The 59,870-nt window shown below is 45.6% G+C and overlaps 2 protein-coding genes and 1 long non-coding RNA gene across 3 annotated transcripts; 1 reads left to right on the top strand and 2 right to left on the bottom strand.

The window, feature by feature from the left end:
* The first annotated feature begins 1,950 nt into the window (after nucleotides 1–1,950).
* Nucleotides 1,951–42,735, top strand: LOC117658908 (transient receptor potential cation channel subfamily V member 2-like). Its single transcript, XM_060692437.2, has 16 exons — nucleotides 1,951–2,112; nucleotides 5,098–5,283; nucleotides 7,228–7,361; nucleotides 9,924–10,076; nucleotides 11,386–11,526; nucleotides 13,203–13,501; nucleotides 19,733–19,900; nucleotides 20,766–20,924; nucleotides 24,382–24,477; nucleotides 25,841–25,911; nucleotides 27,763–27,928; nucleotides 29,958–30,024; nucleotides 34,508–34,815; nucleotides 36,183–36,304; nucleotides 37,148–37,236; nucleotides 41,722–42,735. The coding sequence occupies exons 1-16, from the start codon at nucleotides 2,045–2,047 to the stop codon at nucleotides 41,880–41,882; spliced, it is 2,388 nt and encodes a 795-aa protein (XP_060548420.2). The 5' UTR covers nucleotides 1,951–2,044; the 3' UTR covers nucleotides 41,883–42,735.
* A 3,986-nt stretch (nucleotides 42,736–46,721) lies between these two features.
* Nucleotides 46,722–50,171, bottom strand: HASPIN (histone H3 associated protein kinase). Its single transcript, XM_034407019.3, has one exon. The coding sequence runs from the start codon at nucleotides 49,913–49,915 to the stop codon at nucleotides 47,111–47,113; it is 2,805 nt and encodes a 934-aa protein (XP_034262910.3). The 5' UTR covers nucleotides 49,916–50,171; the 3' UTR covers nucleotides 46,722–47,110.
* A 3,009-nt stretch (nucleotides 50,172–53,180) lies between these two features.
* Nucleotides 53,181–59,540, bottom strand: LOC148117001 (uncharacterized). The gene is made up of 2 exons (XR_015733248.1): nucleotides 59,145–59,540; nucleotides 53,181–55,387 (listed from the first exon to the last, which is right to left on the bottom strand). It is a non-coding gene; the product is annotated as an uncharacterized LOC148117001 (long non-coding RNA).
* Between the last annotated feature and the right edge of the window lie 330 nt (nucleotides 59,541–59,870).

Raw genomic sequence — 59,870 nt, 5'->3', positions numbered from 1 at the left:
CTTCCGGGTGCGCTTCAAGGTGTTGGTTACCACCTTTAAAGCCCTCCATGGCATAGGACCTGGGTATTTGCGGGACCACCTTCTGCCGCCGATAGCCTCCCACCGACCAGTACTCTCCCACAGAGAGGGACTCCTCAGGGTGCCGTCAGCCAGGCAATGTCGGCTGGCGACCCCCAGGGGGAGAGCCTTCTCTGTGGCAGCTCCTGCCCTCTGGAACGATTTGCCCCCGGAGATACGAAGGATATTGGATCTCCGGGTCTTTCGCCGTGCCCTGAAAACTTTTCTTTTCCATCAAGCAGGGCTGGTGTGACCCCTTCCCCCCTTTTTAGTTTTTTAGTTTTTTAGCTTTTAATTTGTCAATGGGTTTTAATTTGAATTGTTTTAAATTTGGGCCAAAGTATGTAATTCTTTTAATAATTTTAAATTTTGTATTGGTATGTGTTTTAGTTCTGGCTGTGCACCGCCCTGAGTCCACTAGGAGAAGGGCGGTATACAAATTGAATAAAATAAAATAAAATAAATAAATGATAGTCTTCCAGTATCTGAGGGGTTGCCACAGAGAAGAAGGGATCAAGCTATTCTCTAAAGCACCTGAACAAGAAGTAACGGATGGAAACTAATCAAGGAGAGAAGCAACCTGGAACTAAGGAGGACAATTAATCAGTGGAACTGCTTGCCACCAGAAGTCGTGGGTGCTCCATCACTGGAGGTTTTGAAGAAGAGACTGGACAGCCAACTGTCTGCAATGGCATAGGGTCTCCTGCCTGAGAATGGGGTTGGACTAGAGGACTTCTGAGGTCGTCCCTTCCAGCTCTAATACTCTACGTTCTACAATCTCCAATGCAGGCGTGGGTTCTAATTTTTTTTACTACCGGTTCTGTGGGCGTGGCTTATTTTGTGGGTGTGGCTTGGAGGTCATGTGACTAGGTGGGCGTGGCTAGCTGGTCAGAGTCATTTCTGGAGGGTCCTCGCACTTACAACCAGTCCTCGCACTTACGACCCGACTCATTTGTTTGCTTTTAACACTGATCAGCTGTAGGGCGGCCCTTTGAAGCCCCCCGGCAAGAGTTTAAACAGGTTTTTTTCCCTCTAGTCATCAGCTGGGACTCAGGAGGCAACAATAGATTGGGGGTGGGACCAAATAAAAGGTAAGAATAATGTGGGGGGTGGGTGGGAGGGTGGGGGGGGGAGAACCGGTTCGGTGACGTCATATCGTCACCGCTACCGGCTCGGCCGAACCGGGAGGAACCCACCACTGCTCCAATGCCTTCCACACCTCTAACATGGTTGTTTCAAAAGTATGCAGCCAAGCTGGTGACTGGAGAGGTTGAGAGCATAAGATCGTCTTGTGGGTGACATGAGAGCAGTGTTCCAATATTTGAGGCGCTGCCCCAAAGAGGAGGGGGAGGTCACTCCAAAGAGGAGGGGGAGGTCACTTGTACTCCAAAGCCCCTGAAGGCAGGACAAGATGCAACAGATGGAAATGAATCAAGGAGAGAAGCAACTTGGAACTAAGGAGAGAAGTAACTTGGAACTAAGGAGAAATTTCCTGACGGTGAGAACAATTAATCAGTGGAACGACTTGCCACCAGAAGTTGTGAATGCTCCAACACTGGAAGTTTTCAAGAAGAGATTGGACAGCCACCTGTCTGAAATGGTATAGGGTCTCCTGCTTGAGCAGGGGGTTGGACTAGATGACCTCTAGCTCGTGAAGAAATTTCGTCATACAAGCATTGGGACACCGTTTTTCTGCTTTAGACACAGGGGTTAAACGCACAAAGGTCAGAAATCGTTCTCGGTTCCTCCGAATTGAAACCTGAACTGAAGAAATGCCCACATCTCACAGTTGTGGTGCCTGATCTAATTTGTCTTCTCGAGCCTGAGAACTCCGACCACTTCCTCCTTTTCAGGCTTATAATGGTAGCAAACATCCTGGCCGGCAGAGATACTTGAGGCTTCGCTACCCTGCGTAGAAACGCTGCTCTTCCGACGTGCCGCAGAGTGGTTGTGTTGGGGTTGGGGGCCAAAGTTCAGGTGGAAAACAATGGCTGAAGATCCCCGCAAAGGATGCTGGAGATTTGGGAAGATTAAGCATCGTGAAAACCAACCTCAGTGAGTATCTCCTTCCCATCCTAAAATAAAACAATTGGGCTGGGGAATGAGATGAGAAAAGGCGGACTTGCAGTTTTGTTTTAGATCAGAGGCAGTAATTGCTTATTTTTTACTTTGCTACTAATGGGATGCATTTCATTTAACAGATTTAACAGATTGTTGGAAGGGACCTTGGAGGTCATCTAGTCTGACCCCCTGCCCAAGGAGGAGACCCTACCCTAATTTCTGACAGAGGGCAGTCCAGTCTCTTCTTGAAAGCTTCCAGTGATGAAGCTCCCACAACTTCTGTTCCATAGGTTGATTGTTTCTCACTGTCAGAAAATTCCTCCTTATTTCCAGGTTGAATCTCTCCTTGGTCAGTTCCCATTCATTGTTCCTTGTCTGGCCTTTGGGTGCCTTGGAAAACAGCTTGACCCCCTTCCTCCTCTCTGGGGCAGCCCCTCAAATATTGGAAGATGCTCTCCTGTCTCCCCTGGTCCTTCTCTTCACTAGACTAGCCATGTCTTCTGTCCATCTATGGTTCATTCAGATGTCTTTCTTTCTTTCTTTTCTTTTCTTTTCTTTTCTTTTCTTTTCTTTCTTTTCTTTCTTTCTTTCTTTCTTTCTTTCTTTCTTTCTTTCTTTCTTTCTTTCTCTCTCTCTCTCTCTCTCTCTTTCCCTCCCTTCCACCTTCCTTCCCTCTCTCCCTCCCTCCCTCCCTCCTTCCTTCCTTCCTTTTGCTTTGGAAAATAGCTTGACCCCCTTCCTCCTCTCTGTGGCAGCCCCTCAAATATTGGAAGATGCTCCCCTGTCTCCCCTGGTCCTTCTCTTCACTAGACTAGCCATGTCTTCTGTCCATCTATGGTTCATTCAGATGTCTTTCTTTCTTTCTTTCTTTCTTTCTTTCTTTCTTTCTTTCTTTCTTTCTTTCTCTCTCTTTCTCTCTCTCTCTCTCTCTCTCTTTCCCTCCCTTCCACCTTCCTTCCCTCCCTCCCTCCTTCCTTCCTTCCTTCCTTCCTTTTGCTTTGGAAAATAGCTGGACCCCCTTCCTCCTCTCTGGGGCAGCCCCTCAAATATTGGAAGATGCTCTCCTGTCTCCCCTGGTCCTTCTCTTCCCTAGATCAGCCATGTCTTCTGTCCATCTATGGTTCATTCAGATGTCTGTCTTTCTTTCTTTCTTTCTTTCTTTCTTTCTTTCTTTCTTTCTTTCTTTCTTTCTTTCTTTCTCTCTCTCTCTCTCTCTTTCTTTCTTTCCCTCCCTTCCACCTTCCTTCCCTCCCTCCCTCCCTCCCTCCCTCCTTCCTTCCTTCCTTCCTTCCTTTTGCTTTGGAAAATAGCCTGACCCCCTTCCTCCTCTCTGGGGCAGCCCCTCAAATATTGGAAGATGCTCTCCTGTCTCCCCTGGTCCTTCTCTTCCCTAGATCAGCCATGCCCAGTTCCTGCAACCGTTCATCGTATGTTTTATTCTCCAGGCCCCTCATCATCCTGGTTTAGTGGCTCCCGGTTTGCACCGGTTCACAAGAACCAGTAGTAAAAAATTGTAGTAGTTCGGAGAACCGGTAATAACATTGGCTGGCCATGCCCCCGAACCGGTCCCCGGCCCGGTCGCCGCTCACTTACCCCGCCAACTTCATCAGAGGCTTTTTTTTGTTGTTGTTTTTTACTTTTAAAAGCATTTTTTCTACAACCTTAAGAGGTTGCAGAAAAAAATGCTTTTAGAAGCCTCTGAGGATCAGGCAACTCAGCTGGGATTACCAGAGGCTTTTAAAGGCATTTTTCCCCCCTACAACCTCTTAAATGCCTTTAAAAAGCCTCTGGCAATCCCAGCTGAGCTGCGTGATTTATTTATTTATTTATTTATTTATTTATTTATTTATTTATTTATTTATTTACTTACTTACTTACTTACTTACTTACTTACTTATTTATTTATTTATTTATTTATCTATCACATTTCTATACCGCCCTACTCCCGGAGGACTCAGGGCGGTGAACAGCCAAGATAAAATACAGACAGTACAAACATTAAAAGTCCCTTAAAATTATTAAATATTTTGGCCGAAACACAGATTAAAACACCCAATTTATAAAACAAATCAAACGAATTAAAAATTTAAAAGAGGAGAGTTAGGCCAGGCCAGCCTGCTGAAATAAAAAAGTTTTGAGAGCACGACGAAACGTGCGCAGATCCGGGATCCTCCGTATCTCTGGGGGGAGCTCGTTCCAGATGACGGGTGCCCCCACAGAGAAGGCTCTCCTCCTGGGGGCCGCCAGTCGACACTGTTTGGCCGACGGCACCCGGAGGAGCCCCTCTCTATGGGAGCGTACTGGTCGGTGAGAGGCTATTGGTAGCAGAAGGCAGTCTCGTAAATACCCCGGTCCTAAGCCATGGAGCGCTCTAAAGGTGGTAACCAAAACCTTGAAGCGCACTCAGAAGACCACCGGGAGCCAGTGCAGCTCGCGCAGGAGGGGGGTCACATGGGACCCCCCTCCTGCGATCATCAGAGGCTTTTTTTTTTTACTTTTAAAAGCATTTTTTCGGCCGAAGAGGTTGTAGAAAAAATGCTTTTAAAAGTAAAAAAAAAAAAAAGCCTCTGATGAGGTGGGCGGGGTAAGCGAGCGGCGACCGGGCGGGGGACCGGATTGGGGGCATGGCCAGCCAATGTTATTACCGGTTCTCCGAACTACTACAAATTTTTACTACCGGTTCTTGCGAAACAGTGCGAACAGGGAGCAACCCACCACTGGTGTGGCCTTACTAAGGCTTTATAGAAGGGTATTAGTACCTCCCTCTCTTGATCTTGATTGTATCCCTCTGTTAATGCAGTTTAGGATTGCGTTGGCTTTTTTGGCTGCTGCCGCACACAGCTGGCTCCTATTTAATTCTTTGTCCACTAAGACTCCAAGATCCCTGTAGGCCAATCTCTTCCCCCCAACCCTTCCTTATCCAGGTCTTCCTGCCCTTATGATTAGCCCTTGACCCACCTGCCACTGTCACCCTGTCAGGACGATGAAGAAATCCGTCATTCCCCTGGAGACACATCATGGCCCTAGAGAGGATTCAAACGCAGCCGCGAAGGGGGCAGCTGGGGAGGAGCATGGAATGCCACCCTTGGAGACCCCTTTCCAGCCGGAAGCCCCTCCCTCACCCCGGATTCGGGTGAATCTGGATTATTGGCAAGGACTTAACAGGTAAGGAGCCTGGATAGCTCTGCAGACTAAGCACTGTAATTTAACACCAGCTGTCTGCAATTACTGTAAGTTCAAATCTCACCAGGCTCAAGGTTGACTCAGCCTTCCATCCTTTCTAAGGTAGGTAAATTGAAGACCCAGTTTGTGGGGGCAATAAGCTGACTTTGTATAAAATATACAAAAGTATGAAGTGCTTAACGCACCGTAAGCCGCCCTGAGTCTCCGGAGAAGGGCGGCATATAAATCAAATTTTTTTTTTTAAAAAAAGTAATTTATCACTGATAACGGTGGGAATTATTTTGCAGATTTTCAATTTAAATATACTTTATTGAATTTTATATACATACAGAAAAAAAAAATCTCATTTCTATTAACATCGGATATGCAGTGTTTATACATACATGCATAAAATATATCAGGTGTCACTTAAGCTATTTGTTGCTATTTATTTATCGCACCTTATACTCCTACTTTGATTCTATCATTCATCCATTCATACCACCTTTCCCACACTGTATAATACTCTGAGTTCTCAGAGAGAACTTGCAGATTTTGCCTTGATTTCTGTCTTATGGCTTATGGGTTGCTTTGTCCTATGCAGGAGTCTTAAAACAATGTACAAACACAATTATTCGTTTGTTTCCTGCCTTCGTTATTTTTACAAATCCTTCAAGACGGTGAACACATCCAATGCACCTTCCCCCTTCCCAACTCTCAGTTGGGTTGGCTGAGAGAGGGATTGGCCCAAAGTCACCCAACCAGCTTTCGTGCCTAAGGCAGGACTAGAACTCACCATCTCCTGGTGATCGGCTCAAAGGCATCGAGCCTTCCAACCTATTATTAACCTTATTAACCTATTGTTAATCTTCCAACTTTATTAATCTATATTCTATGAGCCGGCTTTCATGGCTGAGGTGGGACTAGAACTCACCAGCTCCTGGTGATTGGCCACAAGTCACCCAGCCAGCTTTCGTGGTTAAGGCTAATGAAACCCCCCCCCCTTTTTTTTTAGTTTTTTAGCTTTTAATTTGTCAATGGGTTTTAATTCGAATTGTTTTAAATTTGGGCCAAAGTATGTAATTCTTTTAATAATTTTAAATTTTGTATTGGTATGTGTTTTAGTTTTGGCTGTGCACCGCCCTGAGTCCACTAGGAGAAGGGGGTATACAAATTGAATAAAATAAAATAAAATAAAATAAAATAAAATAAAATAAAATAAAATAAAATAAAATAAAATAAAATAAAATAAAATAAAATAATAAATAAATAAATAAATAATCACATCACCGTGGTTAAGAAAATCACCATCTTCTGGTGATTGACCCAAAGGCACCTAGCTGCATTTCATGGCTGAAGTAGGACTAGAACTCACTGTCTCCTAGTTGATTGGCCCAATGGCACCTAGCTGCATTTCATGGCTGAAGTGGGACTAAAACTCACTGTCTCCTAGTTGATTGGCCCAATGGCACCTAGCTGCATTTCATGGCTGAAGTGGGACTAGAACTCACTGTCTCCTAGTTGATTGGCCCAATGGCACCTAGCTGCATTTCATGGCTGAAGTGGGACTAGAACTCACTGTCTCCTAGTTGATTGGCCCAATGGCACCTAGCTGCATTTCATGGCTGAAGTGGGACAAGAACTCACTGTCTCCTAGTTGATTGGCCCAATGGCACCTAGCTGCATTTCATGGCTGAAGTGGGACTAGAACTCACTGTCTCCTAGCGATTGGCCCAATGGCACCTGGCCAACTTTCATAGCTAAGGCGGAACCAGAACTCTCCGTCTCTTGTTGATTGACTCAAAGGCATCCAGGCAACTTTCATGGATAAGGCAGGGACTAGAACTCACGCTCTCCTGGTAATTGAGCCAAAATCACCAGCTAGCTTTCGTGGACCGAAGGACTGAATCTTGCCTGGATCTTTTTCCTTTCTTTTCTCTTTTGCAGACCGCGTGATCCAAATTCCTTCGACAGGGAGCGTATTTTTCAAGCCGTGGTTGCGGGAAATCCTGAACTGCTTAATGGCCTGGGCGATTATCTGTGGAAAAAGTCCAGCCATCTCACTGACTCTATTTTTAGAGGTAAATTGCTTACTGTTCCTTGCTGACTCTCATGTCTTTACATCAGCGTAAAAACAAGGCAAGCCTCATAGAGCTGTCCCTAGAAGGGAATATTTGCAGCTCAGAGTTGAACGGGGTGTGTGTGTCAATTAAAATAGAGCTGGAAGGGACCTTGGAGGTCATCTAGTCCAACCCCCTGCTATACCGTTTCAGACAAATGGCTGTCTAATCTCTTCTTTAAAACCTCCAGTGATGGAGCACCCACAACTTCTGGTGGCAAGCAGTTCCACTGGTTAATTGTCCTCCTCACTGTTAGGAAGTTTCTCTTTAATTCCAGGTTGCTTCTCTCCTTGGTTAGTTTCTATCCACTGTTTGTTGACTTGCCTTCTGGTTTTGCTTTGGAAAATAAGTTGACTCCTTAATTTTGGAACACTGCTATCATGTATCGCCCTAGTCCTTCTTTTCTCTAGACTAGCCAAACCCACTTCCTTGTGGAGTTTGTTTGTTTGTTTGTTTATTTATTTATTTATTTATTTATTTATTTGATTTTCATACCGCCCTTCTCCAACAGGACTCAGGGCGGTGAACAGCCGAGATAAAACATAACATATAAAATTTAAAAGCAGTTTAAAAGACATTAAATAATTTCGGCCCTCAATTTAAAACAACCCAGTTAAAAATTAAAACCCCAATCAATTTAAAACCAATTTTAAAATTTGAATATATAAAATACTAAAAAATATTAAAAATTAAAAATCTTTTATAAAAGAGGGAGAAAATTAGGCCAGGCTCGCCTGGTGAAATGAAAAGGTCTTTAAGGCGCGGCGGAAGGTGCGCAGATCCGGGATCCTCCGTATCTCCGGGGGGAGCTCGTTCCAGATAGTAGGTGCCCCCACAGAGAAGGCTCTCCCCCTGGGGGCCGCCGGTCGACATTGCCTGGCCGACGGCACCCGGAGGAGCCCCTCTCTGTGGGAGCGTACCGGCCGGTGGGAGGCTATTTGTGGTAGTAGGCGGTCCCGCAAGTACCCAGGTCCCGAGCCATGGAGCGCTTTAAAGGTGGTAACCAAAACCTTGAAGCGCACCCGGAAGGCCACCGGGAGCCAGTGCAGCTCGCGCAGGAGGGGTGTTACATGGGAACGCCATGTCGCTCCCATTACCACCCGCGCGGCCGCACTCTGCGCCAGTTGGAGCCTCCGGGTGCTCCTCAAGGGGAGCCCCATGTAGAGAGCGTTGCAATAGTCCAGGCGGGAGGTGACGAGGGCATGAGTGACTGTGCGTAACGAGTCCCGAGTTGAAGTCCACAAGACTTAAAAGAGCATTCTTCATGCGCTTTAGCCTCCAAGCCTATGAATCATCTTAGTTGCAGTTTCTTTGCAGTTTCTCCAAAGCTTCAACATCTGTTTTGTAATGTTCATTTGGAGCACCTGAGAAAGCATCCCATGGGTGCAAAATTACAGAATGCCCTTGTCTGCGCCTGAGTCTTCGGAGAGGGGCGGCATGTAAATTTAATTAATTAAATTAAATTAGATTACATTTGGGCTGCAGCTGCCCCCCCCAACCCAGATTCTGCTGGACCTTGGGTGGGCTAGGATCTGGTAGCCCAAACCCCCTCTGAAGATGCTAGATGATCTGTCCCCGTACCCACACACACACAAACACAGCCAGTCAAGGGTTAAGGAAACACTTTGGAACGCACCCAGGTCTTATCTCCCACTTGGCAGCGATAGACACACCGTCTGCCAAGTGACTTTATTTTCAAAGTAAAACAGAAAGATAAATACTCAAGAGTCCAAATGTCCGACACTTTAAATCTTTCTCTCAGCAGTTCCGGACGAGGCTTTAGTGACTATCTAAGGTTTGCTTTGTTCGTCACAAGGATCCTTGACCACCACCCTCTATTATATAGTCTCTGGGGTGTGGTCCAGTGACTCAGTTCTAATCCCTAGCATGCCTCCTAAGCTGCTGCAAACGTTTATCACGCCTTCGGAGGCGTGCGTCCAGGAATGATGTTTCGTCATCACTCTGATCCGAACCAGCTGTCTCCTCTCCCTCGGCCGGCACTTGAGACAATGCCAGAGGGGAGGGGCCTGGAGAGGGAGGCCTGGCTGACTCCTCTTCCTCATGCTCGGAGTTTTCTTCCTCCGATGGGACAGGCTCAGAGGGCGGGGCCACAACACTAGAAGCAACGGGTGCCTCCATCTCTAGATGTTCTCCAAATTCCTCAACTAGTTTGCTGAGTCTCCCCAACGTGAGCCTTTACAGAGAGATGGGGCTGGACTATAGTTCCCATGCGCCTAAGCACTTGTTTGTTGCTGTCTGGGTGGTGGGAGAAGCAACTCATGTCTGGAAAGTTTCCAAGGTGGGAAAAGTGAACCTTGGAAAGACTCTGGGACACTGTTTGGCCTCTTGAAGATGAGTGGACTTCAACTTCAGGAATTTCCCAGCCAGCTTTGCTTTTCTGGAATTCTGGGAGTTGAAGTCCACCCATCTTCAGGTGGCCAACGTGAAGGAACACCGCCTTAGGAAGATGGAAGACGGGGCAGGCATCACCTAAGCTTCCTTCCCTGGGCTTCTTTCTTCCAGATGGGAAGACCGGCAAGACCTGTTTGATGAAGGCCTTGCTCTATTTGAAAGACGGGAAGAACCCCACCATCCCTGAGCTCTTGAAGATAGACAAGGAGACCCAGAACCCCAAGTCTTTGGTCAACGCCGCTTGCACTGGCAGCTACTACAAAGGTCAGGCTTCTTCATGGGACGTTGAGGGTGGAGGACTCTGTTTTCTAGGATGGGGTGGCTGGAAGGAGATCTTCAGTTGGGATAGGTTGGAACTTCCTTCCTTCCTTCCTTCTTTCCTTCCTTCCTTCCTTCCTTCCTTCCTTCCTTCCTTCCTTCCTTCCTTAATTCCTTCCTTCCTCCTCCTCCTCCTCTGCCTCCTCTTCTTCCTTTTCCTCCTCCTCCTCTTCTTCTTCCTCCTCCACTACTACTACTACTATTTCTTCTTCTTCTTCCTCCTCCTCCTCTTCTTCCTCCTCCACCACCACTACTACTATTACTACTACTACTTCTTCTTCTTCTTCCTCCTCCTCCCCATTCCTCCTCCTCCTCCTCTGCCTCCTCTTCCTCTTCCTCCTCCTCCTCCTCCTCCTCCTCCTCCTCCTCTTCTTCTTCTTCTTCCTCCTCTTCCTCCTCCTCTTCTTCCTCCTCCACTACTACTACCACTATTACTACTACTCAGTGGTGGGATTCAAATAATTTAACAACCAGTTCTCTGCCCTAATGATTTCTTCCAACAACCAGTTCACCAAACTGCTCAGAAAGTTAACAACCGGTTCTCCCGAAGTGGTGCGAACTGGCTGAATCCCACCACTACTACTACTTCTTCTTCTTCCTCCTCCTCTTCTTCCTCCACTAGTACTACTGCTATTACTTCTTCTTCCTCCTCCTCTTCTTCTTCTTCCTCTTCTTCCTCTTTGTCTTCCTCCTCCACCACTACTACTACTATTTCTTCTTCTTCTTCTTCTTCTTCTTCTTCTTCTTCTTCTTCTTCTTCTTCTTCTTCTTCTTCTTCTTCTTCTTCTTCTTCTTCTTCCTCCTCCTCCTCCTCCTCCTCCTCCTCGATCTTATGGAAATCCCATAATATTTTAGCCAACAAATTCGGGGAATGTTTATTCATTTCATCAATTTCCATGCCCTCCCCCAATGTTGACATAACAAACCCGTGTGCCTTTCTGAACAGACAGCCAGGAGTGTGGTCATAAAAGTCAAAATGGCCACCGCCATCGTAGGGGACCTTAAGGGGGCTGTTCTCTTCCCATTCTTGAAACCCCATCCCATCCTTGGAAATGCAGGGAAATTAGAGGGAATTTAGTGCTCCGTTAGTGGTACGGTTAAAAAAAATAATGGAGCTTTTTCAGACAAGAAAACAAGTGGACCTTTGAGGGCCCTGCGGTGGCTGCCATCTTGGCCTTTTTGACCGAAACGTGTGTGGACATCTCTGATAAACCCTTCCATCTTTCTTCGGTGCCGTTTCTCCCCTCCTCTGCAGGCCAAACAGCTCTCCACATCGCCATCGAGAAGAGGAGCTTAGATTTTGTGAAGCTCCTGGTGGAGAACGAGGCTGATGTCCACATGAAGGCTTCTGGTTTTTTGTTCCAGCAGGACTACAAAGACCTTCACTTTTATTTCGGTATGGCATGAGGACAAATGTTGTGGGTGCATTTTGCCTTTTTTAAAATTTTTACCGCTCCTGCAGGCATCCTTGTTTTCATCAGCAAAGGGGATTTGATATCCTCCCTCTCTGGGAGACACTGTGTCAGGTGTCGATGTCATCTCAAATAAATTGCACTCCCAAGCAATTAATCTTTGCTGAAATATTCCATTTATTGAGTACGACAGATCTGGCCCCGACTTCGTCGTAGCCGATACTAACCCTCTGACCCCCAAACCCTTCCCTTTCCGTTCCCCAATTCTCATCTTCTCATTGGCCATCTTCCAAGTCAGTCTCCCCAGCTTCTGACCTCACCCCACAGGAATGTTCCCCCCTCCCATCCCATCTCCTAGGGGATATTATCTACAGAGAAAATAAGTAGGTGAAAAGTCAAGCCTCGTCTTTTTATGGCAGCATCAGAATGCTGACACACTGCAGATCAGAGGTGGGCCAACCATGGCCACTTGAAGACCTGTGGACTTCAACTCCCAGAATTCCCCAGGCCAGCCAGCCAATTCTGGGAGTTGAACTCCACAAGATTTAAAGACCTGTGGACTTCCACCAAGGCCGATCGAAGACCTGCTGGCTGGGGAATTCTGGGAGTTGAAGTCCACAAGACTTAGTTGGTTAGTTTATTTTATTTATTTGTCAAGCATGTATAAGATAACAGGTAAAAGTATAAACATAATTTGAATACATGAAAAGAGTCAGTAAAAAGGAATATTAGGACAGGGACGGTAGGCACGCTGGTGCACTTATGCACGCCCCTTACAGACCTCTTAGGAATGGGGTGAGGTCAACAGTAGACAGTTTAAGGTTAAAGTTTTGGGGGTTTGGGGAAGAAACTACAGGTAGTGCAGTCCAGGCATTGACCACTCTGTTACTGAAGTCGTATTTTCTGCAATCGAGTTTGGAACGGTTTAACTTGAGTTTGTATCTATTATTTGCTTAAATAATAATAATAATAATAATAATAATAATAATAATAATAATAATCCCGATTGTAATTGGAGCCCTTGGAGCAATACCCAAAGGGCTACCCCACTATTTAGAAATTCTAAATTTACCGGTCTTGAACATTTTGACTCTACAAAAAACCACCTTACTCGGAACAGCTTACATCCTCCGACGATACCTTGGCAGTTCCTAGGTCCTTGGTTAGGACTCGAGCTGCTGAGCCATTAACCAGCCTCAAAGGCTGTGAATCTCACTAAAGACTAAATAATAATAATAATAATAATAATAATAATAATAATAATAATAATAATAATAATATTGACTTACTCGGAAGAGCTTACATCCTCCGACAATAGTTTAACAGTTCCTAGGTCCTTGGTTAGGACTCGAGCTGCTGAGCCATTAACCAGCCTCAAAGGCTGTGAATCTCACTAAAGACTAAATAATAATAATAATAATAATAATAATAATAATAATAATAATAATAATAATAATAATATTTGCTTAAATAATAAGACCTGCTGTCTGGGGAATTCTGGGAGTTATAGACCTGTAGACTTCAACCTTGGTCACTCAATAGACCTGCTGGCTGGGGAATTCTGAGAGTTGAAGTCCACAGGTCTTACAAGTGGCCAAGGTTGGACACCTCTGATCTAGATGCTCAATGCAACCTTGGCCCATCGTCCTCTCTCTTCCAGGTGAACTTCCTCTGTCCTTGGCTGCTTGTACCAACCAGCCAGAGATGGTCATGTACCTCCTGGATAACCCTCACCAGAAGGCCAGGCTGACCGAACAGGATTCCATGGGCAACACTGTCCTCCATGCGCTGGTGATGGTGGCCAATGACACGGAGAAGAACACCAGGCTCGTGGTCAACATGTACAACATGATCTTGATGAAAGGGGTCGAGATTGACCGTTCCTGCAAATTGGAAGCGATTAAAAACAAGAAACAGCTGACTCCTTTAACGCTGGCCGTCAAGACTGGGAAAGTCAAGGTTAGTTACCCTCCTCGCCATGATACGTAGTCCTCGACTTACAACCATTCGTTTAATGATGCTTCGATGTTACAACGGCATTAGAAAAAGTGATTCACGGCCAGCCCTTGTCGCATCCCCATGGTGATGAGATCAAAATTCGGACGCTTTATGACAGTTAATAGAATAGAATAGAATAGAATAGAATAGAATAGAATAGAATAGAATAGAATAGAATAGAATAGAATGGGGAATGGGGAATGGGGAATGGGGAATAGAGTAGAGTAGAGTAGAGTAGAGTAGAGTAGAGTAGAGTAGAGTAGAATAGAATAGAATAGAATAGAATAGAATAGAATAGAATAGAATAGAATAGAATAGAATGGGGAATGGGGAATAGAGTAGAGTAGAGTAGAGTAGAGTAGAGTAGAGTAGAGTAGAGTACAGTAGAGTAGAGTACAGTAGAGTAGAATAGAATAGAATAGAATAGAATAGAATAGAATAGAATAGAATAGAATAGAATAGAATAGAATAGAATAGAATAACAGAGGTGGAAGGGACCTTGGAGGTCTTCTAGTCCAACCTCCTGCTTCGGCAGGAAACCCTACACCACTTCAGACAAATGGTTATCCAACATCTTCTTAAAAACTTCCAGTGTTGGAGCATTCACAACATTCGCAAGTACCACTGTACTACAAGGCAAAGAGCCTTGGTAGTACAGTGGTCTAAAGCACCCTGTTATTAAGAGCAGCTGCCTGCAATTACTGCAGGTTCGAATCTCTCCAAGGCTCAAGGTTGACTCAGCCTTCCATCCTTTCTAAGGTAGGTAAATTGAGGACCCAGTTGTGGGGGCAATAAGCTGACTTTGTATAAATATACAAAAGGATGAAGGCTATTGCTTAACGCATTGTAAGCCGCCCTGAGTCTCCGGAGAAGGGCGGCATATAAATCAAATTTAAAAAAAAAAAAGTGGTTCCACTGATTAATTGTTCTCACTGTCAGGAAGTTTCTCCTTAATTCCAGGTTGCTTCTCTCCTTGATTAGTTTCCACCCGTTGCTTCTTGTCCTGCCTTCAGGTGCTTTGGAGAATAGCTTGACTCCCTCTTCTTTGGGGCAGCCCCTGAGATACTGGAATATACTGCTATCATGTCTCCCCTGGTCCTTCTTTTCATTAAACTGGACATACCCAGTTCCTGCAACCGTTCTTCATATGTTGGAGTGTCCTGGGTTCCCAGCCATCTTCCAGCAAACAAAGTCAATGGGGGGAAGTCAGATTCGCGTAAGGACCTCATGATTCACTTAATAACTGCTTAGAATGAGAACCATACACCTTCACATAATTTATATGCTGATCCTATAAAGTGGCCATTGTTCCACTGATACTCGACCGCAGCATTTTTAAGATAGGTGGACTTCAACTCCCAGAATTCCCCAGCCAGTCTTGCGTGAAGTATAGATCAGTGATGGGTTTCAAAATTTTTTACTACCGGTTCTGTGGGTGTGGCTTGGTGGGTGTAGCAGGGGAAGGATACTGTAAAATCCCCATTCCCACCCCACTCCGGGGGAGAAGGATACTGTAAAATCCCCATTTCCTCCCGATCAGCTGGGACTCGGGAGGCAGAGAATAGATGAGGGCGGGGCCAGTCAGAATTTTTACTACCGGTTCTCCGAACTACTCAAAATTTCCGCTACCGGTTCTCCAGAACTGGTCAGAACCTGCTGAAACCCACCTCTGGTACAGGTAGTCCTCGACTTACGACACCTCAAATTGATGTGGCTAAGTGACACATTTGTTAAGTAAGTTTTGCCCCCATTTTGTGACCTTTCTCGCCACAGTTGTTAAGTGAATCACTGCAGTGAAATATGAGTCATTTGCCAAGTGTCTGAATTTTGTTCTCCTGGCTGTGGGGATGGTGCCATGGTCATAAGTGTGAAAAACGGTCCTAAGTCACATTTTTCAGTGTAACTCTGAATAGTCACTAAATGAACAGCTGTAACTCAAGGACTATCTGTATTTTCATGTCTATATTGTGGTCTGTGTAACTTGACTTCATTGTGGATCTTCTTGGAGACAGACTAGAAAAAAGGAGAAATAAACATAAGTGCAAGAGGATTAGTATTATTATAGAGCCTTGGTGGCGCAGCAGACTAAAGTACTGTTAAGTAGCACCAGCTGCCTGCAATTACTGCAAGTTCAAATCTCACCAGGCTCGAGGTTGACTCAGCCTTCCATCCTTCCGAGGTAGGTAAAATGAGGACCCGGATTGTGGGGGCAATAAGCTGACTTTGTATAAAATAGAACACCGCTTGGGGGGGCCGAAATCCCTACTAAGCAGGTATATACAAAAAGTATGAAGACTATTGCTTAACGCATTGTAAGCTGCCCTGAGTCTCCGGAGAAGGGCGGCATATAAATCGAACCAATAAATAAATAAATAAATATATTGTTATGAATCATGTTTAATTGCATTTAAGTAATTTATCAATGCGTATAATTGTAATTACTTTGTAATATTATTAATGTTAATTAATTATTGTATTTATAATTATATATATTTATAATTAATTTACATTAATTATGATAATTATAACGTTAATTATTATTGATAATAATGTTAATATTAAATATTATTAATAATATTATAATTAATAGTATTATTATTATTGGTATTTGACTGCAAGGCGAACAAACCGGTCAGTCCTAGAGGAGATCAACCCTGACTGCTCTATGAAGGCCAGATCCTGAAGAGGCAACTCAAATAACTTCCATCTGTGATCTTGTTCAGGAGGGGGGTGCGGACCTGGCAGGTATTACGGAGACCTGGTTGGGCCAGGAGGGGGGGGTTCCCCTCGTTGAAATGTGCCCGCCAGGTTTCCAAGCATTCCATCAGCCGAGGTCACAGGGGAGGGGCGGGGGGGTAGCGGTTATCATTAAAGAAGGTCTGAGACCAAGGGAGGCCACTGTTCCTCAGACGGCCGGCTGTGAATCCCTTTTTGTGAAATGGGGTCATGGGGTTCAGATGGGTTTGCTGATCACGTACCTGGCTCCCTGCCACGTGGCAACAGCCCTGCCTGAGCTACTCAACGTCATCGCCGCGGTGGCGGTTGATACCCCTAAGCTTATGGTTATGGGGGATTTCAACCTGCCGTCCGTGGGTGAGACGTCAGAGATGGCTCGGGAGTTCATGGCTTCCATGACAGCTATGGACCTGACCCAGTTAATTCATGGCCCTACCCACACAGGGGGAAACACGCTGGATCTGGTTTTTGTCTCTGGACAGTGGTTGAGGGATCTTGATATAGGGGATATAGTTACTGAACCCTTGTCATGGTCAGATCACTCTCTCCTTCGTCTCGACTTTCGAACCGCTGCACCCCGCCGCAGGGAGGCGGAGCCGGTCAGATGGTTCCGCCCCAGGCGCCTGATGGAACCTGACAGATTCCAGACGGAGCTTAGGCCATTTCCTGAGGTTCTGGCACACGCCTCGACTGGAGACCTGGTGGCCGCCTGGGATAGGGCGGCTGCTGGTGCTCTGGATCGGGTCGTGCCTTTGCGGCCTCTGACCCGGTGCTGATCTCAATTGGCTCCTTGGTTTACCGAGGAGCTGAGGGAGTTGAAGCGCCGGAAAAGACGCCTAGAGAGTAGTTGGAGGGCCAGTCTTCTTGAATCTGACCGGACACTAGTAAGATCCCACATTAGGAATTACTTAGTGGCGATAAAAGCAGCGAAATGTAGTTATTTTGCTGCTCTTATTGCGTCATCAGATAATCGCCCGGCCGCCCTCTTTAGGGTGACCCGCTCCCTGCTCCACCAGGAAGCGCGGGAGGACCCCTTGGAGGGTAGAGCCGAGGATTTTGTTCAGTATCTGTATGACAAAATCACTCAGATTCGGGAAGATTTGGACTCCGACTGGGTAGTCTCAGGGGGAGAGACAGGGGCAGGTCTTGAGAATATTATCTGGGATGAGTTTGATCCTGTGACCCCTGAGGACGTGGACAGGATTCTGGGTAGACTGAACGCGACCACTTGTTTATTGGACCCGTGTCCTTCCTGGTTAGTACTGGCTTCCCGGGAAGTGACACGAGGCTGGCTCCAGGGGATTATAAACGCTTCGCTGAGTGAGGGTGATTTTCCCGCCGCCTTGAAAGAGGCGGTGGTGAGGCCTCTCCTCAAGAAGCCTTCCCTGGACCCGGCAATGTTGGTAAATTATCGTCCGGTCTCCAATCTTCGCTTTGTTGCGAAGGTTGTTGAGAGTGTGGTCGCGCAACAGCTCCCCCAGCACCTGGATGAAACGACGTATCTGGATCCGTTCCAGTCAGGCTTCAGGCCCGGGTACAGCACGGAAACGGCATTGGTCGCGTTGGTTGATGATCTCTGGAGGGCTCGGGACAGGGGGTGCTCCTCTGTCCTGGTCCTGTTAGATCTCTCAGCGGCTTTTGATACCATCGACCATGGTATCATGCTGCACCGGTTGGAAGAGTTGGGGGTGGGAGGCACTGTGTTGCGGTGGTTCTCCTCCTTTCTCTCTGACCGGTCGCAGTCTGTGTTGACAGGGGGACAGAGGTCGGCCCCGAGGCCCCTCATATGTGGGGTGCCGCAAGGGTCGGTCCTCTCGCCTCTCCTGTTCAACATTTATGTGAAGCCGCTGGGCGAGATCATCCGTGGTTTCGGGGTGGAGTACCATCAGTAAGCTGACGACACCCAGCTGTACATCTCCACCCCGGATCACCCCAACGATGCCCTTGAAGTGATGTCCCAGTGCCTGGAGGCCGTACGGATCTGGATGGGGAGGAACAGGCTCAGGCTCAACCCATCCAAGACCGAGTGGCTGTGGTTTCCGACGTCCCGATATAGTCAGTTGACGCCATCACTGACTATTGGGGGCGAATCATTGGCCCCCACGGAGAGGGCTCGCAACTTGGGCGTCCTCCTGGATTCACGGCTGTCTTTAGAAGAGCACTTGACGGCCGTGACTGGGAGGATTTTTCATCAGGTTCGCCTGATTCGCCAGTTGCGTCCCTTTCTGGATCGGGACTCTTTACGCACGGTCACTCATGCCCTTGTCACCTCCCGCCTGGACTATTGCAACGCTCTCTACATGGGGCTCCCCTTGAGGAGCACCCGGAGGCTCCAACTGGCGCAGAGTGCGGCCGCGCGGGTGGTAATGGGAGCGACATGGCGTTCCCATGTAACACCTCTCCTGCGCGAGCTGCACTGGCTCCCGGTGGTCTTCCGGGTGCGCTTCAAGGTCTTGGTTACCACCTTTAAAGCGCTCCATGGCTTAGGACCCGGGTACTTGCGGGACCGCCTACTACCACCAATAGCCTCCCACCGGCCGGTACGCTCCCATAGAGAGGGGCTCCTCCGGGTGCCGTCAGCCAAACAATGCCGACTGGCGGCCCCCAGGGGGAGAGCCTTCTCTGTGGGGGCACCTACTATCTGGAACGAGCTCCCCCCAGAGATACGGAGGATCCCGGATCTGCGCACCTTCCGCCGCGCCTTAAAGACCTTACTATTTCACCAGGCCGGCCTGGCCTAATTTTCCCCCTCTTTTATAAAAGATTTTTAAAATTTTAAATATCTTTTAGTATTTATATATTCAATTTTAAATTGGTTTTAAAAGTTTGGGGTTTTAAATTTGTCGGGGCCAAAATTATTTAATTTGATTTTATTCTATTTTTTAAATTTTGTATTGTATGTGTTTTTATTGTTTGGCTGTGCACCGCCCTGAGTCCTTCGGGAGTAGGGCGGTATAGAAATCTAATAAATAAAATAAAAAATAAATAAATAAAATACTTTGGCCAACTAATGAGAAGGAAGGACTCACCGGAGAAGAGCCAAATGCTGGGAACGATGGAGGGCAAAAGAAGAAGGGGGCGGCAGAGAAGGAGGTGGCTGGATGGAGTCACTGAAGCAGTTGGTGTGAGCTTAAATGGATTCCAGAGGATGGTAGAGGACAAGAAGTCCTGTCCATGGGGTCGCGATGGGTCAGATACGACTTCGCAACTAACAACAACAAAATTGCTATTAGTTATAATTAATAGTAATATTATTAAGGAATAATTAAAAGGTCAGGTCCAAAAAGAATCATGTTTGTGCTGAAGTTTTCTGGACTGCGTAGCTTAGTTATCAGACGTGACTTCAAGAAGGTCAAAAATGTCCAGATGATGGATGGACAATGAGACCCCCTTGGCTTTTCTGACCCACCCCTAGAGACACCCCTGTTACCAACTCAGCCGTTTTGGTCTTTCCAGATGCTCAAGTACATGCTCACACGAAAGATGAAGGATCCCAATCTTTCGCGCAAGTTCATCGAGTGGACATATGGCCCCCTCCAGACCTCCGTCTACGACATGACCTCCATTGACAGCCGTGAGGAAAACTCGGCGCTGGAGGTCCTGGCCTACAACAGTGACATTCCAGTGAGTAGATCCAGTCAAGGATGGTCCTTCTCAGGATCTTCTCTGCCCTGCGATTCCTTCATTCAGCACCATCTCCTCCTTCTCCTCCTTGTTCCCCCTCCTCTTCTTCTTCCTCTTCCTCTTCCTCTTCCTCTTTCTCCTCCTCCTCCTCCTCTTCCTCCTTCATTCTTTTTCTCCTCCTCTTCCTTCTGCTCCTCCTTTTCTCCTCTTCCTCTTCTTCCTTCTGCTCCTCCTTTTTCTCCTCCTCCTTCTGCTTCTCCTTTTTCTCCTCCTTCTCCTCTTCCTCCTCCTTTTTCTCCTCCTTCTCCTCCTTTTTCTCCTACTTCTCCTTCTCCTCCTCCTCTTCCTCCTCCTTTTTCTCCTCCTCCTCCTCCTTTTTTTCCTCCTTCTCCTTTTCCTCCTCCTCCTCCTCCTCCTCCTCCTCTTCTTCCTCCTACTTTTTCTCCTCTACCTCCTCCTCCGTTTTCTCCTCCTCCTCCTTTTCCTCCTCCTTCTCCTCCTTCTCCTCTTCCTCCTCCTTCTCCTCCTTTTTCTTCTCCTTCTTCTTTTCCTCCTTTTCCTCCTCCTCCTCCTTTTCCTCCTCCTCCTCCTCCTCTTCCTCCTCCTCCTAATTTTTCTCTTCCTTCTCCTTGATTGCTGTGGGTGTGGAGTTCCCCTTTTATTCGCCTTTTTCTTCTATGGGCCCTGTTTGCTCTGTGATTTACCTCATGATGCTCCTGTTTGCCTGAGTATCTACTTTGGTATATATATGTAGATGTAAAATGTATTTATTTATATAAAACTACAAGTTCTGGTCAGCATCTCTGACTTCATTTGGACACCGGCTGCTGCCCAACTCCCTGAAAGCGATCTCTCCCGTCCACAGAACCGGACCAAAATCGTGGGCTTGGAGCCTCTGAACAAACTACTTCAGCACAAGTGGGAATCCTTCATTAAAAAAAGGTTTTACTTCAGTTTATTCCTCCATCTGACTTTCATGGTGATCTTCACAGCCACTGCTTACCACTGGCCACCAAAGGATGAGGTAACTCTTCTTTTTTTAAAAAATGGATGGTTTTGGTATAAAGAACAGAACAGAGTTGGAAGGGACCTTAGAGGTCTTCTAGTCCAACCCTCTACTCATGGACAAATGTCGTCCAATTTTTATTTATTTATTTTATTTATTTGTCAAGCATATGTAAGATTACAGATAAAAATATAAATATGATTGTGAAGACATGAAATGTATAAGAATAAAAGGGGACGGTAGCAGAGGTGGGTTTCAGCAGGTTCTGAGCAGTTCTGGAGAGCCGATGGCGGAAATTTTGAGTAGTTCGGAGAACCGGTAGTAAAAATTCTGACTGGCCCCACCAACATCTATTCTCTGCCTCCCAAGTCCCAGCTGATCGGGAGGAAATGGGGATTTTGCAGTAACCTTCCCCTGCCACGTCCACCAAGCCACACCCACCAAGCCATGCCACGCCCACCAAGCTACGCCCACAGAACTGGTAGTAAAGAAATTTAAAACCCGCTGGTGCGCTAATGCACGCCCCTTACAGACCTCTTAGGAATGGGGTGAGGTCAACAGTAGACCGTCTAAGATTAAAGTTTTGGGGGTTTGGGGATGAGACCACAGAGTCTGGTAATGCATTCCAGGCATTGACCACTCTGTTGCTGAAGTCGTATTTTTCTGCAATCGAGTTTGGAGCGGTTTACCTTGAGTTTGTTATCTATTGTGTGCTCGTGTGTTATTGCGGTTGAAGCTGAAGTAGTCATTGACAGGTAGGACGTTGTAGCAGATAATTTACATTGTGGCCGATTTCTTTTTCTTCTTTTCTTGAATTTTTTTTCTTTTTCTTTACTTGATTTTTTTTTCTTTTTCTTTACTTGAATTTCCCCCCCCCCCTCAATCTTTTCTTGAAAACCTCCAGTGTTGAAGCACCCACAACTTCTGGTGGCCAGCTGTTCCACTGGTTAATTGTTCTGACTGTCAGGAAATTTCTCCTTAATTCCAGGTTGCTTCTGTCCTTGGTTAGTTTCCACCCATTGCTTCTTGTCCTGCCTTCAGGTGCTTTGGAGAATAGCTTGACTCCCTCTTCTTTGGGGCAGCCCCTGAGATATTTTAACACTGCTATCATGTCTCGCCTAGAAATAAGAATAGAACAGAATAGAAATATCTAGAATAGAATAGAATTATGAATAAGAATAGAAAAGAATAGAATAAATAGAATAGAATAGAATAGAATAGAATAGAATAGAATAGAAATATTAATAAGAATAGAATAGAATGTATTAACCGCAGCTAGAATTGAATTTGCACAACATTGGAAAAGTGGAGAGATTCCCATTGATGAGAAGGTGATAAGGAAAATATTAGAATGTGCAGAAATGAACAGACTAACTTTAGCAATTAAGGAGAAAAAAACAAACTGAATACTATGTGATATGGGAGGTATTTTATCAATGGCTGAAGAATAAAAAAGGAGTTTGGAAATGAAGAAGTTTAAAGAGAAAATAAAAATAGATTAAGATAAAGATGTAAATAAAAAGGAAATTTCTAGTGTATATAGAATGAGAATGTGGATGTTTAATGTTAAAATGTATTATTATTATTATAAGATATTAAGAAGAAAATGGAGAACATTATGTTTAAATGTATAATATGCTATAGTATTAAGCTTAGCGATAGAATAGAATAGAATAGAATAGAATAGAATAGAATAGAATAGAATAGAATAGAATAGAATAGAATAGAATAGAATAGAATAGAATAGGAATTCTTTATTGACCAAGTGTGATTGGATGCACAAGGAATTTGTCTCCGGTGCATAAGCTCTCACTGTACTTATATCTTAGATTTAGAAGATACTTCAGATGAAATGTAGAAGTTCTACCAGGGGTATCCAATCTTGGCACGTTTAAGACTTGTGGACTATAACTTCCCCAGCAGGCTGGCTGGGGAATCCTGGGAGTAGAAGTCCACCCCTCTTAAAGCATTCTGGCTGGGGAGTTCTGGGAGTGGAAATCCTCCCCTCTTAAAGCATGGCTGGCTGGGGAATTCTGGGAGTGGAAATCCTCCCCTCTTAAAGCATTCTGGCTGGGGAATTCTGGGAGTTGAAGTCCTCCCCTCTTAAAGCATGAGTGGTTGGGGGATTCTGGGAGTGGAAGTCCAGCCATCTTAAAGCATACTGGCTGGGGAATTCTGGGAGTGGAAGTCCACCCCTCTTAAAGCATTCTGGCTGGGGAATTCTGGGAGTGGAAATCCTCCCCTCTTAAAGCCTGCTGGCTGGGGAGTTCTGGGAGTTGAAGTCCACCCATCTTAAAGCCTGCTGGCTGGGGGATTCTGGGAGTGGAAGTCCACCCCTCTTAAAGCCTGCTGGCTGGGGGATTCTGGGAGTGGAAGTCCACCCCTCTTAAAGCAGGCTGGCTGGGGAGTTCTGGGAGTGGAAGTCCACCCATCTTAAAGCATTCTGGCTGGGGGATTCTGGGAGTTGAAGTCCACCCATCTTAAAGCCTGCTGGCTGGGGAATTCTGGGAGTGGAAGTCCACCCCTCTTAAAGCCTGCTGGCTGGGGGATTCTGGGAGTGGAAGTCCACCCCTCTTAAAGCAGGCTGGCTGGGGAGTTCTGGGAGTGGAAGTCCACCCATCTTAAAGCCTGCTGGCTGGGGGATTCTGGGAGTGGAAGTCCACCCCTCTTAAAGCAGGCTGGCTGGGGAGTTCTGGGAGTGGAAGTCCACTCATCTTTAAAGCATGCTGGCTGCGGAATTCTGGGAGTTGAAGTCCACCCATCTTAAAGCATTCTGGCTGGGAGATTCTGGGAGTGGAAATCCTCCCCTCTTAAAGCATGCTGGCTGGGGAATTCTGGGAGTTGAAGTCCACCCCTCTTAAAGCCTGCTGGCTGGGGGATTCTGGGAGTTGAAGTCCACCCATCTTAAAGCCTGCTGGCTGGGGAATTCTGGGAGTGGAAGTCCACCCCTCTTAAAGCCTGCTGGCTGGGGAATTCTGGGAGTGGAAGTCCACCCCTCTTAAAGCCTGCTGGCTGGGGAATTCTGGGAGTGGAAGTCCACTCATCTTTAAAGCATGGCTGGCTGGGGAATTCTGGGAGTTGAAGTCCACCCCTCTTAAAGCCTGCTGGCTGGGGGATTCTGGGAGTTGAAGTCCACCCATCTTAAAGCCTGCTGGCTGGGGAATTCTGGGAGTGGAAGTCCACCCCTCTTAAAGCCTGCTGGCTGGGGAATTCTGGGAGTGGAAGTCCACCCCTCTTAAAGCCTGCTGGCTGGGGGATTCTGGGAGTGGAAGTCCACCCCTCTTAAAGCCTGCTGGCTGGGGGATTCTGGGAGTGGAAGTCCACCCCTCTTAAAGCAGGCTGGCTGGGGGATTCTTGGAGTTGGAGTCCACCCCTCTTAAAGCTGCCAAGGTTGAGGAATACCGCTCTGAAGGATCTGCCATCTTCTCAGTGCCAAAGTCCCTGTCCTTAGCCTACTCTCTTCCTCTCTTTACAGCCTCTTGTTCCAACAACAGTGACATTCTGGAACTTATTAAGACTTCTTGGAGCTGTGATCGTTTTAATTGGTGGCATTTATCTCTTCATTGCTCAGGTAGGATGCCCCCCCCCTTTTTTTATGGCTCCTCTGACCACACATGCATTTTTAGTACAGGCAGTCCTCAACTTATAACAGCTCACTTAACGACTGTTCAAAGTTGCAATGGCACGGAAGAAAGTTACTTATTTTCACAGACCCCTGCAGCATCCGTGGTCCATTGGTCCAAATTCAGACGCTTGGCAAGTGACTTATATTTACGACGGTTGTAGAGTCCCGGGGTCATGTAATCGATGAGCAAAGTCAATGTGGGGAAGCCAGATTCACTTAACAACTGGGTTACTAATTTACCCACTGCAGCGGTTCAGTTAACAACCGAGGCAAGAAATGCTGTAAAATGGGGCAAAACTCACTTAAGAAATGTCTCACTTAACAACAGAAATTTGGGTCTCAATGGTGGTCATAAATCAAGGACTACCTGTCTAGGTAGTCCTTATCTTACAACCATCCGTTTAACTGCCATTCCAAGTGACCTATGATAGGTCCTCGCACTTACGACCCATTGCGACAATCCTGATAAAAATGCAGACGTTTAGCTTGCAGTGTGTACTTACAACGATTGCAGGATCCCAGGGGGTGCGTCCATGTGTGTGACGTGATCGCCATTTGCGACATCCCCAGCCAGCTTCTGACCAGCAAAGTCCCAGGGGGGAAGCTTGATTTGCTTAACAACGGCATGATTCACTTAACAACGGCAAGGAAGTTTCTTCACCATGCCAAACTTGGTCATAAAACTGGGCTCAGTGACTTAGTTAACAACTGCCTTGCTTAGCGACAGAAATTGTATTCCCAAATTATGGCCACAGACATAAGAATCCCGGAAGCAAAGAAGCAAGGCAAGAAATCCAGGAATCCAGAAAGAACGCAAGGAATCCAGGAAAGTTCAAACGTCGGCACTCAACACTCCAGGAATTTAGTGTTCGTTCCTGACAAATGCCCTTCCCCGCAGTGTATCCTTAAGTCTCAGTCCCCAGGTGTGCCTTGTGAAGAGGGGCGGGGCGCTCTCTTCCTGAGTAGTCAGGTCAGTCTGCGCTGTTCTCGCCTTCTCTCCACTCTCCATGCTTGAGGATCAGGAGGGGGAAGTCCTTGCTCATCACCTGAGCTCCCTTTCTCATGTTCACTGCTTAGCTTCTCTTGGTCATCCTGCCCCTGTTTCTCCCTGCCTACAAGCCATCCCAATCCTGAAAGGCCCTGGCCTGACTGGGCCTGCTCCTCCCCATTTTCCTCCCAAGCCAACGAAGCCCACCCCTCCTCGATCTCCGTGTGCTCCAGTTCCTCCTCGTCTTCCTCTGCATATTCAAGCTCCGAGGGAAGCATGACAGCAATGTCCTGATTTCTGTTCTTATTTATTCCCTTTTAGATTGTTCAGTTCTGGAGAAGACGGCGCTCTCTGAAAAGCCTTGCAATGGACAGTTGCTTTGACATATTCCTGTACGTTGCTGTTTTTATGGAGGCCATCAATCAAAAAAATCAGAATAGAGCTGGAAGGGACCTTGGAGGTCTTCTAGTCCAAACCCTTCTCAAGCAGGAGACCCTAGCCTAGACCATTACAGATAGGTGGCTGTCCAGTTTTTTCTTAAAAACCTCCAGTGATGGAGCACCCTACAACTTCTGGTGGCAAGCTGTTCCACTGGTTACTTGTCCTTCCTCATTGGATATTGGCCTTTTGTTGGAAGTATCAATGAAAACACCACTTGTTGGCTTTTGTGGCTTAGGTAGGACTAGAACACACCACCTCCTGGTGTTTGGCCCAAAATCACCTCCCGGTTTCATGTCTAAGGCAGGACTAAAACTCTCCGTCTTCTGGTGATTCAAAGTCATCCAGTCGATTTTGGTGCCTGATGTAGGACTAGAAGTCACTGGCTCCTTGTGGTCGATTCAAAGTCACCAGTTGGCTTTCTTGGCTGAGGTAGGACTAGAACTTACAATCTCCTTGTCAGGTTTTCAGGCCGTCTTCAAATAAATTGTGTCTCAAACAATGTCCTTTTTGAAACAAACTTCCATTTTATTTAGCATGGCAACTTTTACACTGACTCCATGCAGCCAGCACTGCCGTGCTGCCCCAAAATCCCTCCTCTTCCTTCCCCCACTCCTCTGCATTCATTGGCCATCTTCCCAATCATTCACCCCTAATCTACTGCTCCAATTCAAAGAATTTCCCCCCTCCCATCCATCTCCTAGGGGACATTATCTCCAGCTAAAATAAGTAGGTGAAAGGCAACCGTCCCGTTGCAGACACTTGCGTTCTCCTTCTCATGTCAGCACTAGGATAAATGCATCTTGACCTGCTGACACTCCTTTTGATTGGCCCAAAATCACCCACCCAATTTCATGTCTATGGCAGGACTAGAACTCCCAGTCTCCTGGTGATTAGCCCAAAGTTACCCAGCCGGCTTTCATGCCTCTGGTAAACGAGCCAGAAAAGGCAACCAGAAGAGATAATTCTATTTTGTGGTAACAGAATCTTGCAGGTCTGAAAGTACAAATCTCCCGCTGCCTCTTTGATAGCCTGAGGAAACCAAGAAGGATCCTTTCTGGATTTCTTTTTCTTCCCATTATGCAGCTGTGGGCTCTGCCTTCTCTTCTCTGAACATGCCCTGAAAACAGCATCTCTTCCTCTGTCGTGGTCTTTCCCACCTTACGTTCCCCCCCCCAAACAGTGGTGGGATTCAAATAATTTAACAACTGGTTCTCTGCCCTAATGACCCAGCTGGGTGGGCGTGGCCATGGTGGGCATGGCCATGGTGGGCGTGGCCAGGGGTGTGTGACAGGCAGCACTTGGCCTCCTGCAGTCTCCTGGGAGCAAAAATGGGCCACAGGGTGGGGGAGCCCCTCCCCTGCCGTCTGTTTTGGGCCTAGTAGGCCTCCTTGCACTTACCTGGGAACCAAAATGGGACGTGTGGGGACTCCTGGAAAGGACAGGGCGGGGAAGGGAAGGGAGTGGCCACCCATTTTGGGCCTAGTAGGCCTCCCTGCAGCCTCCTGGGAGCAAAAACGGGCCGCCAAGTGGGGCACAGCTGCACACCCCCTCCCCCGGGTCCTGTTTTGGGCCTAGTAGGCCTCCCTGCACTTACCTGGGAACCAAAATGGGACCCGTAGGGACTCCTGGAAGGGGCAGGGCAGGGAGAGGAGGGGCCAGCCAGCAATTTGCCCGAACCGGTCTGAACCGGTTCGGGCGAATTGCTGCCCAACCAGTGCATTTCGAATTGCTTCCCCGAACGAGTGCCACCGCTGCCCCGAAATCAACGCTGCTTCTCTGTTTCCCTCTCTGGCCTTTGCCAGGTTTCTGCAGGCAATCAACATCCTGGCCTCCTCCATGATGTTTTTTGCAAACAAGGCAAACTACGTGGTGCCCATGGTATTCGCCTTGCTTTTGGGCTGGGTGAATCTGCTCTACTACACCCGGGGTTTCCAGCAGATAGGAATCTCCATCGTGATGATCCAGGAGGTAAGGTTACAAAACCGGACCGTTTCTGTTTCCAAAATTTCAAATAGTCTTCGACATACTACCGGTTCGTTTAGTGACCGTTCAAAGTCACAACGGCCCTGGGGAAAAAAGGGGACTTTCAGCGGTTTTTCACACTTGCAGCATTCCCCCGTGGTCATGTGATCAAAATGCAGACTCTCGTATTTACGACGGCTGCCGTGTCCCGGGGATGTGTGTCACGTGATTCCCCTTTTGTGACGTTCTGCCAAACCAATTCAATGGGGAAGCCAGATTAATTCAATAGCCACGTCACTAATTTAACCACGGCAGCGATTCACTTAACGACGGTGGCAAGAGAGGTCGTAAAATGGGGCAAAACCGACTGAACGACTGCCTTGCTTAGCAAAGGAAATTTTGGACTCAGTTGTGGTCATAAGTCAAGGACTACCTACATTGGAATACCTCTGATTTCACAGGGCAGCCCCGAATCTAAATTCAACTGATCACGTACAGGTTGTCCTCATTCTAGCATAATAGAGCTGGAAGGGGCATTGGAGGTCTTCTAGTCCAACCCCCTGCTCAAGCAGAAGAACCTATATCATTTCAGACAAGTGGCTGTCCAGTCTCTTCTTAAAAACCTCCAGTGGTTGTGAAACTCTCACAACTTCTGGTGGCAGGCTGTTCCACTGGTTAATTGTCCTCACTGTTAGGAAGTTCCTCCTCAATTCCATGTTGCTTCTCTCCTTGATTAGTTTCCATTCATTGCTTCTTCTCCTGCCTTCAGATGCTTTGGAAAATAAGTTGACCCTCCCTCTCTTCTTTGGGGCAGCCCCTCAAATACTCTAAGACTGCTATAATGTGTCCCTTCCCCCCCTCCTTCTTTTCTCTAGACTGGCCAAACCCAAATCCTGCAACTGTTTTTCATATGTTTTAGGCCTTTAATCAGGGGTGATATCCTACTGGTTCGCTCGGGTTCGGGCAAATTGGTAGCGGCAGCAGCGGGTGGTTCGGCGAACTGTTAGCAGCGGCAGTGCAAGGCTCCGCCCACCCGCCCGGATGTTGTTAGTTCCTGGTTTTAACCAGGAAGTACCGTATTTTTCGGAGTATAAGACGCACCTACCATTTTTGGTGAGGAAAACAAGAAAAAGAAATCTCCCTCTGCCTCTGAGCAATTTTGCCTCCTTGCAGCAAACAGCCAACAGCCTGCTTTACTTTCAGTTTCGTTTTCAGCATAGCTTGATTAGCACAAGGGGAAAAAAAAATCTGCTCCAGCAATTTATCTCCTTGCAGCAAGCAGCAGAGCCCTGCGCAAAACGGCTGAGAGCAAATCAGCTGAGAGTTGGGAGGCCGATCCAATCAACTTGTGCTAACTAGGCTGTGCTGAAGTTGAAAGTTTTTCTTGCTGTTTGCTTGCAAGGAGGTAACTGCTGCGAGGCACAGGCCAAAGGGTGGGGGCCAGTGGGTGGGCGGGGCTACATTTGGTGTATAAGTAGCACCTAAATTTTCACCCCCTTTTAGGGGGGGAAAAAGGTGCGTCTTATACCCCGAAAAATACGGTAACCTGTTTTTGACCCTCTGTGCATGCGCAGAGGGTCTACAATCAGACCTGATGATGGTGCGCACGCACTTCCAAACCGGTAGAGAAGTTAAGTAGACTTCACCCCTGCATTTAATCATCCTAGTTGCTCTTCTTCGCACACTTTTCCCAAAGTCTCAACATTCTTTTTGTAATGTGGGGGCCAAAACGGGATGCAGAATATTCCAGATGTGGCCTTAACTAAGGCCTGTTTAGATAAACCAAGAACCCCATTAGCTTTTTTGGCAGCTGCAGCACACAGCTGGCTCGTGTTTAAGGGATCATCCACTAGGACTCCAAGGTCCCACTCGCAGTGACGGTTTTTGAGCCAGGTTTTCGCCTATTCTCTACCTTTGGTTCTTCCTGCCCAGGTGAAATTTCCACGTGAAATTTCGTGTTTTCGGAGAGGGCCCACTGTTAGGTGCCGAGTTCGAAAGTCAGCAATTTACACATTGCTTCTCATTCTCATTCCAGGCCGTCTTGAGGGATCTTTTCCATTTCCTGATCGCTTATTTTGTCCTCCTCTTTGGCTTTGCAACAGGTGAGTGTCATGGCGAGGGGAGCAGTGGTGGGTTCCTCCCAGTTCAGTCCGGTTTGGCCGAGCCGGTAGCGGTGACGATATGATGTCACCAAACTGGTTCTCCCCCCCACCCTTCCACCCCCCCACCCACGTTATTCTTACCTTTTATTTGGTCCCACCCCCCATCTATTGCTGCCTCCTGAGTCCCAGCTGATGACTAGAGGGAAAAAAACCTGTTTAAACTCTTGCTGCGGGGCTTCAAAGGGCCGCCCTACAGCTGATCAGTGTTAAAAGCAAACAAATGAGTCGGGTCGTAAGTGCGAGGACTGGTCGTAAGTGCGAGGACCCTCCAGAAATGACTCTGACCAGCTAGCCACGCCCACCTAGTCACATGACCTCCAAGCCACACCCACAAAATAAGCCACGCCCACAGAACCGGTAGTAAAAAAATTTAGAACCCACCCCTGGAGGGGAGGCACAGGTGAGCTTAGCCAAATGAAATTAAGCCAAGGTAAGAGGGGCTCGCAGATAGGCCACCGGGGCCAGAGGTAGCCAAACACCAAGGAGAGATCCAAAAGAGAAATTTTCTTGCTTCCAGATGTTGGATGGGTGGGTGCTTCACCACTGGAGGTTTTGAAGAAGAGACTGGGCAGTCATCTGTCTGGAATGATCTAGGCCAGTGACGGCTAACCTTTTTGCCGTCGTGTGCCAAAAGTCGGGGGGAGTGTGAAGGGTCGCTCGTCCGTGTGCCCATAATCATAATTCAATGTGCCCCACCACCCCCCTTGCATGGACGCACAAACCCCACCCCCGTGCTCTCCCCACTTATGGCACAGTGGACCCGGTAGGCCTGTTTTTCACCCTCCCCAGACTCCAGAGGCTTTCTTGGCACCTGGGGAGGGCAAAAATTGCCTTCCCCACCCCCGGAGACCAGAAATGGCCCGTTTTCTGACTTCCAGTGGGACTGGAAGGCCTGTTTTTCACCCTCCCCAGGCTCCAGAGGCTTTCTAGGAGCCTGGGGAGGGTGAAAACAGCCTTCCCCACTCCCCTGGAGGCCCTCCGGAGGCCGGAAACAGCCTGTTTTCTGACTTCTGGTGGGCCCGGAAGGCCCAAAAATCAGCTGGCTGGCGTGCGCTTGTATGCCAGAGCTGAGCTAGGGCAATGCTCGCGTGCCCAGAGATATGGCTCCGTGTGCCACCTGTGGCACTCATGCCATAGGTTCGTCATCATGGATCTAGGCCCTAAGGTCTTCTTTTTTTTTGAATTTTTTTTTAAATTTAAAACAAAAACAAAACATAAAACCACCATCATTCAAATATAATCACAGACAGTGTGTCGAGTAAAGTCTTCTTTCTTGAGCAGACTAGAAGATCTCCAAAGCCTCTTTCAGTCCTATGATTCTGTGAAAGGTCCTGCTCTTAAGTATTCTTGGTTAAAGAACGCTAAGGAGGCCTGTTTAGCATGCCGAACCCATCTATGATGCTGGACTGGAATTTATAGATATACCTTAACTGGGGGTGGGTGGGTGAGGAGAATTCAGTTTTGGGAAGACAGAAGGTCCATCAGCTGGAAAATTGAAATATGGGTGGCCATAGAAATGGAATGAATGAATGAGAGAGCGAAAGAATGAATAATGGTGGGGAGGAACAGGCTCAGGCTCAACCCATCCAAGACCGAGTGGCTGTGGTTTCCGACGTCCCGGTATAGTCAGTTGACGCCATCTCTGACTATTGGGGGCGAATCACTGGCCCCCACGGAGAGGGCTCGCAACTTGGGCGTCCTCCTGGATTCACGGCTGTCTTTAGAAGAGCACTTGACGGCCGTGACCGGGAGGATTTTTTATCAGGTTCGCCTGATTCGTCAGTTGCGTCCCTTTCTGGATCGGGACTCGTTACGCACAGTCACTCATGCCCTCGTCACCTCCCGCCTGGACTATTGTAATGCTCTCTACATGGGGCTCCCCTTGAGGAGCACCCGGAGGCTCCAACTGGCGCAGAGTGCGGCCGCGCGGGTGGTAATGGGAGCGTCATGGCGCTCCCATGTGACACCTCTCCTGCGCGAGCTGCACTGGCTCCCGGTGGTCTTCCGGGTACGCTTCAAGGTTTTGGTTACCACCTTTAAAGCGCTCCATGGCTTAGGACCTGGTTATTTACGGGACCGCCTACTACCACCAATAGCCTCCCACCGGCCAGTACGCTCTCATAGAGAGGGACTCCTCCGGGTGCCGTCAGCCAAACAATGTCGGCTGGCGACCCCTAGGGGGAGAGCCTTCTCTGTGGGGGCACCTACCGTCTGGAATGAGCTCCCCCCAGAGATACGGAGGATCCCGGATCTGCGCACCTTCCGCCGCGCTGTGAAGACTCTTTTATTCCATCAAGCAGGCTTGGCCTAATCTCCTCCCTCTTTTAATACATAAATTTTAAATCTGTTCTTAAATTATTGGGGTGTTTTAATTTGTCTGGGCCAAAAAATGATTTAATTCGATTTTAACTGGTTTTTTAAATTTTTGTATTTATGTATCTTATTGCTTGGCTGTTCACCGCCCTGAGTCCTTCGGGAGTAGGGCGGTATACAAATTAAATAAATAAATAAATAAATAAGTTTATGAATGAATGAATGAATGAATGAATGAATGAATGAATGAACAAATAAATGAATGAATGAGAGGGTGAATGAGTGTGAATAAATGAGTGAGTGGATGAATGAGTGAGTGAACAAATGTGTGAAAGAGTGAATGAGTGAGTGGATGAATGAGTGAACAAATGTGTGAAAGAGTGAATGAGTGAGTGGATGAATGAGTAAGTGAGGTGAATGAAAGAGTGACTGAATGACTAAATTAATGAATGAGTGAGTGAGTGAATAAATGAGTGAATGAACCTGGATGAATGTGAATGAATGAGTGAACAAGTGGATGAATGAATGAATGAGCAAACAAAATTAATGAATGAGTGAGTGAATAAATGAGTGAATGAACAAGTGGATGAATGTGAATGAATGAGCGAACAAAATAAATGAATAAATGAGTAAGCCAATGAATGGGAGGATGAATGAGTGAATGAATGAATGGGTGTGTGAAAGAGTGAGTTAAATGAGGATGAATGAGTGTGAATAAGTGAACAAAATGAATGAAAGAGGATGAATGAATAAGTGAATGAATGAATAATTAAATGAATTAATGAGTGAATGAGTGAACAAATGAATGGGAAGATGAATGGGTGAGTGAAAGAGTGAGTGAGTGGGTGAATGAGTGTGGATGAGTGAACAAAATGAATGAAAGAAGAATGAATAATTAAATGAATTAATGAGTGAGTGAATGAATGAGTGAATGAATGAGTGAACAAATGAATGGGAAGATGAATGGGTGAAAGAGTGAGTAGATGAATGAGTGTGGATGAGTTAACAAAATGAATGAAAGAAGATGAATGAATAATTAAATGAATTAATGAGTGAGTGAATGAATGAATGAGTGAATGAATGAGTGAACAAATGAATGGGAAGATGAATGGATGAAAGAGTGAGTGGATGAATGAGTGTGGATGAGTGAACAAAATGAATGAAAGATGAATGAATAATTAAATGAATTAATGAGTGAGTGAATGAATGAGTGAATGAATGAATGAACAAATGAATGGGAAGATGAATGGGTGAAAGAGTGAGTAGATGAATGAGTGTGGATGAGTGAACAAAATGAATGAAAGAAGATGAATGAATAATTAAATGAATTAATGAGTGAGTGAATGAATGAGTGAACAAATGAATGGGAAGATGAATGGGTGAAAGAGTGAGTGGATGAATGAGTGTGGATGAGTGAACAAAATGAATGAAAGAAGATGAATGAATAATTAAATGAATTAATGAGTGAGTGAATGAATGAATGAGTGAACAAATGAATGGGAAGATGAATGGGTGAAAGAGTGAGTGGATGAATGAGTGTGGATGAGTGAACAAAATGAATGAAAGAAGATGAATGAACAATTAAATGAATTAATGAGTCAGTGAATGAATGAGTGAATAAATAAATGGGAAGATGAATGGGTGAGTGAAAGAGTGAGTGAGTGAGTGAGTGGATGGATGAGTGTGGATGAGTGTGAATGAGTGAACAAAATGAATGGATGGATGGATGAGTGAAGGAATCCATGAATCCATGAGTGAAAGACTCCGGGTGAAGGACACACAAAGAATGAGATCAGAAAGCAGAGGCCACTTGGTCTGCCCTTCCATACATCACACCGAATTAGCACCTGGTTTTTCTTCTCCACACCCACCAGCAGCCACAAGATGTCAAAACAGCCTTTTAGATATTCTACGCACAGACTAAGCCCTAGATTACTTGGTATCTTGATGCAAACAAAACTCAAACCAATAAGATCAGTTGAACAACAGTTGATGCCTCCAGAGATCAACCAGCCACTCCTGGTCTCCTCCTGTCCTTCAAACTGAGTTTCCCCACCCCCCACCTCAAAGTTTCCAGAGGAAGAATTGAAATTTCAATGACTCCTTGCAGCTCTCGTCGTTCTCACCGGGGGCACGTCCCACTCCGCCCGCAACGCGTCTCTCCCGCTTAGCGACGACTTGAAAGACCAGGCCGTGTATTCGGGGCTATTTCAGACTACTCTGCTGCTCTTCAAGTTCACCATCGGCATGGGGGACCTGGAGTACCACGAGAACTTGAAGCACAGCTATGCTACGATGCTGATGGTCCTCCTTTTTGTCATCGTGACCTACATCCTCTTGCTCAACATGCTGATTGCCCTGATGAGTAACACCGTCACCAATGTCTCCGAACGCAGCCAGAGCATCTGGCAGTTGCAAGTAAGGCCCCTTTGGACTGGGACGGTGGCCATTTCAGGCCCAGCAGGGGCTTAAATAGAACCAGATCCAAAGAATCAGTAGAAGAGAAGATTTGTAGCTCAGGGTTCAACTGTGGGGCCCTCTGAGCTATACTGCGCATGTCTACATTCTTTCTTTTCTAACTTCCTGATTTACTTTCTCCTTTGTCCGTCTGTGTTAGAAAACTGCCGGTAACGATGTAGTTAGTAAGTTTGTTTTATTTCTATATAATAAAATGTTTCTTAGAATATATTTTGGGTTTTCTTTCTTTAAAGTATACAGCATGGAAAACAAGATCCATCCGTCTCTAATTAAATGCAATTACCCCGGGGGGGTATCGAAGCTGATTTACGCTTCGACAGTAACATCATCAGTGCTAGAAGTGAGCAGGTGAAGAAGAGGAGGAGGAGGAGGAGGAGGAGGAGGAGGAGGAGGAGGAGGAGGAGGAGGAGGAGGAGGAGGAGAAGGAAGGAGGCAGTGAAGGAGTCCTTCATGCTCTCTGAGTTTCATGGTTTTCTTGCAGACATTTCATGACCCAACTAGGTAACGTCATCAGTGCTAGTCCTTTTAGTATTAGTGGGAGTGTTTTCTTCTTCTTGGCAGTTTCTCCATTAGGTTGTTGTTTACAGTTTGGTTTGCCTTGTGATACCTAGCTGGGTCATGAAACGTCAGCAAGAAAACCACCAAGCTCAGAGAGCACCCAGGACCTGGCTGTCATCTTCCTCCTCCTCCAACCCTAACTCCCTTCTAGCACTGAGGATGTTACTTAGTTGGGTCATGAAACGTTTGCAAGAAAACCACCAAGCTCAGAGGACACCAAGGACCCCAGAGTTCAATTATGAGATACAAATACTCTTTTCTATTGGTATCATTCTCTCTCTCCATCCATCCACCATCTATCTATATCTATCCATCTATCATCTATCCATTATCTATATTTATCCATCTATCCATCCATCCATTATCTATCTTTCTATCTCCATCCATCATCTCTCTCTCCATCCATCTATATCTATCTATCTATCATCTATCCATCCATCCATCATCTATCCATTATCTACATCCATCTATCATCTATCCATTATCTATATCCATCCATCCATCCATCCATTATCTATCTTTCTATCTCCATCCATCCATCATCTCTATCCATCATCATCTGTCTGTCTGTCTGTCTGTCTGTCTGTCTGTCTGTCTGTCTGTCTGTCTATCTATCTATCTATCTATCTATCTATCTATCTATCTATCTATCTATCTACATACCTGTCCATCCATCCATCCATCCATCCATCCACATATCCTCCCTCCCTCTCTGATTTCTGTTCACCAACCAACCACTCTATTTGCAGAGAGCCATCGCTATTCTGGAGATGGAGAAAAAATGGATCTGGTGCTGGAAAAAGAACCAGAGAGACACCCGTTTCCTCCTCATCAGCTTTGAGGACAACGAAGACAAGAGGTGGTTTTTTCGGTAAGCTGAACCACCACGTGCCCAATTGACGTATGAAACACGTCATTTCAGAAATGGACCCTCCCTGGTTCTCTTAGCATAAAGGGAGGGAGGGAGGGAGGGAGGGAGGGAGGAAGGAAGGAAGGAAGGAAGGAAGGAAGGAAGGAAGGAAGGAAGGACGGACATTTGTGCTTGCAAAATTCTGTTGCTGTAATCTTATAATAAAAAAACTAGCGTTAGCATTCCTAATTTTGGACTCCTGGTCTGAACTACCTCTAAGGGCTGGTGTGAATTGTCTACAGCTGTGCTTGAAAGGAATTTTTACTGGGTTTTAATTTGGGTGGGTGGGTGGGTTGCAGCCTAAGAAATTATGGTGTGTGTTTGAGACAAGAAAGGAGTGCATACAGGTAGTCCTTGACTTATAACCATGCCTTTAGCGACCGTTCAAAATTTCAACAGCCCTTAGGACTGTTGCAGCATTCCTCTCGTCACATGATCAAAATTTGGACACTTAGCCACTGGCATGTACTTATGACGGTTGCAGTGTCCTGGCGTCATGTGATCCCCTTTTGAAAACCCTCTTGACAAGCAAAGTCAACGGGGACGCCAGATTCGCTTAACGACTGCACGATTCGCTTAACGACCGCCGTGACATAACAACCGTGGCAAAAAATAAGTTTGTGCAAGGGGGTGCCACTCGCTTAACAGCTGTCTTTGTTTAGCAGTGGAAAGTTTGGGTTCAATTAGGATAGAATAAGAGTTGGAAGGGACCTTGGAGGTCTTCTAGTCCAACCGCCAACCAATTGTGGTCGTAGGTTGAGGACTTCATGTGTCCTGCTGGTAACTCTTGGGGTCTTTTTCTAGAATAGAAGAGGTACAATGCGGAGATTTGACAAAGAAATCCATCCTCAGGGAAGAACCCATGGAAACCAAGACTCTGGAGGAGTCATTAGGTAAGAACGGTACCACAGCGGTGTCAGGAGTGGGCATCCACACGTCATTGTGACTTTCTAAGCTGTGAGTTGGGTTTTACGGAGTGGTTTTGAAGTGATGGTATAGAATAGGTGGAACCTGGCTCAATAGCGGTAAGTGAGAGAGAAACAAAACAACCACTTCACAAACGCATGGCGCAACATAGGAGAACAAACCCATTGTCAGCACTCCAAACTACATTCGTTCCGGTGCTGACATAAGGAGGAGAAGAGGGGGCAGCTGGCAAGAGGACGCTTGACTTTTCACCTACTTATTTTCCCTGAAGATAATATCCCCTAGGAGATGGGATGGGAGGGCGGACATTCCTGGGAACTGAAGTAGTAGATATGGGGAGAGTGATTTGGAAGAGGGCCAATGAGACGCTGAGAATTGGGGAACGGAAAGGGAAGGTTTGGGGTCAGGAAGTCAGTGTTGGCTACGACGCAGTCGGGGACAGATTATCGTGCTTAATAAATGAAAGATTTCATCAAAGACTATTTGTTTGGAAATGCAATTTATTTGAGATGACACCGAAACCTGACACCCATCAGGACAAGATTCAACAGCCCATCTGCATTTAAAAGACAAAGGCCACTCTTTTGAAGACTGTAACAAAGTCCACCTTTTGGACAGAGAAGATGGCTGGTTTGAAAGAGGGGTCAAAGAGGCCATCCGTGGAGATAGATGCCACGTCATTTGTCTATACCACAATCCTTTCAGCAGTTCCAAGAAGACTTCACACCCACTTGCTCCACTCAGGTGACCCTGAGGACACAGACAAACCTCCAAAGTGGCCTCAATGGCTCTCTAAAAGGATCCAAATGATCAGCTGTCTGCAAGGAGTCTCAATCCTTCCATTCCGCACCATCCAGTCAGAACTGAAGAAGCTTCTTGGATGAGAAGCGAAAGGTCTTCGAAGAAAAGCCAGAAAGTGCAGAGAAGAGCAACAAAGATGATTACGGGGCTGTGGGCTACTTAAATACATTTAGTCCTCGACTTACAACAGTTCATTTAGTGACCAAAGTTACAACATCACTGAAAAAGGGGATTTTTGACCATTTTTCACACTTATATGACCATGGCAGCATCCCCATGGCCGAGTGAGCCAAATTCCAACACTTGGCAACTGTCACATATTTATGACCGTTGCAGTGTCCCGGGATCACGGGATCCCCTTTTGTGACCTCCTGATGAGCAAAGTCAATGGGGAAGCCAGATTTGCTGAACAACTGAAATGATTCGCTTAACAACGGTGGCAAGAAAGGTTGTAAAATGGGGCAAAATTCACTGAACCTGTCTTGCTGAGCAACAAGAATTTTGGACTCCATTTTGGTCGTAAAACGAGGCCTACGGTACCTGTATATGAAGAACAATTGCAGGATTATCTAGGCCCATGATGGCGAACATATGGCACGCGTGCCACAGGTGGCACACGGAACCATATCAGTGGGGACGTGAGCTCAGTTCTGGTACGCATGCATGTGCAGGCCAGCTGATTTTCGGGCCTTCTGGGCCCACCAGAAGCAGGGAAACAGGCTGTTTTCAGCCTCCAGAGAGCTTCTGGGTGGGGGTGGGGGTGGGGAAGGCAGTTTTTGCCCTCCCCAGGCTCCTAGAGAGGCTCTGGAACCTGGGGAGGGTGGAAAACGGGCCTACCGGGCCCACCATGCCATCACATGCCAAAAGCAGAGGGAAGGCGGGGGGGGGCGGGTCGTGCATGCATGTGTGGGGGGCAGGGTACATAGAATTATGGGTGTGGCACGCACGCGCACGACCCCCCGCACTCCCCCCCCCCACTTTTGGCACATGATGACAAAAAGGTTAGACATCACTGGTCTAGGCTAACAAAGAGAAGGACTGGGGGCGACATGATAGCAGTGTTTCAATATTTGAGGGGCTGCCACAAAGAAGAGGGAGGGGGGTCGACTTATTCTCCAAAACCTTTGAAAGCAAGACAAGAAGCGAAGGATGGAAACTAATCAAGGAGAGAAGTAACCTGGAATTGAGGAGAACAACTTCCCTCCAGAAGTGGTGGATGCTCCACCACAGGAGATTTTTAAGAAGAGACTGGACAGCCATTTGTCTGAAATAGTATAGGTCTGCTTGAACAGGGGGCTGGACTAGAGGACCTCTAAGATACTTTCCAACCCTGTTATTCTGCTATTATTATTATTATTATTATTATTTATTGGTTAATCTTTAGTGAGATTCACAGCCTTTGAGGCTGGTTAATAGCTCAGCAGCTCGAGTCCTAACCAAGGACCTAGGAACCGTTAAGGTATCGTCGGAGGATGTAAGCTGTTCTGAGTAAGGTGGTTTTTTGTAGAGTCAAAATGTTCAAGTCCGGCAAATTTAGGATTTCTAAATAGCGGGGTAGCCCTTTGGGTATTGCTCCAAGGGCTCCAATTACAATCGGGACAACACACGATTTCTTTTTCCACAGTCGCTCAACTTCAATTTGCAAGTCCCGGTACTTTGTGATTTTTTTCTTGCTGCTTATCTTCAATCCGTGCATCACCAGGTATTGCAATGTCAATGAACCATACTTTTTTCTTTTCAACTATTGTTATGTCAGGTGTGTTGTGGACCAAGTGCCTGTCAGTCTGAATCCTAAAGTCCCACAAGATCTTGAGTTTCTCATTCTCTAAAACTTTCTCAACCTGATGTTCCCAGTGGTTTTTGCTGTACTCAAATCCAAACTTCTGGCACAATTTCCAAGTGAATGATCTTAGCAACGCGGTCATGGCGTTGTAGGTAGTCGGTTTGTGAAATTTTGCTGCATCCACTGATCAGGTGGTCGACTGTCTCATCTTTCTCATTGCAGAGGCGGCATTTGCTGTTGGTGGTAACATGTTGAATTTTTGCCTTCATACAGTTTGTGGCTAGGGCTTGTTCTTGAGCTGCCAAAATAAAGCTTTCAGTTTCTTTTTTCAGTACTCCTGATCTTAACCAGTTCCAAGTTGTTATTATTATTACTATTACTATTACTATTATTATTATTATTATGCCTTATTTATTTATTTATTTATTTATTTATTTATTTATTTATTTATTTATTTTGTCGCATTTCAATGCCGCCCCACTCCCAAGGGACTCTGGGCGCCTTACAACAGAGAATAAAACAATGCAACAATATCCCATACAAAAGTTAAAAGAAGACATTAAAACGTTAAAACGCATACAATCCAATCTGTGAACTTGCCTTGGTGAACATTGCCTTCTGTGTGCCCGCAGATGGCAGTGTAGCTCTGTCGAACTCGAAATAGTTTGGCAGAATTCTAGGTTAACTTAGCAGCTCCTTTTCCAACCAGGTAGTCCTCGATTTATGACCAATCTCTTAGTGGCCAAAATTACAACAGACCGACCTTGGGACTAATTACAAGCCAGTTTCTGAAGATCTGACAGTCGCGTCTCCCTAACTTTGGGTGCATGACCGTTGGCAGTTTCTAGCAGTCACATGGCTGTGATTTACGATGGTCTTGCCCAAATCTGGCACCCCTGGTTTGCTTAATGACCACGGTGTTCTCTTAACGACGGCCACAAAAATGGTCTTAAAACCAACGGATCCATTTTACAACCGTCATGAAGAGATTCCTTTATGGTCAGAAGGCGAGGATTACCTGCAGACATTTTGGGGCACTCCGATGCTGCAGTTCCCGAAAAGTTCTGTATCGGCAGTCCTCAACTTATGACCAGAATGGAGCCCCAAGTTTCTGTTGCTAAATGAGACAGCTGTAAAGTGAATTCTGCCCTATTTTCCAACCTTCCTTCCCACAGTTGTTCAGGGAATCACTGCAGTTGCTAAGTTAGTAACACGGTTGTTAAGTGAATCCGGCTTCCCCGTTGACGAAGGTCGCAAATGGGGGATCGCGTGACACCACCCCTCCCCCTGGGGACACTGCAACCATCATAAATGCGAGTCAGTTGCCAAGCGTCTGAATTATGACTCCTTGACCCATGCGGACGCTGCAATGGTTGTATGTCAGGTTTCCAAAAGATGCCCTAATTAATTCATGAGCCATGATCCAAACTTCAAAGGAAATATAGTCATTTATTAGGAGCAACATTCCGGCAATACTCGGATGCAGTTAGGACTGATCCTGCGTAGATTTATGTTCCCCTATGACCCTGTCTTTCCCCTCCTCTCTGGCCATGTCATAAATCACATTCTCCAATTCACCACTTTGGCTGCCTGGGAAACCTAACACCCTCCTTCTGATTGCGGTCAGAAAGAATGTATGGAATTCACTTCAGTTCTCCCTCCCTCCTGCTCATGGCAACTTGAAAGCTCTGCAAGTTGACATTGTAATTGTGAAAACTGGTCATAAGTTGCTTTTTTTTCCAGTGGCATTCAAACTTCGAACGGTCCCTAAATGAACGGTCGTAAGTCGAGGACTACTCGCGAAGCCCTGCTTAGCGTGGTAACTTGTGCTAATCGCTCGTTTCTTGACTTCCCTCTGTTACTTCAGCCGTGTCCCGCATCTCTTCCTCGGGGGAAGAGGAGGAAAAAAAGGATGAGAGGGTGCCGCTGAAGGACTCGGGAGCGCAGGAGGAGAGCAGTCACCCTGCGGGAAGGCTGAGCGAACAGACTCCCTTAATGACGGAAGAATGTCAGGTGCAAGTCAGTTAAAGGAGCACAGAAGTTCCCTGGGAATGCGTGCCACAAGAAGTTGTGGGTACTCCTGTCACTGGAGGTTTTTAAGATATTGGATAACCATTTGTCTGAAGTGCCAAAGTATAAATAATTGATGAAGTAATCGAATGGTAAATAATAAACAACATTTAAGTAAATATGAAGAAATGAACTGTTATCTTGAAAGAATGAACGAAGGGCATTGTAACAAATGGAATATTTTTAATTATATATTTGGAACTTAACTAAACGAGAAAAGAAAGTTGAAACGATATTGGATGATGAATTACTTAAGATATATTTAATTGGTCTTGATAAAAATGTCGAAATGTACTATTTGGAATAATTAGTAAAGAAAAAAAACTACCTGAGATTGGAATTAAGAGAATTCAAGAAAATAATTGGGAATTGCATTATGTTATATGAATTTAAATATAGGGGTATTAAGTAAGATTGATAGTAAGGAAGTAAGGAAGATAGGAAGTAAGATTGATATTTGATTTTTTTTCCCCTTTATTGAATATGTTTAACTGTTGAAATGCATTTGGAATAGTCGATAAAAAGAATTATTGGTGAGTAGAATAAGAGAATTTAAGGAAATGATTGGGGATTGTATTATGTTCTGTGAATTTAAATTTAGGGGTTCAAATTTTAAGGAGGGAAAAGAAAAAAGGAATTATACTAGCATGAGACGTTAAGATGAAGGGTAATATTGGTTTTTTTAAAATTTAAGAGAAAATAAGGTACGAGAAAAACTGAATATATAAAATTGTGTTAAAGAGGAACAAAAATCTGTATACAAATTTAAAACCGGGCCAATATTCTGTTCAGAAAAGTTGCATTGTGTGTTTGTGTGTTTTAAAAAATAAAAAAAAATTACAAAAAAAAAAAACCATTTGTCTGAAGTGGTGTAGGGTTTCCTGCCTAAGCAGGGGGTTGGATTAGATGACCTCTAAGGTCCCTTCCAACTCTTCCATTCCATGTTTCAAATTCTATTCCATTCCATTCTATTCTTAGATTTGTAATGAACTTATTTACTGCTCTGGGCAGTTGATTGTACATCCGCTGGACCCTTCAATCTACAGCAAAGCATCCTCTCGCAAAATTATGGTCAGCTACCGCCATCTGCTTCACTACTACGTGGTGACATATTGCCATGAACTGTGGGAAGGGGGAATGACATAGGGCCGTGATGGTGAACCTATAGCATGAGTGCCACAGGTGGTACACGGAGCCATATCTGTGGGCACGCGAGCATTGCCCTAGCTCAGTGCACGCCGGCCAGCTGATTTTCAGGCCTTCCGGGCCCACCGGAAGTCAGAAAACGGGCTGTTTCCGGCCTCCGGGGGTGGTGGGGATGGCTGTTTTAGCCCTCCCCAGGCTCCTAGAAAGCCTCTGGAGCTTGGGAAGGGTGAAAAACGGGCCTTCCAGTCCCACTAGAAGTCGGAAAATGGGCCATTTCTGGTTTCCGGTGTGGGAAGTGGGGAAGGCTGTTTTCACCCTTCCCAGGCTCCTAGAAAGCCTCTGGAGCCTGGGGAGGGTGAAAAACAGGCCTACCGGGTCCACCGTGCCATAAGTGGGGGGAGCACAGGGTAGGGGGGGGGGTCGCACATGCATGCAAGGGGGGGCGGGGCACATTGAATTATGAGTATGGGCACGTGGACAAGCAACCCCTCACACTCCCCCCACTTTTGGTACGCGACCGCAAAAAGGTCAGCCATCACTGACATAGGGAATGCTTGGCGAAACGAAAGTAAGTGCTGTATCTTCTCGAGATGCTGCCTCAAGGTCACCCAGTTGGGAGAAGAAAGGGGCCGCATACCAAACGGTGCTTGGACTGAACCTTACGGAAACATCTTGCCTGATCCTGATTGTTTACAATGGGGTGGACAATGAGAGACCGTTAAGGAAGGGAAAAGTAGAATTTAAGGATTTTGGTGCGTGATTCTCAGTTCTGGCTTTGCAATACTGCAATACACTTTGACCTCTAATAAAATGATACCTTTCTCAACACATGGGAGCCAAGGATAGTTTTTATTTAGAGGTTTAAACTGTGGCAGGTCCGACAGTTTTTGAATTGATTCTTACTTTTAAGATTATTTTTTTTTACTTTTCTTCTGAAACATCCTTTCCATTATTTTGTCTCCTGCAGCATAATAAAAAAAAAACCCTGTATCTTGGCTGACCAATCTTTTTTAATTGGCCCTTTGAATCCGGTGTTTCTCAACCTTGGCAGTTTAAAGGTCCATGACTTCAAGTCCCAGAATTCCCCAGCAAGCAAGACTGGCTGAGGAATTCTGGGACTTGAAGTCCGTATGTCTTAAAGCTTGCTGGCTGGGGAATTCTGGGAGTTGGAGTCCAGCCATCTTCCAGCATGCTGGCTGGGGAATTCTGGGAGTTGGAATCCACCCATCTTAAAGCATGCTGGCTGGGGAATTCTGGGAGTTGAAGTCCACCCGTCTTAAAGCATGCTGGCTGGGGAATTCTGGGAGTTGAAATCCACCCGTCTTAAAGCATGCTGGCTGGGGAATTCTGGGAGTTGAAGTCCACCCGTCTTAAAGCATGCTGGCTGGGGAATTCTGGGAGTTGAAGTCCACCCGTCTTAAAGCATGCTGGCTGGGGAATTCTGGGAGTTGGAGTCCAGCCATCTTAAAAGCATGATGGCTGGGGAATTCTGGGAGTTGAAGTCCACCCATCTTAAAGCATGATGGCTGGGGAATTCTGGGAGTGGAAGTCCACCCATCTTAAAGCTGCCAAGGTTGAAAACCACTGCATTACACAATTCCACTGTTTTGGCAAAACATGCCGAGCAAAAATTCAAAAAGGGGGAACCCTTCAAAATGGATTTAGCTTTTGCTCCTCCTTTAAAACACATCACTGAAGAGAACCAAACCAAAGACCTATCAAAATATTGTCAGTAAAAAGAAGCAATAAAATCAGCATTAAAACCAACTGTCAAAGCATTCCCTTGCCCACTTGCAGAACACAGGAGTCCAAAATTTCCACGGTTAGCAAGAAAAGTGATTAAATGAGTTTTGCCCCATTTTACGACCTTTCTTGCCACAGTTGTCCAGTGAATCACTGTACAGGTCGTCCTCGACTTACGACAAGGGAACCCAAGATTTCTGTGGTTAAGCAAAACAGCGGTTTTTGCCCCATTTTACGACTTTTCCTGCTACAGTTCCTAAAGTGAATCACTGCAGTAGAGTTACTAACCCCGGTTGTTAAGTGAATCGGGCTTCCCATTGACTTTGCTTGTGAGAAGCTTGCAAAAAGTAATCACATGACCCCAAGACACTGCAACTGTTATGAGTCGGTCGCCAAGAATTTTGATCTTGGGACCGAGGGGACGCTCCAATGGTTAAGTGTGAAAAATGATCATAAGTCACTTTTTTTCAGTGCCGTTTTAACTCTCAACGGTCACTAAATAAACTGTTGTAAATCGAGGACTCCCGGTAGCCGATTTCCAGCACGGCAGCATGCTCGTTGCAATGTTGCTTTCCCAATTATATTTGTTTCCTTTCTTCTCGCTAAGTAAATTGGCCCCAGTGAGAATTCAAGAGGCATTTAGCAAGGCTAAAAGCTTTGTTTACCCCCATGCTTTGCACTTAAGGGTTAATTACCACGCACTTTGTTACACAGGGGAAAACAAGAGTAATGTTCCTTAGGGAAGAAGCAAAAATCCGGGATGGGCCAAGTATCAAGGAGAGAAGCAACCTAGAACTAAGAAATTTCATGACGGTTAGAACAATTAATCAGTGGAACAAGTTGCCGCTAGAAGTTGTGGGGGCTCCATCCCTCGAGGCTTTTAAGAAGAGACTGGACAGCCATTTGTCTGAAACGGTATAGGCTTTCCTGCTTGAGCAGGGGGTTGGACTAGAAGACCTCCAAGGTCCCTTCCAACTGTTACTTTAATTCTAATCTTCAGGATTGCCAAAATAGGCTTTCTTGCCCTGCTGGTAAACTTCATTTAATGGGAAATCTTGGCTTTGTCTGAATTAATTTAGCTGAATGAGCTTTACCTGGGGAAGATTAGGAAAAAAGAGCAGGGGGAAACTGCAGCGGAAATGCTGGATTCAATTGTGGTCATATGTCAAGGGCTATTTGTAGCACATGTAGATAATATAGTCATGGAAAGTGGGGCAGCATACATGTTTACCATATTATTATTAAAATTTTAGTTTCAACCATAATCCCATGACAATATAAAAATTACTTTTTGTAGCTCTTGGTGACTTTTATCAATGCATCCAAGTAGTTTTCATACAGAACTAGCTTGCCAATGTTTTTTCAAAAATAATTCCCCCCCCCAACTTCCCGGTCTAGTTTACAAAATAATCCTCGATTTACGACCACAATAGAGCCCCAAATTTCTGTTGCTGAGACCGTTGATCTTGCCCCGTTTTACCGCCGTTGCTAAGGGAATCGCTGCCTCTGTCAAGTTAATAACACAGTTGTTAAGTGAATCTGGCTTCCCCGTTGATTTTGCTTGTCAGAAGGTCGCAAAACGGGACATAGCAACAGTCATAAATATGAGGCAGTTGCCAAGCCTCTGAATTTTGATCATATGGCCATGCTGCAATGGTTATGCAAAAAAATGGTTCTGTCACTTTTTTTAGTGCCACTGTAACTTCAAACAATGACTAAACAAATGGTTATAAGTCAAGGACTAGCTCCATAACCCTGGGAGTACAGCCCCTTACTTAAGACAGGCTGGTCTCCCACTTAACTACTAACCAGGTCCAACCAAGCTTGGCAGTTGTTTTCTGAGATCAAATTGGGTGCTGCACCCAGTTAAATCAACATATTTTGCAGTCAATTAAAAAAGGATGCAGGTTGGGCAACATAGAAATGTTTATTAATATAAAAAGCGCTCATCAGATTTAATACTGCAAAAGTAAAGCTGGCATAATTTTCTGAGGTTTCGTTACAAAAGGATTGTGCTTTATTTTAAAACAAGCCACAATAATTAGGAAAATATTAAGGGGGGTTTGCCATAGGGGCAAATTTAAACTTAAAGTTTTGGAGTAAAAAAATGATGGTTTTGGGAGCGGGGGGGGAGGGTTGGGGTTCCCTCTAATCAAACGTAATGCAAAGCAACACAGCCGAGCAACTCTGACAATAATGTGGTTTTAAAAATCCGGGTACTGTGTGTGAATTTTTTTTCCCTAAAGCATCTGAGAAGGCCTAAAAACTCTCCCTCGGTCCTCCGAGCTCAGGTTTATTCACTGGAAGAAAGTCCCTAGGTTAAGCAGCTCAGTGGCGGATTTGAAATTGAGAACCTTCGCGGAGAACATCCTAAGTTGTTTCTGTACTTGCTTTAAGGAGGAAGAGGTGGCCTTGTTTTTGTATGACACCTCTTTTAAAAGTTTGTCTGCTAAATAGTGAAGCCACAGAATGTTGCTGTGGGGGAAATAATCGGCCCAGCTGTTTGCATTCTCTTCTCTCATCTGTCTATAAATATCAAACTGGTAATCCCCTCCCCCTTGGAAGACTTCTTCGTCGGTGGAAAGGTCACAAAATACTGTTAAACCATCCCTCTCCAGCCTGGAAAAAGTGTAATCAATAATGTTCACCAGAATGCCTTGAGTGGGAAGGACGTGCACTTCGCCGTTCAGGGTAACGGCTACTTCTTTTAAGCTGGTTTTCCTCACCAGCACATTGCCCCAATGTAAGTCCCTGTGTTCAAAGCGGAGGGCTTCCTCGGCGACGGCCAGCGAAGCCGTGACTTGGTGCAGGATGCTCTTTGCCGAAGCTACCGAGCTCAGCTGCCGGTTTCTCATGTTCTCCAGATCCGTGCCTCCAAATTCAAACTCCAGGACCATGAAGAGTTGCTGGTTGCTGAAGAAATCCGGCCGGTTGTTTTCGGACTGCCTCAGCCGGTGGTATTCGTCCCACGCGTTCAAGAGATGCTCTGGATAAGCGCCTTGGACACAATGAACGGAATACAACCGGATAAAACCCGAGGTTCGGTTAGCCACCTCATCGGCGAGGAGACTCAATTCTTTGGAAATGATTATTTCCGGCAAGATTTCAGTAAACGTCTTCTGCGGTTCGCCGTTGACTCGCTCGGTCCCTTCGATCGGGATTATTTTTAAAGCCACGGTTCCCCTTTCAGTCTCGGTTTTGAAAACCTCCCCAAACACCCCTTCCCCGATTTTTTCACACTTCGGCATCTTCTCTTGAGAAATCCACTCCTCAAAGGAGACCGGCCCCTCTTGCTGGCATTCCCTGTAGACTTTTTCAGCGTCCGTCAAGGTCGTCTCCAAGGTGGAGAGAGAGGTCATGGATGACAGCAGCACCATGGAGGAAGATGGGCAGATGGAATAGCCCAGCTTTTGGGTGAAAGGGGTATTGCAAATTTTGTGAAGAGGAGACTCGGCCGAATAATAGCTGATGGCGCTACCGTTCAGGCTTTCAGCCTCGGAGAGGATTTTTTTCTTCTTATGGAGGGAAAAAGAAGCACGGATTCTACGCCACAAGCTGGAATTCTTGAGGGAGGAGTCCAAAGGTAGGAAAGAGACAGAAAGTTGGTCTTCGATCTCATTCCACTTCAGCCGCTCCTGCAGGACGAGAGAATCAGTCTGTTTCCAGGCTGTGTTTTGTCTGTGTGCCGCTCGATCGACTTTCTGGCGACCCCAACGTTTAGAACTGAAGCCGCTAATGCAAGCTTTCCGGCCAGTCCCTCCAGGATTACAACTGGGGGCCACTCGGTGGTTGTTCCTGGAATCAGAGGCTTTAGGCAAGACATGGGGAGACTTGGCCAGGAAGAGGTTTTTCCTCTTCAAGGAATGGGAAGCCTTTTGCTTTCCGGCAGACTGATCCGCCAACCAGTTCAAAACCACCTGATCATTCAGAACCACAACCGGCTGGAACTGGGGGCTGTCGGGAACGATACCGTGGTCACTCGCTCCTTCTGAAAGCCTACCGACCTCAACAGCCATCTCCTCGGGAGCATTAACGTCCTGAGTGAAGCTCAGCTCTCGCTCCTGAGCGAGAAAAACGGACTCTTTTCGGGGACAGAGCGCAATTTTGCCACCCTGCATTCTGGCTTGAAGTTGGAAAACGCCGCAAACAGGACTTCGGGCAGCAGGGCTCGCTTCCGTCACCGAAGCACGATCTCGATCGGACCCTCGGTCCGGGCTCTGCTCTCGCATAACCGGGGAGGCTTCCGTCCCACTCCGGGTCTCGCAACGCTGCAAAGTGCTTTGGATGGGAGAGCCAGTCGTCTCTCTAAAGCCCTCCGGAGGTGCAGGGTCCATCAGCGAACCGTCCCCCGGCGACTTTTGTGGACGTGGTCTGGCCTCCTCGGGGCTGAAGAGCTGCAGAGAGTCCCCCATTTCCTGTCCTTCCAAATCCATCTTCAGCACGCTCAGCTCCAGGAGGGCCCCATGGTGGGACTCCCCGCTGCCTTCTCGGAACACTTCCCACGGGCGTCGGCGTCGGCAACCTGGAGGGTGGGAGACGGGGCTGTGGAGGTCTTTCTCCTCGTCTTCCTCCTGGGGGGCCCACCTCCTTTGGGCCCCCAATGGGGTCAGGAGGGGCCACTCAGGAGTGCTGCACAGCAGAGGAGCCCCCCGCAGGCGAGTGGGGCCCTTGGGGCCAAGCGGGGGGCCCTTCTGGGGCCGTCGGCAGGTGACGTTCCTGCGGAGGGGGGTGGGGGGCACAAAGGGTCGTCTGCTGCTGCTGCTCAGTTTCCCTTTGGGGGGAGGCTTGTTCTCCTTGGGGCCCCCCCGGTTCTTCCTCTTCTTGCCCCCTTTTTTGGCGGACGGCGGGCGGGCCTTGTCTGGCGGGCGGAAATCCGGGTCGTCGTGGCCGTCGTCGTCGTCGAGGGAGGCGGCCGAGGAGCAGGAGGCCTCCACGGAGGAGCTGGTGCTGAAGAAGCGCTTGGGGTCGGCGGGGGGCGAGATCCAGGGCGTCGCCCGCGGCAGGAGCCTCAGCCCGGCCTTGCCTCCCGCTCGTCCTCCGCGGTTCGCTCGCCCCCTCAGCCCCGAGTAGGTCCTCAGCAGCCGCGGCCGCAGTTGCTCCATGCGAGCGGAGCCTCCCAGCCTTGCGCGGAGACACCGAAAAGGGGCCGGGCGGCGAAGGAGGACCCGATTTCCCCCTCAGCCCCTCACCACCCCCGCCGGTTAAAGGCCTCCCCCGGCCCTCAGAGAGGCCGAGCGGGGCCTCCGAAGGCCGCGCCCGCCGCCATTTCAAATCCAAACTCTCGCGAGAGGGTGAGACGGCTCTCGCGAGAGTACAGCGGCGCGCGGCCCCCGAGCTCCCGCGAGACCTCGAGGCCGCGCGCTTGTGAAAAACGGCCGCTCTGGGCTCTCGCGAGAGCTGCGGCTGTTGGGGGAAAAAAAAAAACACTGAGCAGCTCATAGAGGAAAGGGATTTCTCTCCACGCATGATGTCCGGTTTGGGTTTGACAGTGTGTGTGGGGGGGTTGTGAGGTCCTCCATTTGAGGGGTTTGGGGGTTTTATTTATTTTTTGCTTCAAGGCTGGCAGCGTTCAAACGTGCTGCAAGATTTTTATTTTTATGTTTGCTCTGTCGGTGATTTTATTTATTTATTTATTTATTTATTTATTCATTCATTCATTCATTCATTCATTCATTCATTCATTATTTATTGCCTCTTGCAATAGGAAGAACAGCTGAAAACAAGTGGCGCAAGTCACATAGAAGCAGAGCTGCCTGACTAGGTGGCTCAGTGGCTAAGATACTGAGCTTGCCGGATCAAGAAAAGTCGGCAGTTCGGTGGTTCGAATCCCTGGTACAGATCTCCTGCGTGAGCAGCAAGGGGGTTGGACTAGGTGACCTTCCAAGGTCCCTTCCAATTCTGTTTACTGTTACTTGCTCATAGAGGAAGCACCGAAGAGGGAAAACGTATTATCAGATTGGGAGAACATATGGAACAGAAACCATAAACTAACAAAATCAGCAGCATATAAAAGAAAATGCATATAAAATGTTCTGCGGGTGGCACTTACACCCTCCGAGGTTAGCGAAAATGTATCCTAAAAATGAGCCCCATATGTTGGAAATGTTAAAAAGAAAGAGGGAACATACTACCATATGTGGTGGCCCTGTCCTGAGGCTCGAAAATATTGGCTAAAAATTAAAGATTGGCTACAGGAAATTACCAACGAACAATTAGACTTAGAACCGGAAGTCTTCCTATTGGGGATCTTCAAAAAAATAAATTAAATTTAAAATAAAATAAAAAATTTTTTGTGAAGGGCACAAAATATCTAGTACTACACATATTAACCGCTGCCAGGATAGCCTACGCTCAATGTTGGAAACAGCTTTGCACACCCGCAGAGAAATTAGTCATACAAAAGGTCATGAATTGTGTTAGGAAATGGTCATTGCCTAACTAGTTGGCCAGGTAATATATAATCCAACATTGCATGTTTGTATTGTGTAACTGTATTATGTTGCTTTAACAACATTGATGGGTCATTCTGCATCCTGATTGGATGAGCTCTGTAGCCAATGTATTTAAGGAGAGATTTATTTATTTATTTATTTATTTATTTATTTATTTATTTATTTATTTATTTATTTATTTATTTATATACCGCCCTTCTCCCTAGGGGCTCAGGGCGGTGTACAGCCAAATAAAAACACATAATAAATACATTAAGAACAGATTAAAAGGAAATATCTCAATTTGGCCCAAAATTTAAAAAGACAAACAAATTTAAAATCATTTAAAAGGATTTGTTAGGCCAGCCCGGCTTGTTGGAAAAGGTAAGTTTTAAGGGCACGGCGGAAGGCACCAAGGTCTTGGATTCTCCTTATCTCTGGGGGCAACTGATTCCAAAGGGTAGGTGCCCCCACAGAGAAGGCCCTCCCCCTGGGGGTCACCAGCCTACATTGCTTGACTGATAGCACCCCGAGGAGGCCCTCTCTGTGGGAGCGCACATGTCGATGGGAGGTCGTCGGTGGCAGAAGGCGGTCTCAAAGATAACTAGGTCCTATGCCATGGAGCGCTTTAAAGGTGGTAACCAGCACCTTGAAGCGCACCCGGAAAACCACCGGGAGCCAGTGCAGCTCGCGCAGGAGCGGTGTTATGCAGGAGCGCCATGCAGCTCCCATAATTACCCGCGCGGCCGCAATCTGGACCAGTTGGAGCCTCCGGGTGCTCCTCAAGGGGAGCCCCATGTAGAGAGCGTTGCAGTAGTCCAGGCGAGAGGTGACGAGGGCATGAGTGACTGTGCACAGGGAATCCCGATCAAGAAAGGGCCGCAACTGGTGAATCAGGCGAACCTGACAAAAGGTCCCCCTGGCAACAGCCGTCAGATGTTCCTCCAAGGACAGCTGCGTATCCAGGAGGACTCCCAGATTGCGCGCCCTCTCCACGGGGGCCAAAGACTCGCCCCCGATAGTCAGTGATGGAGTCAGCTGACTGTATCGGGATGCCGAGAACCACAGCCACTCAGTCTTGGAAGGGTTGAGCCTGAGCCTGTTCCTCCCCATCCAGATCCGCACAGCCTCCAGGCACTGGGACATCACTTCAAGGGCATCGCTGGGGTGGCCTGGGGTGGAGATGTAATTGTGGTTAGTGTGAACACTGCACCATATTTTTACCCGCTACTATGCTGTAACTATTTTTGATCTCTCTAAATGGTCATTGTTTGATCATGATTTATTCATTACTGTTTCCTGATATTTATTGAAGTGTTTTTATATTGTTCCTGAATGTTCCTTGTATTTTTTACAAACTGGTAAGAAGATTTTATATCCCTGGATTGATCTTTATATGGCTAAGACTTGGATTGTTAAAATACTATGAATTCGCTTTACCTTTAAAGTAAAGTACTATAAAACCAGTTTGTCTGCATATTATTCACAATGACTCTCAAAACAGTTTCCGTGCGTAAAAACTTCTGATGGTACTCTGCTTTATGAACCCTGACTCTTGGTGGTGACACAACAATATCCTTAACAAATTGCGCAGAAATTGACAAATTAACGCTGAGTCTAAAAGATAAAGAGGCATCGATATTTTACAATGTGTGGGAACAGTGGTATCACTGGATAGAACGGAGATAGATTAAAGATAAATAGTTATTCAGTATAAGTAATAAATAAGAATGTAAATACGCACAATTTAATTTTTGTAAATAATGCACAAATTATCGTCACAAGAAAAACACCATAAATAGCTGTTGTTGAGTGAAATAATTTTTTTATGTTTTTAATGTAATAAAAGCTTAATAAAGTGTATTGAAAAAAGAAAGAAAGAAAGAGGAAAAACATGGTGGTCCAAGTGTTGTGGATTTAATAAGACAAACACAACTTTTGGGTTGATCAGAGACAGATTTTATATATTGCGCAATAGGTTCAAGGCTCTGTACATGAAGCGTTGAACAAAGACAGGAATTAGGTACAATGGTTTTATACCCTTCTAGACAAAGGATTCTTTTGAAGTCAGCAGTTCATATGGTCCTATACATTTATCAATTTTAATTGACATTACAGAGTTTCTTTGCAAAACAATCATAATTCTTTTTGTAGATTACTGAAGCATATCTTTTATCTTTTGACGATGGACAACTTTTAACTCATGTGGATCCCCTTGACCTAACCAACCTTTAAGCTGTATGTTATTAGAATGTTCCTTTCTTCTGACAACTTAGAGGCCTCCTAGAGGAACCAAAAGGACCTTGGCTGAGTTTGTACTCTTTCCAACCGGATGCATTTCTTTTTAGAATAGAGTGAATAGAAAGTTATCCAGTGGTCATCCATCAGAGCCCGCTTCATTACATTATTCCCCCCTCTGAAAGTTTTTCAATGCAGAAACTTTCACTATTCTCATATAAGTTTAACTTCTGAGTATACAAGATTCCAATAAACAAATCTACCATATATAGGGTCTAACAAAAGATAATTAATAAAAATAAAGGATAGGTAGTTCTTGATTGTTTTTCTACTCTCTTGATTCTTGGGGAGATTCTCTACCTTTTTCTACAGGTTCCATTTCCTCATATGGGTCTGCCTCAGAATCTTTATGTTCTTCCACAGGATATGGACCAAGTTGATTAAGAAAACGTTCTATCAAAGCTAGTTCCTTTTCAACTTGAATCTCCTTTACTGTTCTTATTTATAGATGTTTCAGCATAGGGATTGCACAAGGAATAAAAGCTAGGCCTGCCACAGCCGTATTAATTCACCCGGATCCAGACAACCAAGAAAACCACATGTCAGTTGTTTATAACCTCTGACCTATCTTGGAAGCCCTATCCTGCAATTCCTTGGCAATTTCTCTGACCACACCTGATTTGTTACATGTTTCTGTCCAGTTTGTTGGTAAACACAAATATGCATCCTTTCCACATAAGATTTATGGAAAAGGCATGCACTCAGTAGTTCCTTGCATTAGTCCAGACCCCTAAGTCCCTGCCACAAACATTCCTGCCAGTGGTTGCAATGGGACTTCCAGTGAGAGGTCCTTCTGTTTATCTCTGAGAATTGGTCCTTCAAAAAACATATCGAGAGGTAGTATTTCCAGGTGGAAAAAGAATACACAAATCTAATTTGGACTTCAAGTTGAACCAGAGTGGAAATTCTGAAGGTTGAAACAGTCTTGGACAGATTCCATCCACCCCACTTTCCCTTCTTAAAGTTTATTTCTGGTAGCCTTTGTTCTATCCCAGAGTTGTGGTTTGACAGGAACAGCATGATAAGATGTAGGGCTAACATAAGCAGCATTTCTGACCTAGGGTAGGGTCATACTGATTAACAAGATCTTGACTTAATTCCAAAATCCGTGATATATAGTCTCCTCTATGCAATTGTTGTAGAGGCCCATTTTCCTTATCTATTCCCCCCTCAGCTGGGAATGTCAATAGTGCCACCTTAGGTGGTGGAGTTGACTTAGGTCTAAGGTAACGACCTCGTGCATATACAATGCGTTCTTGGCGTGAGTGAACTTGACCTAAAGTGTCTCCACTTGGGGAATCAATGTTCATCTTATGTTCACTTGAGAGTCCTAGTGCGAATAATGTCCAAAGCCATAAGCAAATCATAATCAACTATGGTGTGAAGCTCACTACGTCAGGGAAAGGGTTAGTGGTGCATGTGGTTTGGGAAACAGGAGTAGCAATAAAAATCCTAGGTCTACCACAAAAACGTTCCTTATATATGTAAAACAAAATTACTAGCAAAATTAGAAAAACAAGTACCCACAAAATGTACTCCCAAACTTCTAATAACATTAGCATGTGTAAGAAAGTGTTATATTAAAGCTAATAATATGTATATGTACAATGTGAAGGCAGTTGTCCTCTTTACAAATCTTCCGCCGTGCGTTGAGAATCAGCTTCCGGAGTGATCCAACAAGGCTGATGGTCACCTGGTATCAGTCTCATCCAGTGGATCCAGGATCATCCTCCTAAGATCTTAAAAACACAATTACAAAACCAATACATCTGGGCGAGTGCGCAAAGGAATCTGAGCAGTTGTAGTCCTTTTCAGTTGGGAAACAGCATAGGCAACCACTGAATCCTAAGAAAGAAAAAAAATACAAAAATAGTCCAGATGAATGCTATTCCCACTGGTGGCTGGATCCTTTGGATCATCAACTTCACTGGATTTCCTTGATGAGATTAAGCCCGTTCACTTGGGGTCTAACTTCCGTCCAGTTTGGATTAACATCCAATCATCGTGGTGGAATTTGTGGACTGGAAACTTCAAAGGCGATGTTTGGGCTAATAGTCCTTGTTTCCTAAAAACTTCAAAATATCTGGACAGGTTATACACATATTGTTTCAATACTTTGTCACTGGTTTCCAAGGAAGTAATGCATATGCTTCCTGTAGTGAAAACTACTCCAAACAACAGTTCATATGATGATAATCTGTCTAGGTTGGGTAAAACTCTTGACACCACTGTTGCTGTAGCATTACTGCAGATAAAAGCTGCAACCCACCCTGTGAGGTGGTTCACTATGACTAATAAATATTTTACACTCCCCACTTTTGGTAATTCTGTAAAATCCACATGAATACATTGAAATGATCTTAAAGCTGGTGATACATCTTACACATCTGTTGTTTTCTGACAGCATGTTCATTCACCTTTTTACAAACCAAACATTTGTTTATAATTGATGTTACTAAAGGATATATCCCAATACAATCATAGCTTAGTTTAAAAGTTCATGTACGATAGCTTGAAGTCCCCAATGACTCCACCCATATTTTGCCAAATGATGTCCAGAGACTAAGGGTTACAATGCATTAAGCAATAGCCATCATAAAGTCAGCTTATTGCACCCCACAAACTGGGTCCTCAATTCACCTACCTTAGAAAGGATGGAAGGCTGAGTCAACCTTGAGCCTGGTGAGATTCGAATTTACAGTAATTGCAGACAGCTGGTGTTAAATTACAATGCATTTATCCACTGAGCTATCCAGGCTCCCTGTCCATAGAGCTTAATTTAATGAATACAATTCAAAGGTTTGAGCAGACCAATTTCGAGGCAATTTGTTTCCAGGGGATGTCCCTCCAAATCAGGTCTTGTTGTTGTATGTAAGCCAATTATTTCAACACCATAATGTTCTCATCCAAGGTGATCCATTGATCTGGTGTTGGTTAAGAACTGTGCTTGATTCAAATTGAGATCTGCAGGTTAAAATCAAATCTGTGTTGCATTAAAATTGTTTTATTTTTGTTTAGAATCTTGAATCAGATAACCACCACTGAAGGATAGTTCTGACTTGATGTGGGGTGTTTACAATGAGGGCTCCCCCAAAGGTCAATTTCCTACTTTCTGAGCCAACACCCTTCGTGCAATTCAATGTGTGTGTGTGTGTGTGTGTGTGTGTGTGTGTGTGTGTGTGTGTGTACAAAGAGACCGAATGGCTTTTCCAAATTTGGCAAACCCAATACAGGAGCCCTGGTTAAAGCCTGTTTCAAATTTTCAAGGCTTCCTCTTTCATGTCCCTCCCATTTCAAACTCCAAGATCCAGATTCAATTAATTTTGCATAGAATTGTCTTAATTCTTGCTTGTTTATAGATGGAGGCGGAGACGCTACCCCTCCTTTCTATCAGGAGTGATTTTTTTTTTCCTGTGGGGGAGGAAGTCTTTCCCTTTAAAGATTGCTGAAAGGCAGAGCTTTCCCCGTCCTGAATTCAAAACTCCTGGAATTAGTTTTATTGTTCCTAGTAAGGCAAGCAAGAAACAAACACATCTTTTATTCTTCCTTTTGTTGTGGAAATTAAGGCAGCGTGTCAGTTTCTTAATGGCCCATTGGTAAAGGTGGGGGCTGAACTCTGCCGGAGTTTCTGCCTATTTTCTTTAGGGGAATTTTCTTGTGCTTTTAATATTGAGCTTCTCAAATCTTCCAACACTCCCTTCACTGATTAAGTGTATTCAAATGCTTTGTTCACTTAATCTGATCTCTGTCAACGAAAAACACCACTTCTCTTCAGATCACCACTTCTCTCCTACTTCTTAGCACTTCCACATTTCAATCTGCCAACTTCCATAACTTTCCAAAAACAAATCACATACCTTCTCCTTTCCATCAATTCTACTTTCTCTAACTCCTTCTTATTATAACATTCAATTCCTCCTACCACTGCCATCCTGATTTCCAAGCCAGCACAAGTCTGTGTAGACAAACTTAAAGGCAACTTTCTGACTTCCCTTAAAACTTCCTCTCTTCCTTCAACTACCGTATATCCCTCTATAAACAAATGAGCTCCTCAGCACCAATTATCTAATCTCCCCGCAAACTGAAGTGAACAAAAAGAAGCATACTCTCAAGGCAGAATCCAACATTTTAGACAAAAATGCCACTGAATCTCTCCCACCACACATCGCAATTTCCAACTCATCTCTGTGACAATTCCCAAAAAGGGCAGTAACTTGTGCTACTAGCAAACAAACAAATAAACAACAAACAAACATACAAACGAACAAACGTGCCATCTGTTAAGGATGCAGAATGCATGCAGACATAAAAAACATTTAAGAAAGACAGCTTCAAAAATAAAACAATAGTAGATTAAAAAAATCTTTCAAAATCATTTCTTTGAGATAGAATAAAAATAAGAATAAAAATAATTTTATTTCTATACCATCCTTCTCCCGAAGGACTCAAGGCGGTGTACAGCCTATTTTGTTTAAAAAAAAAAAACAAGACAAACACCAATTTAAAATAATTAAAAATATTAAATGGATTCGGCTCAATTTAAAACCCCAGAAATTTAAAACATCCGATTTAAAATTATGTTGCTAACCCAGCCTGGCGAAACAACAGGATTCTGAGTACAGGTTTAATGAAGCGTTTTTAAACCTCCAAAAATTTCCAGAAAAAATAAAATCAAAATTGTATTCAGAGCAGAAAAGTTTTCATATGCAAATTAAAGAGACCTAGCAGCAACAGCATTAGCCGATCACCCACTTCCCCCTTCTTTCTCTGGCTGCTTTTCTGAGAGAGAAAAAATGGTTAAACCGTAGCCCCCCCCTTCTTTCGTGCCTCTCATCTCCCAGGGAAAAAGGAGGGGGTGAGAGAAAGGAAAAAAGTTAAAAGGAACTGTTTCTCTCTTACAAAGGAAAAGAGGGGGGGAAGAGGGAAAAAATGTACAGCGTGCAAGGAAGCCTCGCTTCTCTCTTCCATTCAGCATTCTTACAACAAAGCAACACAGTATTATTACTATACTAACATTAGTATTTCTCTAATTTCTCACTTTATCAACACACAGGCTTTTCATATTTGTACTGCAATCAACTTCTTGTTTAAACCAATTTCACATACAAAAAATCCCACTTCATGCAAACCAACCATTCTCAAATATCTCCCACAGCCTCAAGCACAAATCATCTCACTTTGCTGGCAGCCACACATATCACAATCAATTAAATTCCATTCAAATTTTACACACTATCATTATATATATATATATTTAACAGAAATCACACCAAATTGATCAAATCATATCTGTTTTCCCATTTAGACAGGCTTCACCTTTTTAACTGCCTGCTAAACCCCGGGAGGGAAGAACAGTAAACTCTGGCTGTTTAAGAATGTCAGTTTATCAGAAAATTTATAACACTGCAATTAGTTCTTCTCTTACCACACATAAGATTACACATAATACTTAGTACTTAATTTCAACAATTAAATACTTAATTCCAGAGACTTCAGCACGCCAACTGGTCTCTCAGGAGATTGATCAGATCTCACTCTTCCACCCTTTTAATGGGTAGGTACCTCTAAACAGAGAGACTTTAACTCTCTAATTTATACTTACCTGTTTTCTTTCTTTCTTTCTTTCTTTCTCTTTTTTTCTTTTTTGTATTTTTGTTGAGTCTCTGTTGTCTGATCAACCTTCAAGGATTCTTGACTGGCCTGTCTTCGTCAGCAGGTTTACGGCACCTCCTCACTGAATCTCCATGGACTTCAAAGGAGTCCTAATGGCCGGCCAGTGGATTTTCCTTGGGGAGGCGTCGATTCCCACTGAGGCAGGCTGTCTGGTAGAACAAAAGTTCTCTGCCTTGTAGTCCCATCTGCAGGGTGCCATAAATGTTGTGGATTTAATAAGACAAACACAACTTTTGGGTTGATCAGAGACAGATTTTATATATTGCGCAATAGGTTCAAGGCTCTGTACATGAAGCGTTGAACAAAGACAGGAATTAGGTACAATGGTTTTATACCCTTCTAGACAAAGGATTCTTTTGAAGTCAGCAGTTCATATGGTCCTATACATTTATCAATTTTAATTGACATTACAGAGTTTCTTTGCAAAACAATCATAATTCTTTTTGTAGATTACTGAAGCATATCTTTTATCTTTTGACGATGGACAACTTTTAACTCATGTGGATCCCCTTGACCTAACCAACCTTTAAGCTGTATGTTATTAGAATGTTCCTTTCTTCTGACAACTTAGAGGCCTCCTAGAGGAACCAAAAGGACCTTGGCTGAGTTTGTACTCTTTCCAACCGGATGCATTTCTTTTTAGAATAGAGTGAAT

Source organism: Pantherophis guttatus, chromosome 1 (assembly GCF_059756535.1).
Source record: "Pantherophis guttatus breed Tessera chromosome 1, ASM5975653v1, whole genome shotgun sequence".
Lineage (NCBI taxonomy): Eukaryota > Metazoa > Chordata > Lepidosauria > Squamata > Colubridae > Pantherophis > Pantherophis guttatus.
Note: the sequence above shows the minus strand (reverse complement) of the source record. Positions and strands in the feature narration are given on the sequence as shown.

Excerpts from the sequence above, each read along its gene's own strand:
- LOC117658908 (XM_060692437.2), top strand. The coding sequence starts at position 2,045 with ATGGCTGAAGATCCCCGCAAAGGATGCTGGAGATTTGGGAAGATTAAG. Across the intron at positions 34,816-36,182 it reads AGAGCATCTGGCAGTTGCAA|AGAGCCATCGCTATTCTGGA; the intron begins GTAAGGCCCCTT and ends CTCTATTTGCAG. Across the intron at positions 37,237-41,721 it reads GACTCTGGAGGAGTCATTAG|CCGTGTCCCGCATCTCTTCC; the intron begins GTAAGAACGGTA and ends CTGTTACTTCAG.
- HASPIN (XM_034407019.3), bottom strand. The coding sequence starts at position 49,915 with ATGGAGCAACTGCGGCCGCGGCTGCTGAGGACCTACTCGGGGCTGAGG.